Raw genomic sequence first — 71834 nt, 5'->3', positions numbered from 1 at the left:
TTGGTAACATGAAAGTTTCTACCATAATATTTTCCTCTCTCATAGCAATTACATGTGGGATCATAATCATATTCAACAATATAGCTATCACAAAGATATTCTTTTCATGATCCACATGCACGCAAAGTTGACGCTCTTCAAAAATAGTTGGATTATCATCAACTGAAGTCAAGAATTCTCCAAACCCACTTTCAATAATATTGCAAAAATCATATTCATCATGAGGCTTAAACAAATTTTCAAGATCATAAGAAAGATCATCACCCCAATCATGATTATTGCAACAAGTAGTGGACATAGCAAAACTAGCATCCCCAAGCTTAGGGTTTTGCATATTTTTAGCATGATTGTCACTAATAGAATTTATAGTGAAACCATGGCAATCATGCTTTTCATCCAAGGAGCCCTCGTGAATCATTTCATAAATTTCTTCATCACGATTTTCAGATTCACGCATCTCAAGCAAAACTCCATCGAGAAAGTCAAGTGCACTCAACTCACTAGCAATTGGTTCCACATAAGTGGATCTCTTAAAGAGATTAGCAAGTGGATGAGGATCCATATCACCAGATTTTCAGCAAGCGAAGATGCAAGCATATTGAAGGCACATGGCACACAAGCGAACAGAAAGCAAGCGAGAAAAAGGGCGAACGAAAAAGGAAAAGGAGAAAGGCAAATGAAAACGGAAAATGTGAAGTGGGGGAGAGGAAAACAAGAGGCAACTGGCAAAAAAGGTAAATGGAAGAGATGAGTTTGTGACACCTACTTGGATAGATCTTGACTTGACCTCTCCTTCCCCGGCAACGGCGCCAGAAATACTTCTACTACTACAACAAAAGACCTTCCAACGGCGCCAGAAATAGGTGTGTTGACGGGAGACTATTCTTGTCTTGATACTCCTCGGCAACGACGCCAGGAATCCTTCTGCTACGGCTACGCCTTTAGGGACTTCCTTGGCAAATATGCAAAGGATTCCCACATGGCTTGGAGCCTTGCGTTGGTGTTCCCTCGAAGTGGAAAGGGTGATGTAGCACAGCGGCGGTAAGTATTTCCCTCAGTTTTGAGAACCAAGGTATCGATCCAGTGGGAGGATCGCGTCAAGTCACAAGTACCTGCTCAAACACAAAGAGCTTGCACCCAACACTATGAAGGGGTTGTCAATCCCTTAAAGATTGTTTGCAAAGTGAGAATTGAAAGCAAAAATTAAACAAAGCAAAGTAAAAGTGAAAGTGGAGACGATAGTTGTGAATAGACCCGGGGGCCGTAGTGTTCACTAGTGGCTTCTCTCATGAAAGCAAGTAGATGGTGGGTGAACGAATTACTGTCGAGCAATTGATAGAACCACGCAAAGTCGTGACGTTATCTATGGCAATGATTATATCTATAGGCATCATGTCCAAAACAAGTAGACCGATACTTTCTGCATCTACTACTATTACTCCACACGTCGACCGCTATCCAGCATGCATCTAGTGTATTAAGTTCATAAGAACAGAGTAACGCCTTAAGCAAGATGACATGATGTAGATGGACAATCTCATATCTATGATAAAAGCCCATCTTGTTACCCTTGATGGCAACAACATGATGTAGATGGACAATCTCATATCTATGATAAAAGCCCATCTTGTTACCCTTGATGGCAACAACATGATGTGTGCCTTGCTACCCCTTCTGGCACTGGGAAAGGTCACCACACGGAAGCCAAAACCAAGCACTTCTCCCATTGCAAGAATCATAGATCTAGTTGGCCAAACAAAACCCAAGACTCGGAGAGACTTGCAAGGATATCAAATCATGCATATAAGAAATCAGCAAAGACTCAAATATAATTCATAGATAATCTGATCACAAATCCACAATTCATCAGATCTCGACAAACACACCGCCAAAGAGGATTACATCGGATAGATCTCCATGAAGATCATGGAGAACTTTGTATTGAAGATCCAAGAGAGAGAAGAAGCCAGCTAGCTACTAACTACGGACCCGTAGGTCTGAAGTGGACTACTCACGAGTCATTGGAAAGGCGATGATGTTGATGTAGAAGCCCTCCAACTCCAAAGTCCCCTCCGGCACGGCACCGGGAAGGGTCTCCAGATGAGATCTCGCGGAAACGGAAGCTTGCGGCGGCGGAAAAATATTTTCGTGGATGCCCTGATTTTTTCTAGGATTTTAGGGAATATATATGGGAAAGAGCTAGAGCAGGGGAGCTCCACGGGGGGCACAAGCTTGGTAGCCGTCGGCCCCCCTGGTGGCGGCTACAGGGCTTGTGGGCCCCCTGTGGCGCTCCTGCCTTGGCCCTCAAGTCCCCCGATCTTCTTATGTTCTGGAAAAATTTATTTCAGGGATTTTATTCCGTTTGGACTCCGTTCCAAAATCAGATCTGAAAAGAGTCAAAAACACACAAAAAACAGGAACTGGCACTTGGCACTGAATTAATAAGTTAGTCCCAAAAAAGATATAAAAGGTACATAAAACATCTAGAGTTGACAAGATAACAGCATGAAACCATCAAAAATTATAGATACGTTTGAGACGTATGAGTAATGCACCTGCTACCTTTCAAAGATGTATGATGGCTATATTCTCTGAGTTTTGTGAAAAGATTGTTGAGGTTTTCATGGATGACTTCTCCGTTTACGGGTCTTCTTTTGATGATTGCCTCAGCAACCTTGATCGAGTTTTGCAGAGATGTAAAGATACCAACCTTGTCTTGAATTGGGAGAAGTGCCACTTTATGGTTAATGAAGGCATCGTCTTAGGACATAAAATTTCTGAAAGAGGTATTGAAGTCGATAAGGCTAAAGCTTATGCGATCGAGAAAATGCCATGCCCTACAGACATCAAAGGTATAAGAAGTTTCCTTCGTCATGATGGTTTCTATAGAAGGTTCATTAAAGACTTCTCTAAGATTTCTAGGCCTCTTAGCAATCTCTTGCAAAAGGATATTCCTTTTGTTTTTGATGATGATTGCGAGGAAGCATTTGAAATACTTAATAAGGCCTTGATAACTGCACCTATTGTTCAACCACCTAATTGGAACCTACCTTTTGAAATTATGTGTGATGCTAGTGATTATGCTATTGGTGGTATTCTAGGACAAAGAGTTGATAAGAAATTGAATGTTATTCATTATGCTAGTAAAACTCTAGACAGTGCCCAAAGAAACTATGCTACTACTGAAAAGGAATTTTTAGCACTCGTGTTTGCATGTGAAAAGTTCAGATCTTATATTGTTGATTCCAAGGTCACTATTCACACTAATCATGGTGCTATTAAGTATCTAATGGAAAAGAAAGATGCTAAACCTAGACTTATCAGATGGGTTCTCTTGCTACAAGAATTTGATTTGCATGTTGTTGATAGGAAGGGTGCTGAGAACCCCGTAGCAGATAACTTGTTTAGGTTGGAGAATGTTCTTGATGACCCACAACCTATTGATGATAGCTTTCCTGATAAACAATTGAATGTCATCAATGCTTCACGTAGTACACCTTGGTATGCTGATTATGCAAATTATATTGTTGCCAAATATATACCACGTAGTTTCACGTACCAACAAAATAAGAAATTCTTCTTTGATTTGAGACATTACTTTTGGGATGATCCTCACATTTATAAGGAAGAAGTAGATGGTGTTATTAGATGTTATGTACCTGAGCATGAACAGGGACAGATCCTACAGAAGTGTCACTCCGAGGCTTACAGAGGACACCATGCGGGAGATAGAACTGCACACAAGGTATTGCAATCCGGATTTTATTGGCCTACTCTCTTCAAGGATGCCCGTAAGTTTGTCTTGTATTGTGATGAATGTCAAAGAATAGGTAATATCAGTAAACGTCAGGAAATGCCTATGAATTATTCGCTTGTCATTGGACCATTTGATGTTTGGGGTTTTGATTATATGGGACCTTTTCCAAAGTCTAACGGGTATACTCATATTCTAGTTGATGTTGATTACGTTACTAAGTGGGTAGAAGCTATCCCAACTAGTAGTGCTGATCATAACACCTCTATTAGGATGCTGAAAGAAGTTATTTCCCTAGATTTGGAGTCCCTAGATATTTAATGACAGATGGTGTTTCACATTTTATTCATGGTGATTTCCGTAAAACGCTTGCTAAGTATGATGTCAACCACAGAATTGCATCTCCTTATCATCCTTAGTCCAGTGGTCAAGTAGAGTTAAGTAATAGGGAAATTAAACTAATTCTGCAAAAGACTGTTAATAGGTCTAGAAAGAATTGGTCTAAGAAGCTTGATGATGCACTGTGGGCTTATAGAATTGCTTATAAGAACCCCATGGGCATGTCTCCGTACAAATTGGTTTACGGTAAAGCATGTCATTTACCTCTTGATCTAGAGCATAAGGCTTATTGGAAAATCAAAGAGCTCAACTTTGATTTCAAACTTGCTGGTGAGAAGAGGTTATTTGATATTAGCTCACTTGATGAATGGAGAACTCAGGCATACAAAAACGTGAGTTCAATGTAGGTCATTATGTCTTGCTATACAATTCTCGTTTAAGATTTTGTGCAAGCAAGCTTCTCTCTAAATGGGAAGGTCCTTACATTGTTGAGGAAGTATATCGTTCCGGTGCCATAAAGATCAACAACACGGAAGGGAACTTTCCGAGAGTTGTAAATGGGCAAAGAATCAAGCATTATATCTCAGGTACTCCCATAAATATTGAAAGCAATGTTATTAATACCATAACTCTAGAGGAGTACATAAGGGATATTTATCAGCCTGTTCCAGACATCAAAAACAAAGATGTATGTGATTCGGTAAGTAAACCGACTCCAAAACTTTTCCAATAGCAATTTTTCTCCGTTTTGGAATTTTTGGAAAAATAGAAAATTTAAAGTAGTCCGGAAAGCGCACGAGGAGGCGACAAGCCTGCCAGGCGCGACCCACCCCCCTGGCCGCGCCTGGGGGGCTTGTGAGCACCTCGTGTGCCTCCCGGACTCTGTTTTCTTGCAGAGTACTCCTTCTGGTCGGGAAAAATTCATTATATATTCTCCCGGAAGGTGTGACCCTCTTATCATGCAAGTATCCTCTGTTTTCATTTCGAGCCTGTTTTAGGAGAAGATTTAGGGCAAGGATGTCGTCTCAGGAATCTGTGGGGGAGAACGATTTCCCTCAAGTCTATGGAGAAGTAAATGCTGATCTGAATAGAATGGAGGTCATGGAGGCCAAGGAAGGGCTGCTGGAAGAAACTAAGGGCAAAACTAAGGAGGAGAATCCAGCGTGGGACGAAAGGCAATTTGTGCCCAACAAGGAAGTAGCTGAGGAAGAGGATTTTCTTCAACCCTACCTCCACCTTTTACCTCCATCCTTGATCGAACTCTTGAGGTTATGTGAAATAACTCATGTTCGTAATACTTATCATACCCGTGAAGTTGTTTTGCTGGAGAAACATATCACACAGCTCCAAAGTATAAATCGAAGATTGATGGCCCTCTTGGAATCAAAAGACAAGACAACTCCACCAACATCACCTTCGAAGGAAGACAATTAAGCACGGGTATGGGCGCTCCTCTTGGCTTGTGCCAAGCTTGGGGGAGTTGCTCCGGTATCGTATCACCATCACATCTTTTGCCTTTACCTTTATCTTAGTTCAATCCTTTTTGGTTTTATCTTTCTCTAGTAGAATAAAGTTCTTAGTATGATCTAGGCTTGAGTTTTGCTCTGTGTTACCCCCAATGTAATCGTGTTCGTGAGTCATATAATAAAGAGTGTTTTAGTTAAGGGCCTTGCTTAATGCCATGATCTAAAGAAAAGAATAATAAAAGAACAAAAGCATGAAAGATCATGTAATGATCTTATGGGAAGTGATGGCTTCACATATAAAAAGAATGTTGATTGAAACTTGTTGTAGGTGGACAAACGTAGACCTTTGGTCATTGTTGCAATTAATAGGAAGTAATAAAGAAAGGGAGGTTCACATATAAATATATCATCTTTGACACCGTCTATGATTGTGAACACTCATTAAACTATTACATGCTTAGAAGTAGATGCTGGACAAGGAAGACAACATAATGAATTATGTTTGCTTGGTTCCGAACAATGTTATATGACTAGAGATCCCTTAGCATGTGACGCTTGCTTCCACCTCATCTCAGCCAAAACTTCCGCACTAAGTAGAGATACTACTTGTGCATCCATAAACCTTCAACCCAGTTTTGCCATGAGAGTCCACCATACCTACCTATGGATTGCAGAAGATCCCTCAAGTAAGTTGTCATAGGTGTAAGCAATAAAAATTGCTCCCTAAATATGTATGATCTATTAGTGTGTGGAAAATAAGCTTTGTACGAACCTGTGATGAGGAAGACATAAAAGTGACAGACTGCATAATAAATTTCTTTATCATAGGAGGCAATATAAAGTGACGTTCCTTCACACTAAGAGGTCACACATCCAAACCTCAAAAGCGCATGACAACCTCTGCTTCCCTCTGCGAAGGGCCTATCTTGTATCTTTACTTTTTACCTTTAAAAGAGTCATGGTGATCGACACCAATTCCTTATTTCGCCATTATCTTGGCTAACGTCTTGTGATAAGGAAAGATCTATATTCATATGTCAACTTGGAAGTAAGTATTCATGGATTATTATTGTTGACATTACCCTTGAGGTAAGTAGTTGGGAGGCGAAACTATAAGCCCCTATCTTTCTCTGTGTCCGACTGAAACTTTGATCTCATGAGTACCACGTGAGTTTTAGCAATTGTAGAAGACGAAAGGATGATTGACTACGTAGATTTCCTTTACAAGCTCTTATTTGACTCTTTCCGATGTTATGATAAATTGCAATTGCTTCAATGACTAGAGGCTATTGGTTGTTAATTCTCAATAGGGTTATTGATCCATACTCTACTTTGTGAAGGAATTGTCACTTTAGCATAAGAGATTATATGACGATTTTGCTATTCTAATTATGATCATGATGCCTGCATGTCCGTATTTTGTTTTATCGACACCTCTATCTCTAAACTTGTGGGCATATTTACTGATCTCGGCTTCCGCTTGAGGACAAGCGAGGTCTAAGCTTGGGGGAGTTGATACGTCCATTTTGCATGATGCTTTTATGTTGATATTTATCGCTTTATGGGATGTTATTACACTTTACGGTGCAATACTTATGCCTTTTATCTCTTATTTTATAAGGTTTACATGAAGAGGCAGAATGCCGGCAGCTAGAATTCTGGTGTGAAAAAGGAGCAAGTTCGAGATACCTCTTATGCGCAACTCCAAAAGCCGAGAAAATCAACGAGGAATTATTTTGGATTTTATAAAAAATACTGGGTGGAAGAAGTACCGGAGGGGAGCCACCAGGAGGCCACAAGCCTGCGAGACGCGACCTACCCCCCTAGTCGCGCGTGGGTGGCTTGTGGCCCCCCTGTTGCCCCTCGGGCTCCCATCTTTTGCTATAAGGAGGGTTTAGTCCCAGAAAAAATGGAGAGGAGGCTTTCGGGAGGAATCGCCGCCGCCACGAGGCAGAAGTTGAGCAGAACCAATCTAGAGCTCCGGGAGGGCCGTCCTGTCGGGGAAACTTCCCTCCTGGAGGGGGAAATCGTCGCCATCATCATCACCAACACTCCTCTCATCAGAGGGGACTCATCACCATCAACATCTTCATCAGCACTATCTCATCTCCAAACCCTAGTTCATCTCTTGTAACCAATCTCCGTCTTGCGACTCCGATTCGTACTTGTAAGGTTGTTGGTAGTGTTAATTAGTCTTTGTAGTTGATTCTAGTTGGATTACTCGGTGGAAGATCATATGTTGAGATCCTTAATGCTATTCAATACCTCTCTGGTCATGAACATAATTATGCTTTGTGAGTAGTCACTTTTGTTCCTCAGGACATGGGATAAGTCTTGCTATAAGTAGTCATGTGAATTTGGTATTCGTTCAATATTTTGATGTGATGTATGTTGTCTTTCCTCTAGTAGTGTTATGTGAATGTCGACTACATGACACTTCACCATTATTTGGGCCTATAGGAAGTAATAAGTAGATGATGGGTTGCTAGAGTGACAGAAGCTTATGTTGGGTAACGTAGCATAAATTCAGAATTTTCCTACGCCATATTCAGATCTTCCTATGGAGAGACCAGCAACGAGAGAGCGGTGAGTGCATCTTCATACCTTTGAAGATCGCTAAGCGGAAGCGTTGCTAGAACGCGGTTGATGGAGTCGTACTCGCGGCGATTCAGATCGCGGTGTGATTCCGATCTAGTGCCGAACTACGGCACCTCCGCGTTCAACACACGTGCAGCACGGCGACATCTCCTGCACCTTGATCCAGCAAGGAGGAGGGAGAGATTGGGGAAGATCTCTAGCAGCACGACGGCGTGGTGTCGATGGAGAGACAAGTTCTCCCGGCAGGGCTTCGCCAAGCACCGGCAGAGAGGAGGAGAAAGAAGAGCAGGGCTGCGCCGAGGGAGAGGGAAAACCGTGTCTCCAAAAGCCCAAAAGTGCCCACTATATATAGGGGGGAGGGGATGCGTCCCCTTGAGGGTTTCCCTCTCCTGGGAGGGGCGGCAGCCCTAGATGGGGGGAGGTGCGGCGGCCAAGGGGGGAAGAGGGGTGGCGCACCCTTCTGGTGGGCCTTAGGCCCACCTGCGCTAGGGTCCCCCCCCTCTCCCTTCTTCTTGCGCCATGGGTTGAGTGAGGGGGCGCACCAGCCCACCTAGGGGCTGGTTCCCTCCCGCACTTGGCCCATCTAGCCTCCCGGGGTCGTTTCCCCTTCCGGTGGACCCCCGGGGCCACCTCCCGTGGTCCCGGTGATCCCGATACGTTACCGGTGACGCCCGAAACACTTCCAGTGTCCGAAACCATCAATCTTTACCTTCGAACCATTCCGGAGCTCCTCGTGACGTCTGGGATCTCATCCGGGACTCCGAACAACTTTTGATAACCTCGTATAACAATTCCCTATAACCCTAGCATCATCGAACCTTAAGTGTGTAGACCCTACGGGTTCGGGAGACAGGTAGACATGACCGAGACACCTCTTCGGCCAATAACCATCAGCGGGGTCTGGATACCCATGGTGGCTCCCACTTGCTCCACGATGATCTCATCAGATGAACCACGATGTCAAGGATTCAATCAATCCCGTACACAATTCCCTTTGTCTGTCGGTATAAAACTTGCCCGAGATTCGATCGTCAGTATACCTATACCTTGTTCAATCTCGTTCCGGTAAGTCTCTTTACTCATTCCGTAGCACGTCGTCGTGTGACTAACTCCTTAGTCACATTGAGCTCATGATGATGTTCTACCGAGTGGGCCCAGAGATACCTCTCCGTCACGTGGAGTGACAAATCCCGATCTCGATTCATACCAGCCCAACAGACACTTTCAGAAGTACCCGTAGTGCACCTTTACAGTCACCCAGTTACGTTGTGACGTTTGATACACCCAAAGCACTCCTACGGTATCTGGGAGTTGCACAATCTCACGGTCGAAGGAAAAGACACTTGACATTAGAAAAGCTTTAACATACGAACAATACGATCTAGTGCTATGCTTAGGATTGGGTCTTGTCCATCACATCATTCTCCCAATGATGTGATCCCGTTATCAATGACATCTAATGCCCATGACCAGGAAACCATGATCATCTATTGACTAACGAGCTAGCCAACTAGAGGCTTGCTAGGGACACATTGTGATCTATTTATTCACACATGTATTACTGTTTCCTGTTAATACAATTATAGCATGAACAATAGACGATTATCATGAACAAGGAAATATGATAATAACCATTTTATTATTGCCTCTAGTGCATATTTCCAACAGTCTCCCACTTGCACTAGAGTCAATAATCTAGTTACATTGTGATGTATCGAACACCCATAGCATTATGGTGTTGATCATGTTTTGCTCGTGGAAGAGGTTTAGTCAATGGGTCTGCGACATTCAGATCCGTGTGTACTTTCCAAATCTCTATTACTCCACTCTGGACATGGTCCTGGATGGAGTTGTAGCGGCGTTTGATGTGCTTCGTCTTCCGGTGAAACCTGGGCTCCTTGGCAATGGCAATGGCCGCAGTGTTATCACAGAAGAGTGTCATTGGACCCGACGTGCTTGGAACCACTCCAAGGTCGGTGATGAGCTCCTTCATCCAAATTCCTTCATGAGCCGCTTCTGAAGCAGCTATGTACTCTGCTTCACATGTAGATGCTGCCACAACTTCTTGCTTGCTGCTGCACCAGCTCACTGCCCCACCATTCAAAACATATACGTATCCGGTCTGTGACTTAGAGTCATCCGGATCTGTGTTGAAGGTAGCGTCGACGTAACCCTTTACGACGACCTCTTCGTCACGTCCATAAACGAGAAACATTTACGACGACCTTTTCAGGTACTTAAGGATATTCTTGACCGCTGTCCAGTGTTCCATACCGAGATCAGTTTGGTACCTCCCTACCAAACTTATGGCAAGGTTTATATCAGGTCCGGTACACAGCATGGCATACATAAGAGAGCCTACGGCTGAAGCGTAGGGGACATACCTCATCTTCTCTCTATCTGCTGCCGTGGTCGGCGACTGAGTCTTACTCAATCTCATACCTCGCAAAACTGGTAAGAACCCTTTCTTTGAGTTTTCCATATTGAACTTCTTCAATATATTGTCAAGGTATGTACTTTGCAAAAGACCTATGAGGCGTCTCGATCTATCTCTATAGATCTTGATGCCTAATATGTATGCAGCTTCTCCAAGGTCCTTCATTGAAAAACTCTGGTTCAAATAGGCCTTTATGCTCTCCAACATCTCTATATTGTTCCCCATCAATAATATGTCATCCACATACAGTATGAGGAAAGCTACAGAGCTCCCACTCACTTTCTTGTACAGATAGGCTTCTCCGTAAACCTGTATGAACCCAAACGTTTTAATCACCTCACTAAAGCGAATGTTCCAACTCCGAGATGCTTGCACCATCCCATAGATGGAGCGCTGGAGCTTGCACACTTTGTTAGAACCCTTTGGGTCGAGAAAACCTTCTGGTTGCATCATATACAACTCTTCCTTAAGGTTCCCGTTAAGGAACGTTGTTTTGACGTCCATCTGCCAAATTTCATAATCATAAAAGGCGGCAATTGCTAACATGATTCAGACTGATTTCAGCTTCGCTATGGGAGAGAAAGTCTCTTCGTAGTCAATTCCTTGAATTTGTCGAAAACCCTTTGCGACAAGTCGAGCTTTATAAACGGTTACATTACCGTTTGCATCAGTCTTCTTCTTGAAGATCCATTTATTTTCTATGGCTCGCCGGTCATCGGGCAAGTCCACCAAAGTCCATACTTTGTTCTCATACATGGATCCTATCTCGGTTTTCATAGCTTCAAGCCATTTGTTGGAATCCAGGCCCGCCATCGCTTCTTCATAGTTTGAAGGTTCACCGTTGTCTAACAACATGATTTCCATCACAGGGTTGTCGTACCACTCTGGTGCGGAGCGTGCCCTCGTGGACCTTCGCGGTTCAGTAGTAACTTGATCCGAAGCTTCATGATCATTATCATTAACGTCCTCTTCAGTTGGTGTAGGCGCCACAGGAACAACTTCCCGCGCTGCGCTACTATCCTGTTCGAGAGGGGGTGTAATTACCTCATCAAGTTCTACCTTCCTCCCACTTACTTATTTTGAGAGAAACTCTTTCTCTAGAAAGGATCCGTTCTTGGGAACAAAGGTTTTACCTTCGGATCTAAGATAGAAGGTATACCCAATAGTTTCCTTAGGGTATCCTATGAATACGCATTTCTCCGCTTTGGGTTCGAGCTTTTCTGGTTGAAGTTTCTTCACATAAGCATCGCAGCCCCAAACTTTAAGAAATGACAACTTAGGTTTCTTGCCAAACCATAGTTCATATGGTGTCGTCTCAATGGATTTAGATGGTGCCCTATTTAAAGTGAATGATGCAGTTTCTAATGCATATCCCCAAAGTGATAGCGGTAAGTCGGTAAGAGACATCAGAGATCGTACCATAGCTAATAAAGTGCGATTACGACGTTCACACACTCCGTTGCGTTGTGGTGTGCCAGGCGGCGTCAATTGTGAAACGATTCCACTGTTCCTTAGGAGTGTGCCAAACTCGTGACTCAAATATTCTCCTCCATGATCAGATCGTAGACACTTAATTTTTCTGTCACGTTGATTCTCGACCTCATGCGCTTAACGCCAATATGACCAAGGCGACAGTGCCACAAGTATGTGGGACTATCATTATCAACTTTACATCTTTTGGTACTTACACTATGAATATGCGTAACATCACGATCGAGATTCATCAAGAATAAACCATTCACAAGCGGAGCATGACCATAAAACATATCACTCATATAAATAGAACAACCATTATTCTCTGACTTAAATGAGTAGCCGTCTCGCATTAAGCAAGACCCTGATACAATGTTCATGCTTAAAGCTTGTACTAAATAACAATTATTAAGGTTTAAAACTAATCCCGACGGTAGATGTAGAGGTAGCGTTCCGAAGGCGATCACATCGACCTTGGAGCCATTCCCGACGCGCATCGTCACCTCGTCCTTGGCCAGTCTCCGCTTATTCCGCAGTTCCTGCTTTGTGTTGCAAATGTGAGTAACAACACCGGTATCAAATACCCAGGAGCTACTACGAGCGCTGGTAAGGTACACATCAATAACATGTATATCACATATACCTTTAACGTTTCCGGCCTTCTTGTCCGCTAAGTATTTGGGGCCGTTTCACTTCCAGTGACCCTTTCCCTTGCAATAGAAGCACTCAGTCTCAGGCTTGGGTCCATCCTTTTTCTTCTTCCCGGCATCTGGCTTACCGGGCGTGGCAACGACTTTGCCGTCTTTCTTGAAGTTCTTCTTACCCTTGCCCTTCTTGAAACTAGTGGTCTTGTTGACCATCAACACTTGATGCTCTTTCTTGATTTCTACTTCTGCAGACTTGAGCATCGAGTACAACTCGGGAATGGTCTTCTCCATCCCTTGCATGCTGTAGTTCAGCACAAAACCTTTGTAGCTTGGTGGGAGAGACTGGAGGATTCTGTCAATTATAGCATCATCCGGAAGTTCGACTCCAAGTGAAGTCAGACGACCGTGTAACCCAGACATTTTGAGTATGTGCTCACTGACAGAACTGTTCTCCTCCATCTTACAGCTAAAGAACTTGTCGGAGACTTCATATCTCTCGACATGGGCATGAGCTTGAAAAAATAGCTTCAGCTCTTGGAACATCTCATATGCACTGTGTTGCTCAAAACGCCTTTGGAGCAGCGTTTCTAAACTGTATAACATGCCACACCTAACCAGAGAGTAGTCATCACTCCGCGTTTGCCAGACGTTCAGAATGTCCTGGGCTGCTGCGGGAGCGGGAGGGTCACCTAGCGGCGCATCAAGGACATAAGCCTTTTTAGCTGCTTCAAGGATGAGCTTCAAGTTGCGAACCCAGTCCGCATAGTTGCTACCATCATCTTTCAGCTTGTTTTTCTCTAGGAATACGTTGAAATTGAGGTTGACGTTGGCCATCTACAATATTTATAAAGACAACTTTTAGACTAAGTTCATGACAATTAAGTTCATTTAATCAAATTAAGTATGAACTCCCACTTAAATCGACATCCCTCTAGTCATCTAAGTGATACATGATCCATGTTGACTAACCCGTGTTCGATCATCACGTGAGACGGACTAGTTACCATGGTGAGCAACTTCATGTTGATCGTATTCAACCATACGACTCATGTTCGACCTTTTGGTCTCTTGTATTCGAGGTCATGTCTGTACATGCTAAGCTCGTCGAGTCAACCTAGGTGTTTCGCGTGTGTAAATCTGGCTTACACCCGTTGTATGCGATCGTTAGAATCTATCACACCCGATCATCACGTGGTGCTTCGAGACAACGATCACTCGCAACGGTGCACACTTAGGGGAATACGTTCTCGAAATTTTAAGAGGGGTCATCTTATTATACTACCGTCGTTCTAAGCAATAAGATGAAAAACATGATAAACATAACAATGCAATCATATAGTGACATGATATGGCCATTATCATCTTTGCTCTTTCGATCTCCATTTTCAGGCACCGCATGATCATCATCGTCACCGGCATGACACCATGATCTCCATCATCATGATCTCCATCATCGTGTCTCCGTGAAGTCGTCACGCCAACTACTACTATCACTACTACTATAGCTAACCGTTAGCAATGAAGTAAAAGTAGTAAGCACATGGCGTTGCATCTCATACAATAAATTAAGACAACTCCTATGGCTCCTGCTAGTTGTCATACTCATCGACATGCAAGTCGTGAAACCTATTACAATAACATGATCATCTCATACATCATACATGCAACATCACAACTTTGGCCATATCACATCACATGTCAAACCCTGCAAAAACAAGTTAGACGTCCTCTAATTGTTGTTGCAAGTTTTACGTGGCTGATTTGGGTTTCTAGCAAGAACGCTTTCTTACCTACGTGACAGCCACAACGATGATATGCCAAAGCTATTTACCCTTCATAAGGACCCTTTTCATCAAATCCAATCCGACTAGAGTAGGAGAGACAGACACCCGCTAGCCACCTTTATGCACGGTGTGCATGTGTGTCGGTGGAACCAGTCTCACGTAAGCGTACGTGTAATGTCGGTCCGGGCCGCTTCATCCCACAATACCGCCAGAAAAGAATAAGACTAGTAGCCGCAAGCAATTGACAAATCATCACCCACAACCTTTTGTGTTCTACTCGTGCATAGAATCTACACATAGAAAACCTGGCTCGGATGCCACTGTTGGGTAACGTAGCATAAATTCAAAATTTTCCTACGCCATATTCAGATCTTCCTATGGAGAGTGGGGTGAGTGCATCTTCATACCTTTGAAGATCGCTAAGAGGAAGTGTTGCTAGGACGCGGTTGATGGAGTCGTACTCGCGGCGATTCAGATCGCGGTGTGATTCCGATCTAGTGCTGAAGTACGGCACCTCCGCGTTCAACACACGTGCAGCCCGACGACGTCTCCCGCACCTTGATCCAGCAAGGAGGTGGGAGAGATTGGGGAAGATCTCCAGCAGCACGACGGCGTGGTGTCGATGGAGAGACGAGGTCTCCCGGGAGGGCTTCGCCAAGCACCGGCAGAGAGGAGGAGAAAGAAGAGCAGGGCTGCGCCGAGGGAGAGGGAAAACCGTGTCTCCAAAGGCCCAAAAGTGCCCAGTATATATAGGGGGAGGGAGGGGCTGCGCCCCCTTGAGGGTTTTCATCTCCTGGGAGGGGCGGCAGCCCTAGATGGGAGGAGGTGCGGCGACCAAGGGGGGAGGACAGGTGGCGCACCCTTGTGGTGGGCCTTAGGCCCACCTGCGCTAGGGTTCCCCCCCTCTCCCTTCTTCTTGCGCCATGGGCTGAGTGGGGGCGCACCAGCCCACCTAGGGGCTGGTTCCCTCCCGCACTTGGCCCATCTAGCCTCCCGGGGTCGTTGCCCCTTCCGGTGGACCCTCGGGGCCACCTCCGGTGGTCCCGGTACATTACCGGTGACGCCCGAAACACTTCCGGTGTCCGAAACCATCCGTCCTATATATCAATCATTACCTCCGGACCGTGCCGGAGCTCCTCGTGACGTCCGGGATCTCATCCGGGACTACGAACAACTTTCGATAACCTCGTATAACAATTCCCTATAACCCTAGCGTCATCGAACCTTAAGTGTGTAGACCCTACGGGTTCGGGAGACAGGTAGACATGACCGAGACACCTCTCCGGCCAGTAACCATCGGCGGGGTTTGGATACCCATGGTGGCTCCCACTTGCTCCACGATGATCTCATCGGATGAACCACGATGTCAAGGATTCAATCAATCCCGTATACAATTCCCTTTGTCTGTCGGTATAGAACTTGCCCGAGATTCGATCATCGGTATACCTATACCTTGTTCAATCTCGTTACCGGTAAGTCTCTTTACTCGTTCCGTAGCACGTCATCGTGTGACTAACTCCTTAGTCACATTGAGCTCATGATGATGTTCTACCGAGTGGGCCCAGAGATACCTCTCCGTCACGTGGAGTGACAAATCCCGATCTCGATTCGTACCAACCAACAAACACTTTCAGAAGTACCCGTAGTGCACCTTTAAAGTCACCCAGTTACGTTGTGACGTTTGATACACCCAAAGCACTCCTATGGTATCCGGGAGTTGCACAATCTCACGGTCGAAGGAAAAGACACTTGACATTAGAAAAGCTTTAGCATACGAACAATACGATCTAGTGCTACGCTTAGGATTGGGTCTTGTCAATATGATCCCGTTATCAATGACATCTAATGCCCATGACCAGGAAATCATGATCATCTATTGACTAACGAGCTAGCCAACTAGAGGCTTGCTAGGGACACATTGTGATCTATTTATTCACGCATGTATTACTGTTTCCTGTTAATACAATTATAGCATGAACAATAGACGATTATCATGAACAAGGAAATATGATAATAACCATTTTATTATTGCCTCTAGGGCATATTTCCAACAGCTTAAACCCTAGTTTATGTGTTGCTTCTTAAGGGGCTGATTTGGATCCACTAGTTTAATGCTATGGTTAGACTTTGTCTTAATTCTTCTTTCGTAGTTGGGGATGCTTGCAAGAGGGGTTAACCATAAGTGGGATGTTTGTCCAAGTAAGGGCAGCACCCAAGCACCGGTCCACCCACATATCAAAATATCAAAGTAGCGAACGTGAATCATATGAACATGATGAAAACTAGCTTGACAGAAATTCCTATGTGTCCTCGGGAGCGCTTTACCTCTTATAAGAGTTCGTCTTGCTACAAAGGGATTGGGACATCTTGCTGCATCTTTTTTACTATTGTTACTTGCTACTCGCTACGAATTATCTTATCAGACAACTATCTGTTACCGATAATTTCAGTGCCTGCGGAGAATACCTTGCTGGAAACCACTTGTCAATTCCTTCTGCTCCTCGTTGGGTTCGACACTCTTACTTATCGAAAGGACTAAGATAGATCCCCTACACTTGTGGGTCATCAATAATCCAATAGATTATACACAATCTCATGTTCATGTCAATGGAATTAGTAAGAGACCTCCTCCATATTTGCAAAGTTCAGGGGGAGTAATCTCCCAAACCATAACCTATTAACAATCATGAGATTGCATATATTTTACTATTTTTTTCCTTGATGAGTTTTCCCTAATGGTTTCTCATAAAAGGTTTTTAACGAGATAATATAAACACAAGTGTCTATATATGCCATATCGTTTTCTCCTTATATTTTCCCACTTAGTTTTAAAGGAATTTTCAGTGGCATGTACGATCGCACTCTTTTCCTTTATGAGTTTTCTCTCAAAGCTTCTCATAATTATTTTTGTTGAGGCAATATCTTCTCAAAGATCATATGTCATACTTTCAATTTTCCCTATCGAGGTTTTTAAAGGAAGTACTCAAGACATATTAATTGTTCTCTAAACTTATTGATGAGTTTTCTCCTTCTTCAAAGGTTTTTCTCATATGAGTTATCAAGAGACAATAATCATCATGTGTTGCATCATTTTCTCCTTATTTTCCCCACTGGGTTTAAAGGAGTTTTAGCAACATATCTACTCTATTCTCCTAATATTTTTCCCACGGGGTTTTTGGGGGAGACTCTCAAGATTATATGGAAGACTTCTCAAGATGGAAGATCTATATGCCAGAAGCTTTCAATAATGAAACATTCAAGGAACGGTGTTGTACAAGGGGGAATGTTAGAAATTAATTAGCAAAGGGTGTTCAACCCCGAACAGTCATGTCTCTTCTCTCTCTCTATTTCCAACATGCACTTGTTTTGGAGGGATGCCTCTGAACAGACACCTTTTCTTCGCACCTCTTCCAGATGTATATATACTTGAGAATCAATAGAAACAGGACTAATGGTCCATTCACTTTCATTCAATCTCATTTTACTCTAACACTCTTCACTTTGAGGGCGGGTAGACACATCTTCAATACTATCCTAAACAAAAACATGAGAAATCGTAATAAATAATTAGGCAGTGTGAAATATTAAAGGATGCATTTAAGACCAGAACATTGAGGGCCTCTTTGATATATAGGAAAACAAAGGAAATAACATGGGATTGAGAATTTTTTTTGCTTGACGACACCTAATCTATCTGATTCAAAGGAATGGATCGTACGAAAAATGGAGTTTTTTTCCTCTGGTTTCAGTTTCAGGGAGGGGGGGATAAAGAAACTTTACAATCAACTCAAGCCTCTTTTCTACATCCTACTATGCATGAAGAACAAGGCAAAGGCCAGAAGTAACATAATGCTACTTTGATCTTTACATTTGCATATGTTTTAATCTTGATCCGATCATCTTTTTTAGGATTTCTGCGTTTTTCCTATTTATGCAAATCAAACGTCTAGTTCTACAGATTCTCGTGTTTTTGCAATCCTCTGTTTATGCATGTGCAATTCTACCATATTGGTGTTTTTTAATCATATTTTTTTGTTTTTGAAATCAATCATGTGATTCAGAGAGGATGATTAAAATCGTTCCTCACACTACTAGAGAAAACCCTAGTAGTAGCGCTGGAAATATGTAAAGCAGTAGCGCTGGGCCAAGCGCTACTGCTATCGCGCTACAGCTAAACACTAGTAGTAGCTCTGGTATGGGCAGTGCTACTGGTAAATAGTGTTAGCAGCAGCGCTTCCATGTCCAACGCTACTGATAACTATTGTAGTAGCGCTTGCTCATTGAAAGCACTGCTGCTAAGCCGCGTGATACGTCTCAAACATATCTATAATTTTTGAAGGTTTCACGCTGTTATCTTGTAATCTTTGGATGTTTTATGTACCTTTTATATCTTTTTTGGGACTAACTTATTAATTCAGTGCCAGTTCCTGTTTTTTCTGTGTTTTTGACTCTTTTCAGATCTGATTTTGGAACGGAGTCCAAACGGAAGAAAAACCCCGAAATGATTTTTTACCGAACGGAAGAAGATCATGGGTCCTTTGGGCCAAGCCAGGTGGGCTCCAGGGAACCCACAAGCCCCCACTCCACCATCAGGGGGAGGCGGCGGTGGCAGGGCTTGTGGCCTCCCTGGCCGCCCCGTGACCTAGATCTTTGGCCTATATATTCCCAAATATTCAGCAAAAAATCAGGGGGGCCTCGAAAATACTTTTCCGTCGCCGCAATCTTCCGTTTCCGCGAGATCTCATCTGGAGACCCTTCCCGGCGCCCTGCCGGAGGGGACTTTGGAGTTGGAGGGCTTCTTCATCATCATCATCACCCCTCCAATGACTCGTGAGTAGTTCACTTCAGACCTACGGGTCTGTAGTTAGTAGCTAGATGGCTTCTTCTCTCTCTTGGATCTTCAATACAAACTTCTTCATCATCTTCATGGAGATCTATCCGATGTAATCTTCTTTGGCGGTGTGTTTGTCGAGATCCGATGAATTGTGGATTTGTGATCAGATTATCTATGATATATATTTGAGTCTTTGTTGATTTCTTATATGCCTGATTTGATATCCTTGTAAGTCTCTCCGAGTCTTGGGTTTTGTTTGGCCAACTAGATCTATGATTCTTGCAATGGGAGAAGTGCTTGGTTTTAGGTTCTACCATGTGGTGACCTTTCCCAGTGACAGTAGGGGCAGCAAGGCACACATCAAGTAGTTGCCATCAAGGGTAAAAAGATGGGGGTTTTATCATTGGTTTGAGATTACCCCTCTACATCATGTCATCTTGCTTAAGGCGTTACTCTGTTCTTATGGACTTAATACACTAGATGCATGCTGGATAGCGGTCGACGTGTGGAGTAATAGTAGTAGATGCAGACAGTATCGGTCTACTTGTTTTGGACGTGATGCCTATAGATATAATCATTGCATAGATATCATCACGACTTTGTGTGGTTCTATCAATTGCTCGACAGTAATTTGTTCACCCACCGTCTACTTGCTTTCATGAGAGAAGCCACTAGTAAACACTACGGCCCCGGGGTCTATTCACATCCATCGTTTACACCTCCGTTTTTACTTTGCTTTGTTACTTTGTTGCTTTTAGTTCTCACTTGGCAAACAATCTATAAGGGATTGACAACCCCTTCATAGCTTTGGGAGCAAGCTTTTGTGTTTGTGCAGGATCTTGAGATACTCCTCCACTGGATTGATACCTTGGTTCTCAAACTGAGCGAAATACTTACCACCGCTGTGCTACATCACCCTTTCCGCTTCGAGGGAACACCAACACAAGGCTCCAAGGCCACGGGGTAAATCCTTTGCGTACTTGCCTAGGAAGTCCCTTAAGGCGTAGCCGCAGCTGAAGGATTCCTGGTGCCGTCGACACGACAATTTATGGCGCCGTTGCAAGGAAAGCACAACTGACATCAGAAGTATTTCTGGCGCCATTGTCGGGGATCTTTTTGAGGTAGCAGAAGTATTTCTGGCGCTGTTGCCGGGGAGGAGAGATCAAGATGTATCCAAGTAGGTCTCACAAACTCTTCTCTTGCATTTACTTTTGTTGCCAGTTGCCTCTCGTTTTCCTCTCCCCCACTTCAAATTTGTCGTTTTCATTTGCCTTTCTCCTTCGCCCATTTCTTTTGCCTTTGCCGGTTTTCTCGCTTGCTTCTGTGCTTGTTTGTTTGTTGAAGTCATCATGGCTAAAAACACCAAACTTTGCGACTTCTCGAGCACTAATAATAATGATTTTATTAGTACTCCTATTGCTCCCGCCACTAGTGCGGAATCGTATGAATTCAACGCAGCTTTGCTGAATCTTGTTATGAAAGAGCAATTCTCTGGCCTTCCTAGTGAAGATGCTGCATCCCATCTCAATACCTTCATTGAGATTTATGATATGCAAAAGAAAAGAGATGTGGATAATGATGTGATTAAGTTGAAACTTTTTCCTTTCTCGTTGCGAGATCGCGCAAAAACTTGGTTTTCTTCTTTGCCTAAAAATAGTATCGATTCTTGGGATAAGTGCAAAGATGCTTACATATCCAAGTATTTTCCGCCGGCTAAGATCAGCTCCTTACATAACGATATCATGAATTTCAAGCAACTTGATCATGAACACGTTGCACAATCTTGGGAGAGGATGAAGCTTATGATTAGAAATTGTCCCCCTCATGGCTTGAGTTTGTGGATGATTATACAAATCTTTTACGTTGGCTTGAATTTCACTTCTCGCAATATCTTGGACTCCGCCTCAGGTGGAACGTTCATGGAAATCACGTTAGGAGACGCTACAAAACTCCTAGACAATATCATGACCAACTACTCTCAGTGGCACACTTAAAGGTCGCCTGCTAGCAAAAAGGTGCATGCTATAGAAGAAATTAACTCGCTTAGTGCTAAGATGGACGAGTTGATGAATTTGGTTGCTAGTAGAAACGCTACCGTAGATCCTAATGACATGCCACTATCTTCTTTGATTGAGAGTAGCAACGCTAGTTTGGACGTGAATTTTGTTGGTAGGAACAATTTTGGCAACAATAATGCTTTTAGAGGAAACTATGTTCCTAGGCCTTTTCCTAGTAACTCCTCTTACAATTATGGCAATTCCTAGAACAACACTTATGGAAATCACAACAAATTACCCTCTGATCTAGAGAGTAATATCAAAGAGTTCATCAGCTCTCAAAAGATTTTCAATGCGTCCATAGAGGAAAAACTACTCAAAATAGACGATTTGGCTAAGAGCGTTGATAGGATGTCTTGTGATATTGATGCTTTGAAAGTTAGATGTGCTCCTCCCAAGGTCAACTTGGATGAAACTTTGAAAGCTATGCGTATCTCCATGAATGAGAGCAAAGAAAGAACCGCCCAAATTCGCGCTAGACATGAATGGTTTAAAAGGGTGCATTCTAGTGATGCAAATCACGAAGATCTTAAAGTGCTTGGTGTCTCTCCTCTTGAATCTTTGTTTTTGCGTGTCAAACCTACTTATGGAGGGTCTGGATATGAATCCACTTTGGTTGAAAAACGCCCCAATGATCCGGAGACCACCTATCTTGATGATAAAGGTGTGGAGAGTGGAGTAGAAGAAGTCAAAATTTTGGGTAGTAATGAAACTCCCACTTTGGATTTCAAGGAATTCAATTATGATACTTGCTCCTTGTTTGAATGCATTTCTTTGATGCAATCCATTGCAAACTCTCCACACGCTTATAGCCAAAGCAAAGCCTTTACCGCGCATATTGTAGATGCTATGATGAAATCTCTTCAAGAGAAGCTCGAACTAGAAGTCTCTATACCTAGAAAACTTCATGATGAGTGGGAACCTACTATCAAAATCAAGATAAAAAACTATGAGTGCAATGCTTTGTGTGATTTGGGTGCTAGTGTTTCCGCGATTCCAAAGTCTTTATGTGATATTCTTGGTTTTCATGAGATTGAAGAGTGTTCTCTTAATTTGCATTTTGCGGATTCTACTGTCAAGAAACCCATGGGAAGGATCGATGATGTTCTTATTGTTGCAAATAAGAACTATGTACCCGTGGATTTCATTGTACTTGACATAGCTTGCAATCCTTCATGTCCCATTATTCTTGATAGACCTTTCCTAAGGACTATTGGTGCTATCATCGATATGAAGGAAGGGAATATTAGATTTAAATTTCCTTTAAAGAAGGGCATGGAGCACTTTCCTAGAAAGAAAATAAGATTGCCTTATGAATCTATGATGAGGGCTACTTATGGTTTGAGCACCAAAGATGACTATACGTGATTCCATCACTTATTGCCTAGCTAAGGGCGTTAAACAAAAGGGCTTGTTGGAAGGAAACCCAACGAATATATCCTTTTTCTTTCTGTTTTGTGTTTTCCACACTTTCATAATTCTGTTATGATTGTGTTTTTTGTGTTTATTTTTGCGTTTGTGCCAAGAAAAACCGTTATGATTAGTCTTGGGGATGATCGTTTGGTCATGCTGGAAAAGACAGAAACTTTCTGCTCACGAAAAGAATTTTCATTTTTTTCTGTAAGAGATTTTGATTGATTCTTTTTGCTGCTGATTGCTATGCAAATTCTTCAGACTGTCGTAATTTTTCAAAAAATTTGAAGTACCAGAGGTATACGAAATATACAGATTGCTACAGACTCGTCTGCTATTAACGGATTCTGTTTTTGTTGTGTTGGTTGCTTATTTTGATGAAACTATGGATAGTATCGGGGGGTATTAGCCATGGAAGATTGAAAGTACAGTAACCCAACATCAGCACAAGTAGAATTTAAGTTTTCTACAGTACCTAAGGAAGTGGTGGTTTGCTTTCTTGTAGTAATGTTATCACGAGTTTTTGTTTAAGTTTCGTGTTGTGAAGTTTCCAAGTTTTGGGTGAAGTTCTTATGGTCAAAGAGATAAAGAGTGGCAAGAGCTCAAGCTTGGGGATGCCCAAGGCACCCCAAGAGATTCAAGAATGCCGTAAAATCCTAAGCTTGGGGATGCCCCGGGAAGGCATCCCCTCTCTCGTCTTCAATCCATCGGTAACGTTACTTGGGGCTATATTTTTATTCACCACATGTTATGTGTTTTTGCTTGGAGCGTCTTGCATCGTAGGAGTCTTTTATTTTTGTTGTGTCACAATCATCCTTGCTGCACACCCAGAGAGAGAGACACGCACTCACCGTGATTTTGTCGAGCTTCACTTATATCTTTTGGTAGACAATTCAGCTCACATGTGCTTCACTTATATCTTTTGAGCTAGATACTTTTGCTCTATGTGCTTCACTTATATCTTTTAGAGCACAGCGGTGCGTGGCTTGGTAGTTGATCTATGCTTTGAAAGTAGTCTCAAAAGGGGTAATTATCCAAAGGGATACGGAAACTTCCACCTTCATGTGCATTGAATAGTTAGAGAAGTTTGATTCATCTCAATTAGTTTTGAGTTGTGGTTATGGTAATATTGAAGTCATGCTAGTAAGGTGTTGTGGATCTAGAAATACTTGTGTTGAAGTTAGTGATTCCCGTAGCATGCACGTATGGTGAACCGCTATGTGATGAAATCTGAGCATGATTAGTATATTGATTGTCATCCTTTGTGTGGCGGTCGGGATCGCGCGATGGTTTATACCTACCAACCCTTCCCCTAGGAGTATGCGTTGGATGCTTTGTTTCGATTACTAATAAAACTTTTGCAACAAGTATATGAGTTATTCATGACTAATGTTGAGTCCATGGTTTAGATGCACTTTCACCTACCACCATCACTATCTTCTTAGTGTCGTGCAACTTTCGCCAGTGCACAAAATCCACCATTAGCCTCCCTCAAAACAGCCACCATACCTACCTACTATGGCTTTTTCAAAGTCATTCTGAGATATATTGCCATGCAACTACCACCATGACATGTGCCACCACGTCTACATTGCCATTGCATGATCGTAAGATAGCTAGAATGATGTTTACATTGATGTCTATGCCATGCTAGATCGTTGTCACGGTACACTACCGAAGGCATTCCATATAGAGTCATTGTTGCTGTAAGTTTTGAGTTGAAAGTGTGATGATCATCATTAATGGAGCATTGTCCCATGTGAGGAAATAAAAGAGGCCAAAGAAGCCCACCAAAAAAAAGAGGCCAAAGAGCCCACCCAAAAAAAGAGAAAAAGAGAGAAGGGACAATGCTACCACCTTTTCCACACTTGTGCATATTAAGCACCATGATCTTCATGATTAAGAGTCTCTCGTTTTTTCACCACCATATAGCTAGTGGGAAATTTTCATTATATAACTTGGCTTGTATATTCCAATGATAGGCTTCCTCAAAATTGCCTTAGGTCTTCGAGAGCAAGCAAGTTGGATGCACATCCACTAGTTTTCTTTAAGAGCTTTCACATACTCATAGCTCTAGTGCATCATTTGTATGGCAATCCCTACTCATTGACATTGACATCTATTGATGAGCATCTCCACAGCTCATTGATATGCCTAGTTAATGTGACTATCTTCTCCTTTTTGTCTTGCAACCTCCGCCACACTCCACACCATCTATAGTGCTATAACCATGGCTCACGCTCATGTTGTTGGGGAACGTCGCATGGGAAACAAAAAATTTCCTACGCGCACGAAGACCTATCATGGTGATGTCCATCTACGAGAGGGGATTTCCGATCTACGTACCCTTGTAGATCGCACAGCAGAAGCGTTAAGAAACGCGGTTGATGTAGTTGAACGTCCTCACGTCCCTCGATCCACCCCGCAAACCGTCCCACGAACCGTCCCGCGATCCGTCCCACGATCCGCTCCGATCTAGTGCCAAACGGACGGCACCTCCGCGTTCAGCACACGTACAGCTCGACGATGATCTCGGCCTTCTTGATCCAGCAAGAGAGATGGAGATGTAGATGAGTTCTCCGGCAGCGTGACGGCACTCCGGAGGTTGGTGGTGATCTAATCTCAGCAGGGCTCCGCCCGAGCTCCGCAGAAACGTGATCTAGAGGTAAAACCATGGAGGTATGTGGTCGGGATGCCGTGGCAAAAGTTGTCTCAAATCAGCCCTAAAACCCCACTATATATAGGAGGGAGGGAAGGGAGGAGGCAGCATCAAAACCTAAAGGTTTGGCCGAAATTGGAGGTGGAGGAGTCCTACTCCAATCCTACTTGGAGGAGTCCTACTCCAATCCTACTTGGAGTAGGATTCCACCTTCCCACTTGGAAACTCTTTCCACCTTGTGTTTTTTCCTTCTCAAACCTTATGGGCCTTAGTGGGAACTTATTCCAGCCCACTAGGGGTTGTTTTATCTCTTCCCATAGCCCATGAGACCCCTTGGGGCGTGACACCCCTCCTGATGGTCCCCGGCACCCCTCCTGGCACTCCCGGTCCACTACCAATGAGCCCGAAACTTTTTCGGTAATGCACGAAAACCTTCCGGTAACCAAATGAGGTCATCCTATATATCAATCTTAGTTTCCGGACCATTCCGGAAACCCTCGTGACGTCCGTGATCTCATCCAGGACTCCGAACAACATTCGGTAACCAACCATATAACTCAAATACGCATAAAACAACGTCGAACCTTAAGTGTGCAGACCCTGCGGGTTCGAGAACTATGTAGACATGACCCAAGAGACTCCTCGGTCGATATCCAATAGCGGGACCTGGATGCCCATATTGGATCCTACATATTCTACGAAGATCTTATCCTTTGAACCTCAGTGCCAAGGATTCATATAATCCCGTATGTCATTCCATTTGTCCTTCGGTATGTTACTTGCCTGAGATTCGATCGTCAATATCCGCATACCTATTTCAATCTCGTTTACCGGCAAGTCTCTTTACTCGTTCCGTAATACAAGATCCCGCAACTTACACTAAGTCACATTGCTTGCAAGGCTTGTGTGTGATGTTGTATTACCGAGTGGGCCCCGAGATACCTCTCTGTCATACGGAGTGACAAATCCCAGTCTTGATCCATACTAACTCAACGAACACCTTCGGAGATACCTGTAGAGCATCTTTATAGTCACCCAGTTACGTTGCGACGTTTGATACACACAAAGCATTCCTCCGGTGTCAGTGAGTTATATGATCTCATGGTCATAGGACCAAATACTTGACACGCAGAAAACAGTAGCAACAAAATGACACGATCAACATGCTACGTCTATTAGTTTGGGTCTAGTCCATCACATGATTCTCCTAATGATGTGATCCCGTTATCAAGTAACAACACTTTCCTATGGCCAGGAAACGTTGACCATCTTTGATCAACGAGCTAGTCAACTAGAGGCTTACTAGGGACAGTGTTTTGTCTATGTATCCACACAAGTATTGTGTTTCCAATCAATACAATTATAGCATGGATAATAAACGATTCTCATGAACAAAGAAATATAATAATAACTAATTATTATTGCCTCTAGGGCATATGTCCAACAGTCTCCCACTTGCACTAGAGTCAATAATCTAGTTCACATCACCATGTGATTTCAACGAATCCAACACCCACATAGTTCTGGGGTCTAATCACGTCTTGCTCGTGAGAGAGGTTTTAGTCAACGGTTCTGAAACTTTCAGATCCGTGCGTTCTTTACAAATCTTTATGTCATCTTATAGATGCTGCTACTACGTGCTATTCGGAAATGCTCCAAATGTCTACTGTACTATATGAATCTGTTTCACTACTCATAGTTATTCGGATTAGTGTCAAAGCTTGCATCGACGTAACCCTTTACGACAAACTCTTTAACCACCTCCATAATCGAGAAAAAGTCCTTAGTCTATTTAGTTACTAAGGATAAATTTGACCGCTGATCAGTGATTCAATCCTGGATCACTCTGTGTACCTCTTAACAGACTTGCTGCAAGGCACACATCAGGTGCGGTACTGAGCATGGCATACTTTAGAGTCTACGGCTAAGGCATAGAAGACGACCTTCGTCTATTCTCTTTATTCTGCCGTGGTCGGGTTTTGAGTCTTACTTAAATTCACACCTTACAACACAGTCAAGAACTCCTTCTTTGCTGATCTATTTCGAATTCCTTCAAAAACTTGTCAAGGCATGCATCTTGTTGAAAGTTTTATTAAGCGTTTTGATCTATCTCCATAGATCTTGATGCTCAACGTTCAAGTAGCTCAATCCAGGTATTCCTTTGAAAAACTCCTTTCAAACAACCTTTTATGCTTCACAGAAATTCTACATTACTTCTGATCAACAATATGTCAACCACATATACTTATCAGAAATTCTATAGTGCTCCCACTCACTTCTTTGGAAATACAAGTTTCTCATAAACCTTGTACAAACCCAAAATCTTTGATCATCTCATCAAAGTGTATATTCCAACTCCGAGATGCTTGCACCAGTCCATTGAAGGATCGCTGGAGCTTGCATACTTTTTAGTATCTTTAGGATCGACAAAACCTTCTGGTTGTATCACATACAATGTTTGCTCAAGGAAACCGCCGAGGAAACAATGTTTTGACATCCTATGTGCAATATTTCAAAAATAATGCAACAACTACTAACATAATTCTAACAGACTTTTAGCATCGCTACGAGTGAGAAAGTCTCACCATAGTCAACTGTTTGATCATGTTGGAAACATCTTTGCGACAAGTCGAGCTTTTCTTAATAGTGACTTATCACCATCGTCGTCTGTTTTCCTTTTAAAGATCCATCTTTACTCGATAGTCCTACGACCATCAAGTAGTTCTTCCAAAGTCTACACTTTGTTTTCATACATGGATCCTCTCTCGGATTTCATGGCCTCCAGCCATTTGTCGGAATCCGGGCCCACCATCGCTTGTCCACAGCTCGTAGGTTCATTATTGTTCAACAACATGACCTCCAAGACAGGGTTACCATACCACTCTGTAGTAGTACGCGACCTTGTCGACCTACGAGGTTTGTAGTAACTTGATCCGAAGCTCAATGATCACCATAATTAGCTTCCACTTCAATTGGTGTAGGCGCCACAGGAACAACTTCATGTGCCCTGCTACACACTAGTCGAAGTGATGGTTCAATAACCTCATCAAGTTCTATCACCCTCCCACTCAATTCTATCGAGACAAACCTTTCCTCAAGAAAGAACCCGTTTCTAGAAACAAACACTTTGCTTCCGGATCTGAGATAGGAGATGTATCCAACTGTTTTGGATATCTTATGAAGATGCATTTATCCGCTTTGGGTTCGAGCTTATCAGACTGAAAAAATTTCACATAAGCATCGCAGCTCCAAACTTTCAAGAAATGACAGCTTAGATTTCTCTAAACCTTAGTATATACTGTGTCATCTCAATGGAAATACGTGGTGCCCTATTTAAAGTGAATGTGGTTGTCTCTAATGCATAACCCATAAACGATAGTGGTAATTCGATAAGAGACATCATAGTATGCACCATATCAAATAGGGCGTGGCTAAGACGTTCAGACACATCATCACACTATGGTGTTCCAGGTGGCATGAACTGCGAAACAATTTCCACGTTGTCTTAACTGCGTACCAAAACTCGTAACTCAAATATTCATCTCTATGATCATATCGTAGACTGTTTATCCTCTTGTCACGACGATCTTCACTCTAAAATAGCTTTGAACTTTTCAACATTTCAGACTTGTGATTCATCAAGTAAATACTCCTGTATCTACTCAAATCGTCAGTGAAGTAAGAACATAATGATATCCACTGCGTGCCTTAGCACTTATTGGACTGCACACATCAAAAATGCATTACTCCCAACAAGTTACTCTACTTGTTTCATGTGGCATGTTTTGCATGTCTCAAGTGATTCAAAATCAAGTGAGTCCAAACGATCCATCAGCATGGAGCTTCTTCATGCATTTTACACCAACATGACTCAAAAATTGAAACTATATGAGAATTTGTAAAGAAAATTAAACCTAAATTCAAAGTGACCTCACTTTGAATTCAGGTTTAATTTTCTCCACAATTTCAAATATAGTTTCAATTTTTTAATTTACAGTCAGTTTAGGCCCGTAAGCCTGCTTTAGAGAGGAGCTCGATGGAGTAGATGCGACGGGGCTTATAAACAAGTGTTAGTCCCCCTCGCTGGGCGAGGTGGGACTAAACTTATCGTGCAGCCGAGGAGGGGCATTAGTCTCGGGTGGAGCCACGACCCGGGACTAAAGCCCCTCGCCTGCCGCCTGCCGAGGAGGGGCTTTAGTCCCGGTGCGTGGCTCCACCCGGGACTAAAGACCCCCTTTAGTCCCGGTTGGAGCTCCGCACCGGGACTAAAGGCCCCTGCTTCCCGCCTTCTGGTCTGCCCAAAAAGGGCCTTTAGTCCCGGGTCGTGGCTCCACCCGGAACTAAAGGGGGTCTTTAGTACCGGTTCGAGCCACGAACCGGGACTAAAGATCCACCTATATAAGCGGGAGTTAGAAAAATTCCAACCCAAATCATTCGTTTCTCTTCTTCTTCCTCTCGTTCTCCTGCTCGGCGCCGTCAGGCTGCCCGCCGTCCTCCTCGCCGCCGCCTGCCGTCCTCCTCGCCGCCGCCGTCCTCCTCGCCACGCACCGCCCTCCTCGCCACGCGCCGCCGTCCTCCTCGCCGCGCACCGTCGACACCTCCGGCCTGTAAGCCCCCCGCCCCCTCCTCCCCAACACTCCGGCCAGTAGAAGAAAAGAAGAAAAAGGAGAAGAAAAGAAGAAAAAGGAGAAGAAAAGAAGAAAAAGGAGAAGAAAGGAAGAAAAAGGAGAAGAAAGGAAGAAAAAGGAGAAGAAAGGAAGAAAAAGGAGAAGAAAAGAAGAAAAAGGGAAGGAGAAGAAAAGAAGAAAAAGGAGAAGAAAAGAAGAAAAAGGAGAAGAAAAGAAGAAAAAGGAGAAGAAAGGAAGAAAAAGGAGAAGAAAGGAAGAAAAAGGAGAAGAAAGGAAGAAAAAGGAGAAGAAAAGAAGAAAAAGGGAAGAAAAGAAGAAAAATATATTTTTTGTCATTTAATTCCTATTGTTATTAGGTTTGTGCTAGATTATTAGGGTTAGTAATATTTAGAATTAGGAAAAAGGAAAATAAGAAGAGGAGGAGAAGAAAAGAAGAAAAAGGAGAATAAGAAGAGGAGGAGAGGAGAAGAAGAGGAAAAATAGAAGAAGAGGAGAAGTAGAAGAAGAGAAAAATTAGAAGAGGAGGAGAGGAGAAGTAGAAGAAGAGAAGAGGAGAAGTAGTAGAAGAAGAGGAGAATTAGAAGTAGAAGAAGAAGTAGAAGAAGGGGAGAAATAGAAGAAGAGGAAAAATTAGTTTAGAGTTACAAGAAGAAGAAATATATTTTTTGTCATTTAATTTTGCTATTGTATAGTGTATATGCTTAAGTGTTAATAGTGTTTCTTAGATTATTGCTTAATTTTGCTATTGTATATGCTTAAGTGTTAATAGTTTAATTTTGCTATTGTATATGCTTAAGTGTTAATAGTTTATTTTTAGCAAGAAAATTAATAGAACTAGTTTATTTTTTTAGTTCATTTTACGATGCCTATCCCGCATCCTCGTCGTCGACTCGGCGGAGGACACCTGCTTGATCAGAGGGGCCCTGTCCGGGACTGGGCTCCGCCCGGCTGGTATTGGGAGGTGCTACCTTCTGGGAGGCGTAGGTTGGTGAGGAGCCAGCCCGTCGTTGACCCGATCCTTGTTTAGTGGCGGTCGCGTGGGCCAGTGAGGGTGCCGAGGCTTCCGGACACCGCGGAGGTGGTACGTCACCGTGTCAACGAGGAGGATGAACACGTCCGTCGCTACATGGTTGCGTTGGAGGGCAGGTTCGAGCATACCTGGCAGGTTCTTCGGGGATCTCACTAGAGCTATGATCCTGTGATGGTTCCTTCTCTTTGGGTGTCCACCGCCCGCGCCGATACCCGTCGGGCGCTACGGTTCTAGATGTATCAGTGATGCTATAAGTATGATAGTATTCGAGGAGTATTAGTGATAATATTCGACGATGTACGGACAAAAGAGATGATGTATTTGCTTATAATTGAATGCATGCTAATTTGAATACTACTTTATTTTACGATTTGGTTTTGCTTATTGAATGCTCAAATTGGAAAAGTACTCCTGCTTTGAATACTATGCAGAAATCTAGGAGTCCCGGGTGGAGCCACGACCCGGGACTAAAGTTGTTTTGGAACGGAGTTCCTGATAGAATAATTCTTTTTTGGTACAAAGGTTAAGAGAATCCGTTAGACATATTTTAGAGTTTAGGTTCTAGCCAAGACCCGGGACTAAAGGTCCTCCTATATAAAACGACACTTCGAAGTTTCCAACCCCTCTTATATAGTTTGTTAGTTTATTAGTTAATCAAATGTTCGTTCTTTGCAGAACTATGGATCCACATATCAGGAACCTCGAAGAAGAAGAACTTCTCGAAGATATAATCAAAGACGGCCCCGACGTTGAACCAGCTGAATCTCCGTCGTCATATCTAAACCCCTCCGGATATGGAATGGAGGTCGACCGACACGAAGATGAAGCCGATGGGGCAGGAGATAGGTCCAATGACGGAGAAGGCGATAGCTCCACTGATGGAGAAGCCGGTGAAGAAATAATAAAGTCCGGCGAGGTATACATATGAAGTTCGACAATCACTTGTAATATGTGAAAAATATTGGAGATAGCTCTATATTGTATACATATACATTCATTTGACGAATGTTTCTCCCTCTTAGGCCTCCACATCGAGCAAAGCTACGAAACGAGGCCCGACTAGAAAGTTGGATGCACGGACGTATTACACCTTTGAGGTGATATTGCCTACGGGCGAACCCAAGCTTTCTAAGAATGCTGCTGACACATTCAAGAAGCAATGCGGAGTTCTCGTTAGGGATCACGTCCCACCAGCGTTCGGGAGTGGAACAAGCGCAAAGGGGCAGCCGATAGTGACTATGTCGCCGAAAGGTACAAAGATAATCTTTGGAATGATCTCATGTCACATTTCAACCTGTTAGAATGTGAGAATGAAGACGCCGCACACAAACTGAGGGCCAAAGTCAAGCAGTGGACTCTAAAGAAGATGGCCGAACTGTTCCGTAGCTGGAAGAAGAAGCTATGGAAAAACTATCTGAAGACAAAGAAAGTGCCAGTATTCGAGGGGTATCTAGCCAAGCAGGCGAATCACTGGAAGGCATTTCAAGAGTACAAGGAGTCGGAAGATGCCGAGGCATTATCAGAAAAGAACAAGATAAATGCCGACAAGAAGAAATATCACCACAAGCTGGGGCCAGGGGGCTATGAGACTGCCATCCCAAAGTGGGATAAGAAAGAGCAAGATCTGCTAGCTAAAGGCATCGTACCTGAACCACTCCGTGATGAGTGGGAATTGAGAGCAAGAAATTGGTTCCTTGCGCATGGTGGTTCGTACGATGAAGAAACAGGGGACCTCATCTGAAGTGACGGTCTTAGGATACCCAGGGAGAATTGGAAAAGGATAGTGAAAGAAATTAAGGAGGGAAAAAGAAAGTTCACTGCAGATAGAGAGAAAGATTTTCTCACACTAGTCCTCGGCAATGACGAACATGGAGGGCGAACGCGAGGCTTCGGTCCTTCTTACCCGTGGTGGCTTGGGTTTGCCAGAGACCAAGACACTTACAGAAGTCGAGAGAGAGCAAAGAAGCGGCAGCAGGATGAGGAGAATGACAGGTTCAACCAGTTGCTTGCCAGGATTAACGAGCAACATAAGCAGATTGATGAGCTTAGAGGAGTAGCGCGCCAAGAAGATCCTGCATTTGATATTACCGGCGCCCCATCTAAGCGGAAAAGCAGCGTGGCTGAATCTGAGGCCCCGCCCGATGATGCACGAAGAATGATAGAGGGCGGTCCCGGCTACCCCGTGGATGTAATCAAGGAGTCAACATAATGTGAACTCCATCAGAAATTCAAGAACATATCCATGAAGGTGGCCGTCGGACAAGCTTTACCTTCTGGCCCTGATGCACGCTGGCATGGCCGTGAGATTCCAACTGGCTTTGCTAAAGTCGGGGTGGATGAAATCATGGCGGGGTTTCATGATATGGAGCTCGACATAGCTGGACCCAAAGATGAGAGGACACTCGGAGAAGTACTGGGTGGCGTCATCCTATGGGACAAGAACTACATCAAGCTTCCAGGCTCGGCCCCAAGGACAACACCACCTCCGAGTCGTCGCGGGTCACCTACACCTCCATTACCTCCAAGCCCTCCACATGACGTCGGCCAGCACAACACGAGTCCATCTCGATCACCACCGCCGGACTTGGGTCGTCCGTCTCCGCCGCCGCCCGCTCCGGATACTAAGCGGAAGCGTGCCAGCAAGAACGCTCCGCCGACAATTTCTAAGCGACGGAGCCCCCCAAAGCGCAAACGGTCTCCCCTCCCAAAGGTACCTCATGCTAATCTTCCTATCAGACCTTATGATCGTACCCCCGAGGAAAACGCCAGGATAGCAAAGGAACATCATGATGCGCAGATGAAAAAGAAGGAACCCGAGCCCCGCGCAGAATACACCGAGAAGCAAATAATATTTGCAAAATACTTCACGACCCTTCCATCACAGTATGACTTACACCATAAGCCTGATGACTATACACGCACATTGCAGAAGGAAGTGAAAAAGAGCAGATCACGTGCAAGTGCAAGTGGGAGCAAATCAAGTTCAACTACAAGCAAGAAAAAATCAAACGTTCCTCCGCTTGGACAACAGGACAAACAGTCGATCCCACCCCTCAGGGTGTTCCCCTCGAATGTCCCCTCTCCGGTGCAGGGGCAAGATTTTGAATTAGCAAAGAAGTGGGCGGATGAATGGGGTATCCCGGTTGAAGACATTCTGGCTTCCCAAGACGACAGGTTACCCAAGGCTGTGGTAGCCCCTAAGCCACAGTTTGTCATGGGAGCGCCATTGGTCAGCAAAGATGATCTCCCAACAAATATGTGTTACTTGCATACATGGTACTTAAGTGAATCAAAGAATGGGAGAACGATGATCGTGGTGAGTGTCCCGCGGGAGTACTACGGCCGCCCCGAAGAAATCCATATCGACTTTGATGAACTCTTCCAGATGTACAATGGCGACGCCCTCGACAAATCGCTTATGAGTTGCTATTGTCTGTAAGTTTTTCAATTCGTTGTCTACATATAACTTGTTTAGTTATTTCAATTCATTGTCTATATATAACTTGTACTCTATTATGCAGAATGAAGATTCTGGATTGTAAAAGTAGGAACATCCTAAATATTGGGTTTATTGACCCAGATAAAATACATATAGCGACGCTAACTGATAAACCCAAGGAGACGGAGGAAAACCTTCTAAGGTTTCTAATAGATCAAAATTTCTGTGACCACATACTGTTTCCATACAACTTCAGGTGAGGGTCTTTACTCTGTTGTGTCCATTCACTTATAAGTGTAATTGATAAGTTATTGACATATATATATATATATACATGTGCAGCTTTCATTGGATTCTGTTGGACATTCAAATTGATAAGGGAAGAGTTGATGCCTTCGACCCATTATCGAGACCCTTGAAACAGTTCCAAAGCCTGCAGGACATGCTCCAAGGGTAATTTCAATCATTCTTGCGCTCTATCGGTCTCTTTCGATGATTTTCTGATATATCAATTAATGAAAAACTTAGCAAATCATTATCCTTGTCGGGCAGGGTTTGGAAGCGGTTCAAGTGCGTGACTCCCGGTATCGAGCCTGAGAAGCTGACCTTTAGAGCGGCTCAGGTAAGTAGTAGTATGATATACTTCTATTTTCAATACATTTATGATGCTAGATTATTATTTTGATTATATATATTCTATTCTCGTAAAGTGCGACCAGCAGCCACGGGGGACGCATCTATGCGGATACTATGTTTGCGAGACCATTCGCACGTTTACCTCTGAGCACAAGGATCACAGATTCGACGTAAGCAATGAACAATCACACCTCTATTTTTACCCGTCATTCTTTGTTATCATGATTGATATTCATATTCATCTCCTCTTCTTATATAGTACACGGCCATGAGGACGAATGTCCTACCAGAGCAACGCGCGATTGCTGTTGCAGAGGAGCTTGCGACCTTTCTGAGGACGGAAGCTATAGATGACAAAGGACGATTTAGTGTAGCTAGGGGCTATTACTGATGTTCATCCATGTAATCGAATAGACGGGCTCTAGTCCCGATAATTCAGATCTCCATATAATTGTATATATATGCTCGCTTGTAAGATAAGTTAATCTTATATATATGCATAATTATTTCTATTTAAATTATATGAAAACTAATTCCCGAACACCAAATGAGGCATCAAGTTAATCTCCCGAAGACCTAAACCCTAAAACCCTAAAACCCAAAAATAATTTCATTCAAAAAAACCCAAAAATAAACAAAATATGAAACTCTTTAGTCTCGGTCCGTGTAACGAACCGGGACTAAAGGGCGTGCCCCTGGGGTGCTACGAGGCGCCCACGTGGAGCACCTTTAGTCCCGGCTTGAAACAAGGCCGGGACTAAAGGTTAGGCCTTTAGTCCCGCCCCTTTAGTCCCGGTTGGTGAACCGGGACTAAAGCCCCTTACGGGTCGGGGCTAAAGGCCCCGTCCCCACTAGTGAAAATTCTTTTCAATAATGTTACCACTACCCACCTGATAGATTTTAGTTTTTAAAACCGTGGGAGTTTCAATATGAGGAACTTGACTCTCCGAAGGCTCATGATTAGTCAAAAATTCAGGTTTTTCCTCATAAGATTCACTAGCGCTATCTTCACTAGCACTTTCAACTATACCTTTCTCAAATTCAGACATGATAGCGATTTCAAGCTAGACAAGCAATTTTTTTTTACTTTTTTAAGAAGTGGAGGGAGACTAAAAAGAGAGGTAAATAAAAAGACAAATAAGAAAGGCAAATAAAAAGCAGAACAAGTGGATGACAGTAGATACTTCTTCAACGTATCTATAATTTTTTATTACTCCATGCTATTGTATTATCATTCTAGGATACTTTTTAGGCATTTACTTCTTGTTTTATATTATTTTCTAGCACTAACCTATTGACCCAGTGCCAAGTGTCAGTTGCTTCTGCATGTTTTTGGCTTTTCAGGTATACTCTACCAAACGAAGTTCAAATACCCCGAAACTATTTGATAATTTTTTTGGACAAAAACAAGACATGGAACCTTTGGAGGAAGACCGAGGGCACACGAGGTTCCCCAAACCAACATGGCGCGCCCAAGGGGGTGGTCGTGCCCTGATGGCTTGGGGCCACCTCCGAGCTCCTCTGGCCATGATATCTTTGGTATAAATTCACATATTTTGGGAAAACCATAGGAAGCCTCCCAGATCCTCGTCGTAGTCCCGTGGCAAGCAGAAAATCGGAGGGCGCCAACCCCTGATCTGGTCCGCCGGCGTCGTGGGCGTGTGTGGCCTCATGTAGGTTGGCGACGTGAAGGGGCGGCGGGGATCAAACAATTCCAGCGAAAAGGGGCCAAGCGGCGGCGAGAACGAGTGGTGTGGGGCGGTGAGTAGGGGCGTGCAGGTTATGTTTTGCGGGGAGATAGGAAGCATGCGGGGATTATCATTTTGTTAGCGAGGGCATTATCGTTTCGTTAGCGATCAATTTTGTTAACACAGATTTTAGGACATTAGATTGTTGATCAAACGACCAATATGCTTAGTTGGGTCTGTCCTTTCATGTTTTTGTAGGGGTATTAGATAGTAAGCTTGCACATGCAACACATGTCTCCAACATTGTTCAATTGAAATCAAACCAGTATACATATAAATGTTTCAAAATATAGAAATTAAATGCATAGAAAATGTTCTAAAATAATACTTTAAGTGGATACATAGTGTTCTGATGTTACCCAAGTTGTATTTTGAAAAGTGGGAGTATTATGGTCATACAAACAATAATATACATTGTTTCATTCATTCATAATTTGGATAGGTTGTAACAAAGAATATATTAAATCTAGTTGTCATTGGCAAGCATGCTTGAATTGTTTCGAGTCCATGGACATGCAATCCTACAATTGTTCTTAATGTCATGGTGTAAACAGGTGATAACTAAAGATGAGAAAAGTCATCAATGGATATAGTCAATATCATGGGTGATCAAATGAGGCTTATATTTTCCAAGGAATAGTTAAATCAATGGATGATTCAAAAATGAGGTCGCTAGGCAAAGGCTTGTGCAAAGATGCAAATGACCTTGATAAGGTATTATGGAATTTCTCACACTTGATTATGTACTGCAGATACTCGGCCTAAATGATTACTAAAATGGAATATATTATATCACATAAATATATTAATATCATTTAAACACCATTCAAAAGCCAAATCTTAACATCAAAATGTTTGTACTTGAAGTAGAGAGTGTATTTTTTATTAAAGCAAAGAGTGCATATTACAACTATTATCGCCAATAAAAATAAATGCTAACAAAATATATCATAAATCCAGGACATCCATTTGATTGTGTGGTTCAAGGGTTATATCACTATAGATTGCACCGAAGACACTACAACAACTGCACCATCGGTCATGTACACAAATATATGCTTGAGTGATGATCCAAGAGTAGTGGCAGTGATGGTAGGAGTGCCACCCATTGGCAGTGCCGTTAGCTTAAATTCCTTCCTCGATATACCATGAAGATTATGCTCTCGGCATGCAGGTACGGAATTTTGCATTGTGTTCCTTATTATTTAAGAAATGAATATCACAACTCATAAAATAATACCCCAAAAACATTGTATGATAATATAATAGCATGAAACAGTCAAAAATTATAGATACATTGGAGACGTATGAGCATCCCCAAGCTTAATTCATGCTCGTCCTCGAGTAGGTAAATGATAGAAAACATAATTTTTGATGTGGGCTCTAGAGATACCTCTCCGTCATACGGAGTGATAAATCTCAGTCTCGATCCATGCCAATCCAACAGACACCCTCGGAGATACCTGTAGAGCATCTTTATAGTCACCCAGTTATGTTGTGACGTTTGATACACACAAGGCATTTCTCCGGTGTTCGGGAGTTGCATGATCTCATGGCAATAGGAACAGATACTTGGCATGCAAAAAAACAATAGCAATAAACTGACACGATCATATGCTACGTTTATAGTTTGGGTCTTGTTCATTACAACATTCTCCTAATGATGTGATCCCGTTATCAAATGAAAACTCATGTCTATGGCCAGAAATCCTTGACCATCTTTAATCAACAAGCTAGTCCTTTAGAGTCTCAATAGGGACATTGTGTTGTCTATGTATCCACACATGTATTTAATTTACAATCAATACAATTCTAGTGTGGATAATGAACGATTATCATGAACAAGGAAATATAATAATAACCATTTTATTATTACCTTCAGAACATATTTCCAATACAAGCAAGGTCTAAGCTTGGGGGAGTTGATACGTTCATTTTTGCATCATGAATTATTATTGATATTTGCGTTGATCCTATCCATTATCACTTATTATCATATAATTCTTATGTTTTTTTTCTGAATATGCAAGGTACATCACTCAAAGAAAAATATCTGAAAACTGAAATTCTAGACCGAAAAAAATTAGTCTCACTTTTTTGCAGCAACTGCTCGGACAGAGCAGTTGCAGCAAAAAGTGGCGGTGAGGACCGAGCAGTTTGGGCGAGAAGGGGCGGCGGGGCCAAGCGGCGACGAGAAGGAGGGGTGGCGGGTGCCGAGCAGTTGCGGCGAGTAGGGGCGTGTGGGTTATGTTTTGCGGAGAGAGACAAATTAAAGCGTGCGAGGATTATCGTTTCGTTAGCGATCAATTTTGTTAACAAGGATTTTAGGCCATTAGGTTGTTGATGCTGATATGTTTAGTTGGATGTGTTCTTTCATGTTTTTATAGGGGTAGTAGATGAATGATGGATCAAAATTTAGAATTCAGCCGACTAGCCAGTCCCAATAATAAAGCTTGAAAAAGTGATTTCACATGGCAGACAATATGACGCGTCCGGTGGTCGCACACTGCCACCCCCGCGCTACAGCAAAGCCAACCGATCCTCGGTGGCGATGCAGAGCCATAGCTGGCAACAAAAGAGCGTGGCCGGCCTTGTCGCGGCCGGCCGGAGCACAACGGCCGCCCCGCGCGCGCACGTGCTTGTCGTCTCCGCTGGTCCGACGTGCGACAGCTCCACTCGCCAGCCATTAATTCGCAACCGAACACAGACAGGCCGTCGCCGTCGCGGCACAGTTTCGCCGACCCCCCGGGCGCCTGGCCGTACGTACAACGAGCTGCAGGAGAAGCGGCGGAAGAACACGCACCACCCGCGCAGGGGGCACGCACTACGCAGGAGGTCGCAAGCGTGGAACTGGCTAAGCCCATGCGGACGGGTGGTCCTCTTTCCTTATCTCCTCCCATACAACGAGCGATCGACGTAAAGCGGGGGAGGCCCAGCCGATCAAATGAACGCCGTCACACCCACGCTGCTGCCCGGCCGGGGCCGGCAGGCTACGTACACGCTATATATGCGGCTTAGCCATGGCATTGTGTGGCCGGCTGGCCGCGCTCTACCCCTTGATCCCGTCTCACCGGAGAGCCAGAAGCGGAGCCCGGCCGCCGCGCCGAGAGCTACGCCGCCCGGGCGGCAGCAGCTGGTCGATCATGTCGTCCGGCGAGGAGAGGGCGGGCGCCAATGGCGAGGGCGAGGGCGTGCTGGCGGCGGTGATGGAGCAGCTGGCGCCGGAGGGGGTGCGGGCGCTGCACGCGCGGGTGGAGGCGGAGTGGGACCCCGTGCTGCAGAGCGCGTGCCAGACGGCGGCCGTGCGGGCGCTGTGGGCGAGCGCGGTGCGGGACCCGGCGGCCGGGGTGCTGGCCGGGGAGCGGCACCTCAGGGGGCTCCACGAGAAGATGCGCCGCGACGAGCGCGCCGGCGCGCGGGAGGTGCCCGGGGTCATGATCGCCGTGCGCACGCTCTGGTTCGACGCCCGCATCGAGGCCGCCGTCGCCAGCCTCGGCGGCGCCGCGCAGGTCGTCCTCCTCGGCGCAGGTTCGTCACACGTAGCACGTAGGAGTACACAAGTAACACGATCGACCTCGCTGCGCGTAGCTGCTGTGCACATGGCATTTCCGTCGTGAAATGTGCTGCGAATTCAAATTTTGAAATGCATCTTTCGTATCACACGGACGCATGCTGCATGCATCGCACACAGGATCATGCCTTCTGCGTATTTACTCCCTCCATCAAAGTTTATAAGGAGTATTTGTAATATATGCCTCTTATTAAGTTGGTCAAATTAACGACCTAGATACACATGTCGGACTTATAAACTGAAACGGAGGGAGTATTTGTTTGTTTCATAATTGAATACTTATTCCACTGGTTTCAAACGCTTTTAACACTGGCATTTTCGTTATGGTGCTTCTGTTTTTGCTTCCCAACACTGTAACTTGCATGTCTGGTTAATTTGATTTTTAAGTGAGACAAAAACAGTTTATTTCCGTCACATTGAAACCATGTTTCCATCAATTATACGAATTTAGCTCAACTCATTCTTTTTAGAAATAAATAGCTTTCATTGCGAACGAAATTTGCTTTGGTTTAGACCTTTTTTTCCGGCCGTAATGGGATATTTTGTTTAGAAATAGTCACGTTTTTTTATGACGACCAATAATTGCTTTGAATGAAATATAATTGCTTCCATCAAACAGAATGATAGTTTTCGCTTGCACAATTACACATGCTTTAAACAAAATGGGTGTGTGTTTCCAAAGATTTGAAATTACTTCTGTCAAATGGGCAATAGTTTTCATGGTGGTTGTGAAACACTATGCTATCTTCAAGTTTAAATAGTTTAACCATTCAAAAATATATGAGTTTCTAGAAACCAGGCAGTAGATAATTTTCAGTTTGTATAAAAAAATATTTTGATTTGTAAAATGAAAATAGTACCAACCAGTTTGTCATGAAAAATATTTTCATAATATAAGTTAATAATTTCCTTTAACTAATATATGCCAGCAAAAATAGTGGTAAAATTGCATACCACGGACTAAAGTTAGTGTGTATGAACTCAGATATTTATGACCAGAGACCTTACAAAGTGTCATTTCAATTGCCTCTAAAAAACAGATGCACAAAAGAGTTCTGAATGATTTACATCATATTTTCCAGATCCTATAAAAAAATGGAAGGCCAATACCATTGAAGTTGTTTGAATTCTACCATCCAGCAGGATTCATCTCATATTTTTCACAAGTATATCATTCAAAAAATAATAAATTTTCACAAGTACATCAGCTAAGCAAAGCGGCAAAACAAATACAGACTAAGATATCATTTAACTAAACAGTACTGTCACAATCCATCATAATATCCAAACTGACTTGAAATATATACAAAAGCATGCCTCAAAATCTTAAACAGGAGTTTGATTCGTAGGCACTCTGTGCCAGTCTTTTTCTACCCTGCAGATTTTATGTGGCAGAAAACTTATATGGATCACTTTTGGAAAACAATCAATGTGAAAGAAAAACTCTGATCCTTTTATTTTTTCCGGGGGAAAGAAACCTTGATCGATTAGAAGAAAAAAAAACAAGGTCCACGAAAGGCATTATCACCGTGCATGCAGACAGAAAAGGGAAACAAAACAAAATACATAGTTGTGGCTAGCAATGGAGACACCCGGCAACAATACAGCAAGAACAAAGCTATCCAGCAATGTAGGGATGTAAATTTTAGTACAGGCAATCTGAGTGTGATTTGTCCAGACTCCAGAGAGCACTTGACACATCAACATCATGGCTTCTTTTTTTCGGAAAAACTTCATGTCTTCAAGACCCTGGCATTTATATCCTCCATCAGTTGGCGCCACATAGACCAGGATATTTTTTTTCTCTAGATACAATGTACCAGGACATTTTGTTGGTATCTACCTAGAGGAATAAAGGACACACACATAATGTTCCAAGAAAAGGAAAAAAAAAACATCGATTTCATTTTCAGCAGCTAAGGATGAGCACATATAGAAACCCAAACCCCCACAAGCAAATTTTCCTTTGGATACATATGACAGTTTACCGAAATTCAATATGTATTCAGCAATGCATTTGAGGTTCATCCCTGAATATTCTAATGCTTTCTCAGCAATTGCACAAAAATTTGCTAGAAGACATTGAGCATTTTGCAGCTGATGGAACAAGTAGAGCTGCACAATTAAACACTGGCATTTTTTATTAATAGTATTTTTTTTCATTTTGAAGCATTGCACAAACCTGATCGAAGGAGAAACTTGGGAGATATGTTCACATGTACAACACACTTTTACTTTTGCGAAATAAAGGACTGACTTGGATAAACATTGTTTTTATAGGGATGGATGCAAGAGCCTATCGGCTGGGCTGCCTAAAGGAATGCGCCGTATTTGAACTCGACTTCGCAGATCTCCTAGAAATGAAATCCGATATTCTGCATGAATCAATGAGTTCTGGAAATCATCAAAAACTCACCATGATGGCAAAATCATTGACTAGGGTTCCTGCTGACATACGAGATGTTGACTGGATGACCAAGCTACAGAGCTGTGGGTATGTTTCTGAAAGAAACACCATATGGGTTCTTGAAGGAATCCTCTATTACCTTCATAATGTGCATGCGATGCAAGTCCTCGAAACCATTGCGGCATGCCGCACCTCAGCCTGCACGGTCCTCCTTGCTGACTTTATGAACAAGAATGCTGCGTCACTGTCGCAGACGATGTACCATTTCTACCACGACAGCCCTGATCTCCTGCTGCCTTCTATGGGGTTCTCAAAAGCAATGTTGTCACAAATTGGAGATCCCCAAGCACATTTTGGTCTCCTAAATCATCCACAAAATCTGTTCGATAAGCTGAGGAGATTGCCAAGATCAGTGGAGATTAATCCAGAGGATGGCACACCATGCCGCAGATTGTATTTGGTTGAAGCCTCTGCTTCTCCAGATGATCATACCACTTTATAAGGCTTTACATGCACTGGATCGTTGTTTGAAATAATTATGACTCTTCCTTTTCCTCTGATTACTTGGAGAGTACGGTCGCACTCAAACCCAGATGTGACTTTGTATAATACACTTATTGATATTTTTCACTGACAAGATTTTGTGGATTATCTCGGACTGAAAGGTGCACTTTATCAAAGGAATTGCCCAGTTCTTCACCCATTTATAATACCTTCCAAGCAATCACAGTTCATTGAAAATCATCAATAAGTGTGAGCATAAATCAGTCCCATGGAACACAAAGCGAAGGAAGGGAATCACACTACAGAAGATGCATGGATAAACATTATACTGGCATTAAACATTCTCATAAAATGGGTAACACAAGAGATTGAAAACATTAACCAAAGTAACTAAAACACAACAGATAGAAAACATTGGAGGCAGTAATTATATTCTGAAGGAAGAAGCTCCGTAATAACTCTTGTTATTTCCTTTACCCTATTATTAAGGTGAGCAATTCTATTTACTATAAATAGCATATGTCAAACAAAATATACGAACTGTATTGAGCAAGATAAGGCACTGATGAGCAAAGACCAGAGGCAAACAAAACCGTACCACACATGAAAGGAAAACAAGAATGATTGATTATTCTGAAATGATTTTAAGCCTCAAGAGTTGCTTGAGAATGAACTTAATGAAAATTAGCAAAAATATTCTATACACCTAAACAATTCTTAACACCCTGTTCGTATTTATCAAGGGCGGAGATAGTGCTCAGCAGGTCATCCTTCATCTTCTTTCTGCAGTACAGTGAAGATGATAAGCGCCAGTGAATTTACTAGCTTACGAAGACTCCAAAGCAGTTCCACAGAAAATCAAGAAGTATAATCTATATCCTAACACCTCTTGAAAAGAAATTCGAGGAATGGGCACATCAGCATTTGTATGAAATCCTACCTAGTATTAGTGAACAAAAGTGTAAATTTCACTTGATTGGAACATGAAAATAATTTTCAGAGTAAAGAATAGAAATGTGATACTAATACCTGTGATGACAAATTGACAATATATAAGACTTATGGATACTTAAACACAGTTTTATAAAACTGTTTGAAACCATCACCTGAACTAGGAACTTGAAAAAGGTGCAACAATCATTAGTAATAAAACTAGTTCTTGCTGGGTTTAACCTGGCTAAAAACCAACATGAACACCCCTAATAAGGCCTATTGGAAACACAAAGAATTGGTTGATCATGTGATTTTTTTTAGTGAAGAAACAAGTTGAGTGGCGAGGCCACATTACTCACCTATCATCACTGAGCTCAAAGTTACTGTTATCCACGACAGTTCCCAGGTCAGAGAATGATCTGCACAAGGTTAACTAACGATCAATTTTGCCACACACAAAAAAACATAAGTTTACTCGACACGATAATGTACAGAAATTTGGCAAGCTTCTTGAAATGTTTGCGATAAACCTACTGTATTAGCTCTGCAAGGCTAGTATCAGCTTCAACCTTGAGAGGATCCTTATCGTCAAGCAGCGACGCCGCATTCTTCAGAATCAAGCTGAATGTGCAGACCTGCGGGTAATTTCATCAAACACTTGGAACACCAAATGCAAAGACAAAGCCAACCGTGGCCAATGCAAGCCCCCCAACCTCGACGCCGGTTCGTGACTGAAAGGCGACTATCGAGTTCCTCTCCCGCGGCACGCAGTCCCTCCCCGCCGCGCTGAGCCGCCCCCTCACCTCCTCGGCGTCCGCGGCAGACGCATTCTCCGAAGCTGCATTTCCAAAGTCACGACACAATTGCGGCGAACCGTATGTAAGGACGACTGAGTAAGGCAAGCAATTGGAGCATTGGGCAATACCGAGAAGGTCCTGGGCTTTGACGAGGGTCTCGCGGGAGGCGGCGATGGGCGCGAGGAGGAAGCGCGCCGACTTCCTCTTCTGCTCCCGCAGCAGCTCCTTCGGCCCAGCTGCGCATGCACCAGCGAGAAAATCAAGCAGAGGAGAGAAGACTGAGGGCGCACGCTAGCCATGACCGGCGGTTAGAGAGTTTATGGTGGTGTCCGTACGGAAGCTGAAGGAGAAGGCGGCGGCGGCGGGTCTTGCCGGCGAGGCGGCCAGGACGAGTGCGAGGAGGGCGGCGCGGCGAGAGGGAGTGTTCAGGGGCGCTAGAGGTGGCTGTGGGGAATCCCGGAGGGTGGAAGCCGCGGAGGTAGCGCGCCGGAGAGGAGGCGTTGCCGGCGCCTGCGTCCGCGGCGGCGCGCTGAGCGAGTGGATGGCGGGCGTCGGGCTGCTCATGGTCGTCGCCGGATGTGCTTCCTTGTGGGCCTCTGCACAATTTTGTGCTTACGCGCCCGTTTCTGAAGGCGGCCGCAGCTGAACCCGCTTTATTAGGAGCAAGGCGTATTCACAATTTTATGCTTTTAAAGTACTCCAATAGGCTCTGTGTTTAGACTTTAAGGGTGTGAAGTTCGGAGCCCGGTGTGTTAGGAAAACAAAATGCCATTTCAAAGCTTTAAAATTTAATAATTATGTGAACACAAATACATGTTTGCTGATTATCTGTAATTTTTTGTTAAATAATATGATGACTTGTAAGCTACACGGAGAGAAAAAATTCTAGCCCTTATGAAGTACAACGAAAAATAAGCCTATTGAATACACTTATTTATTACCCGTAAAAAAAGAATGCATTTATTTATCCTTTTGTGTACACCGCATATGAATGTATATTTTGAAGAAACTTCGTGCATATAGTGTTTTCTAGAGGGGTGGAGATAAACTTTTCAAGGAGAGAAAAAGGCGAGTCGCTTTTTTTGCTATGTTTTCTGCTTCTCTAGGGAGAGATTTGTATACTTAAACCTGAACTTATGCCTAGTTTAACTTTGACCATGGACTTCAAAATCAGTATGATGCAATTTCAAACTATCAATATATTGTTCGGTTTATCTGACCCCTTGTAAGACAATTACCTAGAAGGTGAGTTTTTACTCTGCTCATCTTAGCCGATGTGGCATCCTATTATTCGGTCTCACATGCCATAGCAACCTCTCTGTTCAAAATCTTTTTAGAACTCACAGATCTAATAAATATTGCCGCCTACCTGCTTCCCCAACTAGCTCCTTTTGTCGTCGCATGACTTTTGCTTACTTCCAGGGGTTAGATCGAGTGGTTGATCCAGATGGCATCCATGTCTTATGGATCATCATGGGTAACATGTTGTGGTTCTCGAGTACAATCGGCAATCCACGGACCTCCCACTAGGCGTCACTGCCTTGTCCTCACGTCTGTCACGACATTGCATGTCGATGTGCTTAAAGTGCACATGTGTGTCTCACACGACATGTACCCTATAATTTTAGTCGCCAACCCCTCTTGCCTCCTCCTCCTTTCCACACCATGCCTCAAGCCTTCCCTCGTTTCCACTTACGAGCCAAGACATTGTATACTTGGATGACACGCCCCCACCATAGCCACAAGCCTTCTAGACTACGACTTCTGGAGGGGGTGGCTCACCACTCTAATATAACAAGTGGTAATAGGCTTGCCCAAGATGATCGTAGAAATGGAGTGGGGTGTTATGTGATTATGGTCTAACAATTATGGTGGGTGCGGCCCAAGAAATAGAGGGGGTGAACTTGGTCAAAGTGACAACGCATCATTGCTAGAACTATGTTAACCTACTTTTTTTAGAATTGCAACTATATATCGCCTACTGTGAGGCTAAGTTTCGCCTGGACTCTCGCACATGGACTACTGGCACGGACTGGTACTGTAGCAATGGACACATGTTTTTTTCTGTGATTTCTAATCTCTTTTTAGTGTTTGCACCGGGTTCCTTCGGTTTCCTCGGGTTTCTTTGTTTTTTTTCTTTTCCATTTCCTTTTCTTTTTCTCTGGTTTTCATTGTTTCTTCCTTCTATCTTCACCATTTGTTCTAGTTTTCTTCAACCTGATATTTTATATTTTTTAAACACATACCTACATTTTTTTGTATACACCTAGAATATTTATTTATACACATTTAATAATGTTTAAATGCATTACTACTCTACATTTTTCAAATATATGTTTTAATGTCTAATTTATTTCATACACACTCTACATTTTTGTCTATTACATTTAAAACCTTTTTACACACATTTACTACTTTTTAAAAACATGATTAATGTTTTGATCCATTTTTAGAATACATGGTAAAGGTTTTTCAAATGCACATTCAATTCCTTTGAATGATACAAAACCTCATTTCTAAACTCTACAAACATTTTCTTACATTGTATAAGCATTTTTGAAACGTCAAAAATAAAATTTTGAAATGTATGAACATTTTGAAAATTGTAACATCCATTTATTTTGAATTGCATGATTTCTTTTTTACATTGTGTAATATTTTTTTAAACAGACACATTTCTTAAACTTGTGAACAATTTAAAATGACATGAACATTTTTTTCAATGCTATCGACATTTTTCTGAAATTACGATAGCAACAAAACTTACATTGTGTTAACATTTTCCAATTTCACAATGATTATCTAAAAAAATAAGTACATTAGATTTTCAGAATATAAGTCTTTACTAGCAAAATATCTCATGCGTTGCAATAGGAGAAAAAAATATCATACTCCCCTAACCCATTAACCATAAGTAAAGACCCTCAATAGGCCGACATCCTTTATTTTATCACATGGCAATCCATCCGTGTTGCCACTTATCCTCCTTCCCACCATTGTCGACGGTGGTTTCGGTGCTCACACAATCACAACGTGTTTAAATGTTGTCAATCCTAAGACACCCCTCTCAACATAAGATGAGGAATCTTGGATTTCCCCTCTCATTTTTGTTGAGGCGTGCATACATGGTTGTAGATCGTTTTTCGTCTCCAACCTTGGTTTTGCTAAGATGTTCATTTTCAATCCGGAGCGGCACCGATATGAAAGAAAGATGGATCATGCGCTATTGATTAAGGTTGCATCATAAATGATATATATTTTTAATGGCCCACGCAGAAAATAACATCATATTCTACACAGTTTTTAATCAGATTCCATATATAGCATGTTAAATTTAGAGTTAGGGTTTAAAAGGTATAGATATTTTTTAAAGTATTTGATATGTAATGTGGGGTGATTAATCCAATTATCAAGGGATTCCTGAAAAAGCAAAAAAGAAAAACAGACTTATAATTGGCCTACTTGTTGATTACCAGAGTCATCAAGGTTTATTTATGGCCTTGAAATGCACATGGTTTAGTTGTAAACTTTTTGAAGTGAGAGTATAGATCCCATAGGGAGCGCATAATTTAAGTGTTAGCTCTTGTAGTGAACTACAGATTTGTGCTACAAGTAACCGTAGACTCCAAGCAAAGTGGTGACGAAAATAATAATTGTTTCGGTGAAGCAAGAATTGGAAGTAAATAACATAAAAGGTAATAAGGAAAACAGTAGCACGAGTAGCGAGTGGAACTGACAGAGGAGTAGGGCGTTATCGGAGAGCCCAAAATCTCCATTGTATCTTTCCAACGCATCATATGCAACTGCATGATAAAGTCTGGATACTTGAGCCACTCTTTAACGACTATGTCGGGCAGAGCCAGGTACAAAGCACGTTCTACTCTAGGTAGACTTTTGTGCCATGCATGTCACTACCGTAGTCTCCCCTGCAGGTTATGACTACAATAACTAAGGGTCACCCCGTGGACGCGACCTCTCTAAGGGTTCTTCATAAATTCCATGTCGATTGTGAAAGTTATGAGTACATGCTTTTACTGTCACCTCAAATTACCTTCATGCCCTAATATTTACAACGACAATGATACACTTCGTGGCCTTGTGGCGGTAATGACGAGTGGGGCCTCTTCACAACATTCACGAAGTTTATTAAACTAAACATTTAACATATGATCTCATATCTATAATAGCATTTCAGATCATATACTTGCGAAAGTTCAACCATATCCCCAAAAACTAAGCGGTCTACTCACACATGGAAACAACAAGCATCATGAGTGTGATGATGATAAACATGAATGGTTCGGACAAGTAACACACAAGATGATCCACTAGAGCTTTTTATGTTAAAATGAGTTGAGATGGATGTGATGATGATGATGATGATGACAGTGGTGAAGATGTTGACGTCTCCTCACACGTGGTGGTGAAGATGACAATCTCCCCCTCGTGAATCCCTCCTATGGATCACTCGAGTGGCTAGGGTTATGCCTTCTAGATGTATTTTCTGGTTCGTATGTTCGTCTTTTCCCCGAGCCGAGTTCACGAGGTGGAAGTAGTGGATGAGGCGGCAGCGATGTCGGCACATACGATCGTGCATACAAGCGGACACGCTTGTATGCTAGGCCGTCTTTAGCTCCGGAGGCACTACACGATCCCCTCCTTGATCCCTCTGTTTCATTTCTTATGGCAGTTGATTATCACACTAAATAATGTGATCCCACCATCATTTTATGGGATTCCTTCCATAAAATAGTATTTGCTCCAAAAGGCATTACATGGGGAATTCAGACAAAAATTAGTGCATGAACATGGTACAACTCCACAAAGAGTACCATGTAGACACATAATAACTATCAAAATCATCAGATAATTTGGACTCATCAGTTTTCTACAAAAAAAAAAATCTAACTTGAAACTAGAGCTTGGCTTGATTAACAAAAACATAAGGGTTTTTTTCTGTAAAATAGGATGGCGGACCCAAAATTCATCCTTTCTTTATTAGTATGTACTAGCAAAAGAGCTCGTGCGTTTCAACGGAAGAGAAAATAACACACGCTCTGAACGCAATATATTTTCACATGGCATCACATTTGTGTTGCCGACGATGGTCTTAGTACTCACACAACAAAAATGCTTTGAATGTACAGTCATTCGGAATAAGATGAGAAATATGTTGTTTCTTCCCACGAGGTTTTCCAAAGGTGTGCATGTGTGGTTAACGATGTTTTCTTTTCTCTCAATTTGGTTTTAATTTAATGGATGTTTATTGCAATTCGTATCGTCGTCGGAAATAGAGAAAAAAGGACCGTGCACTACAGATTAAGTTTGCATCAAAAATAATATTTAAGAAGTATTCAACAGCTAAAAATAACATCCTATTTAGATTCTACACATTTTTTTAATCAAATTTCATATATAACATGTTAAATTGGAGTTACGGTTTAAAAGATATGGATAATTTTGTTTTAGATAAAATGTGGATTGATTAAGTGAAAAGTCAGGTTTTTTTGTTAAAACGAAAAAAACGTTTCGGCTGACTTAAATCCGGACTGCAGGTTGATTACCTGAAACATCAGGGGATTTTCTAAAAAAAAAAAAAAGATTCGTTTTCTGACTTAAATCTGGACTGCGGATTGATTACCTGAAACATCAGTGGGGTTTTCAAAAAATGCAAAAAATGATTCGTTTTCTGACTTAAATCCGGACCGCGGGTTGATTTCAGGAAACGTCAGGGGCTTTTTTGCAAAAACAACACGACGGACAACAGAAACAAACGACGCTTTATTATTAGAAAAAGATAGATAGATAATAATTTTAAAATGTAATAAAATGAACTCTAAGTTGGGGCGACCCATTTGAGGGCATTATTTGTCTCATCCACATCAATGAAAATCACCCAGCTTAGCTAGGGCAACAGGGCGTTCTCTAGATGGATGACACTTCTTAGACTCTTCCTCAATCACTTCTGTCGGGATAACACACCCTCTTGTTTTAGAGGCCCTTGCTTATCGAGAAGGTTTGGCTAATGATCTCATCCTAACCAATGTCTTCACTCCTAAAAAGACCAGTATCATCATCATCTCATTTGATTGCCAAGTAGTAATATGAGATATGATCAACAAGGGGTGGGGTGGGGGCATGCAACAATTACAAAGGAGATACATGCTACGAGTAGTTCTGTTCAACAATTCACCTGATTAACCAGTACATGTGCCGACTAATCCCTACTAGTAGGGTTGACTAGTAGCCGATAAACATATAAATCGATCAGTTAATTATTAACTTGCTAATTAACTTATTAATTCCTTACTTGCCGGCCAACCGTGTAGCTAGCAGTTAACAATTTTTTCAACAATGCATGCAAGAGCGGTTGAGTTTGAGGCATGCGATTCCATACATAATAGTAGAAGTGACATTGTTATTTCAAAAAAATTAATAAAAATCATCCGGCTAATCCGGGGTTATAATCCGGGGGCAGATTTAACCGGTTTAACAACTTAGATTTCTATCCTAATTAGTTTTGGAGTTGGAGATTGTAAATTAAATTAAGATATGCCCCCTCTGTCTCGAATTATTTATCATAAACATTGATGTATTTATACATATTTTAGTTTTAGATACATCTATTTTTATTTTATTTTAACGACAAATAATTCTGGACAAAGAGAGTATATTAGAGTCAAAAAATACACCATCTGTAAATTAATATAAGACGTTTTAGATCACTAGCTTTTGCTTACGGAAGGGGTATTACTTTCTTTGATTCTTTCTATAAGGCGAGACAACTAATTCAAACGCGAGGCTCTCAGTTAGAGCATCTCTAGCATATCCTATATAATGTCTCGATCCGTAAAATAACCGTTAAAATACGGGTCGGGGTGAAAAAAGCTGCCTGACCAGACCCCGCAAACGCTTTTAGACCGTAATTTTTTTTGCGGGCCGCGGTAAAATGCCCACCCAACCCGTGAAAATACAGGTTCTCCCCCTCGCCCCGTAGGTGCGTGTATATATCGAGAGCGGTTGGTGGGTGAGACATTTCAACCCGCGCTTTTCCTCCACCCACCGCCGTCGGGCATCGCCTTCGATTCCGGCCATACCAGCCGCCAAGATCACGCCGCGCGGGCCGCCACACGCCCTAGATTGACCTCCACCGCTCCCTCGTGCCTCGGCTGGCCGAAAAGTTGCAGATCGGCGGTTGTTTTGTTGCGACCACCGGATTTGGCTTTTTCGGCCACCAACGCAGCCATGGATTGGTTGGGGAGCACCCCGCACTACCCCGGCAAAGCACCAACGCCGCATGCAGGTACTGGTTCATCCTCTAGTCGTCGTTGTTGGTTTGTCGGCAATGACTCTTCCGGCCGTCGCCCGTGCTTGGTGGTCGCACAACGGCTCGTCGGCTTGCCGATGCCGCTCATACAGTGAGACGACTGCCTAGAGACAGTGTTGCGGCTCACATCTAACATGCGGCAACACCTCGGATGGGTATTCTTCAAATGCAATAACGACGTGGTATGTTCTTCTTTCTGTTCGGCTTTGTCAACTTTATTTGGTTAAATTTCGATAGCTTATTGAGGTGTTCATGCGTGTAGGAAGGTGGATGCTCATTTTGGTATCGAGAAGAAGAAAACATCGATTTATTGATAAAAAAAACTTAATAGATGTTCGTGCACTCCTTAGTATAATTGAGGCTAACGATGCAACTGCATGTGCAATTAGAAAATAAATTAGAGGGGAAGCAACGTCTAATTTTTTAGAATCAAAGCCAAAGAATGAAGAATGTAAGATTAAGAATCCACAGATCAACAATGAATGCATGGAGAAGATGTTGATTCAACTAGTGAGAGCAGTTATGAAAGTTGGATATCTTCTAAAATGCCTAATAGTGGTTCTTGTTTTCTTTGATCTTGCTATTTTAGCAAAGATTTAATGAATTATTATGTATCCAATGCCTTTGAAGAAAATAAAGAAGCAAATAAATGTGTTTTCATGTTTGAAATTGGAAGACAAATAACAGATTTACGGGTCGGCATGGGCGACGGCCGAGCAGACCCCGCAAAATGGATCCTATAAAAGGATATTCGCAAACCCCATAAAACGGACTCGACGCAAAATATCCTTTCATACGGGTCTGTTTTGCGGGGTCTGTTCGGTCGCCCACGTTGGCCCACAAAAGCGTTTTCCGCAAACTGCAAACGACTTTTGCGGGTCGGCTTTATACGGGGTGTGCTAGAGATGCTCTTAAAGCATCTATAGCCGGACCTCTTAAATGATCCCTCATACGTCCGCGGACGTGTTCGATCTGTGGCCGGACAAGAGAGAGAAGGAAAAAAATGATCCAACCGGACCCCTCATATTATGCCTATATTTTTGAAATATCCGCAAATTCTCATATCCATCTCAAATAAGGAGAGGATATGAGGACTCGCGAACACGTGTGGACACGCACGGTCAGTACGCCAAATAGGACGTGACCCCACTCCGAACCATTTTTTATTAATTTTTTCTTCCTCTCTTTTCCTCTCCATCAATCACAAAGAAAGTGACCGGATATATGAGAAAAAAAATGAAAAATGTGACTACACGGTCGGACAAATAGAGGACACGTTCGGTCATTGATGGGACGCGTTTGCGAACGTTTGAGGGTTTGAATTTGCAAGTCGTGGCTGAAGAGACCAGAGTAAACGTGGCCAATGTTAAAAGCACGAGCGATACTCACAAAAAAATGTAAGAATCAAAATAGCAAACATTCCTTTTTCTGAACACAACACACATACACACAAAAGAAACATACTGGTGGGAGGTGCGAGCAAGACTGGGAGCCAGATGACCGAACGAACGACAACGCATTGCTGGAATCCATGGTAGTAGTAATGAGTAGACGAAATGCGAGGGTCCCGTCACGAATTTCCGCTCTGCTCGCCTCCTTTTTCTCCCCAGGCCTGCGAAAGCATTTTTGGAATCCATCGACTCGTCCTCCTCTCCCAGCAACAAGTGTACGTGCGGTGAAAACCCTCCAACGCCAAGAGAGAAGATACCTTCGGATTTGGCATCTTTTTATTCGATGCGGTTGCCGGAGCGATCGACACCGGGTGTTGGGCGTCGGGCTCCACTTGCTCCCGGCCATGAATCAGATCCGAGCTTTGCTGTCGATCAGCCTAATCATGTGCACTACCGTCCTAATCCCGGCCTGAACAGAGAAAAGGACAAATGACTTCGATCACTTCTCCAACTCGATCGTCTCTAGATCAGATCTCAGCACTGCTGCACCCCTCTTTCCAGATCTGTTGCCACTGTCACCCCCACAAGCAAGCCAGGCTATAAATGAGATGATAGCATCACTTCACACAACTGAAAAAAGTTCAACGGAAAGGTCACGACGTGTTATCACTTATCCCTGCCAGTATAAGCAATCTTGCCAGCATACAAAAGCGAACATTTTACAGGAAGGTCATGTGTGGGGATAGACAGGCCACTAAAACCCATCACGTGGTTCACGTGACGTGAAGCTCCCGCCAAGATATGTCCCTCCACACATCATGCATCCCAATCCAACCGGTCCATGGGGGCCAAAACCCAAGACGACGATGGTCGCGTTCCTTCTCCTCCAGGGGTTGTTGATCCGAAGCCAGCGTGGAATCCACGGCGCAGATCGCGACGGAGAATCTGCTCAACGGCTGTGGTGCGCCCGGGCATGCTGCCGCCCTTTATCCGCACATATGATGTAGTTTTTGGCTTTGAGAACACGTAAATCTACATGAGAATATATATGAAGGACCACCGAAAAACAACATTCATATTCCACGAGCAACGAGCTTCTAGGTGCGCATATGCTTCAGTATATAAATCGGTCTCATAGGCTCCATAAAACCGCGGCATCGTTGTCGTGGCTTGGTTTCTTCTTCGCATTCGATGTTTCCGCGTCTCCTTCTGTTCTTCTTTTTGAACAAACATCACCTTCTAAATTCTTCTCATATCAAATACTAACTTGATCTTCCTCTTCGTGGTTAGATATTCCTAGTCCGCTTATTCACTGTTGTCATCTGTGTCGTTGTCGTCACTCACGATAACTCCTACGTGTCGATTACAAGTATGATAACTATGCGAGCAAAAGATCGACCTAAAAAAATGTATACTGTTCTTAGTAGTTGTGCTGGAAGAAAAACCTTGCCGATAAAACCATCCATGCCGTTTTTATCGGTCATTTTGACTTACAAGCAATGTCCTATTGGTAATACCAATGCCACAAAGTCTTTATTCGGAAAAAGGCCACAAAGTCTTGCATTAATGGTATGACATGACATATTAATTTTGCAAGCTCACTTCTGTGTAAATAAACCTAATCGTAAGAGCATCTCCAACAAACGCGCAACCGCGTGGTGCGTTAAAATAAATTTACAACGTCGAAATAGCAATTTTCTGTGCGCCCAAGAGCGTTGGCTCCAGCGGTCGTTGAAAAAAATTACGTGCACGCCACTCCAGCAGAAGTGCTAAAATTTAAAACGCATCATACACATTGTATGCATTTTTTACGCGCCGAAGAGCGTCCAATCCAGCGTCATCACCTCGGGGAGGTTCATCTCCCTACGAGGCCGCCAGAGGCGCCACGCCGCCGCGTCGTACGCGAGGGCGGCCTGGTCGGCGGTGTCGAACGTGCCGAGGCCGAGGCGCATGTCGCCGGAGCGGATCTCGGCGTAGAAGGTGCCGGAGGGGCGCTCGGGGACGCCGCGGTAGCCCAAACTTTCCCGACGGCGTGGCGGCGGCGAGGCGAGCAGAGACGAGAAAAAGCGGCGAAGAGAGCGGCAGAGGGCACGTGGCGAGGCACGGAGCGGTGGGATGGCGCGCGGGGAGACACAAAGCGGTGGGAGGACGCGTTGGATTTATAAAGCTCGTTGGATGCCACGTGCCAAAGCTGGCGCGCGCCAGGCTGCTTTTTCGCATGCGCGATCTTTTCCGGCACGCCGGAATCTCCCGCGCCCGCTGGAGCACTCGAAAACGCTAGGCGCGCGCTACAACCCACACATGTTTCCGCTGCACGCGCGTTTTTACCGTCGCTGTTGGAGATACTCTAAGAGCATCTCTAGCAGACCCCGCATTTTTTCGACCCTCGTAAGGCTATTACAATTCGACGGAGAGGGGTTTTGCGGGGCGAGATCGTACGCTGTAGAATAGATCCCGTATATGAAACTTTATAATTTGAAAAAAAACTTCCGCGGGAGAAATTGCAACCACGCCGATCATTTATAGTTTATCACATAGTACATGATCATACATACTACATACCACTAATACTACTAACAGAGTGGGGTTGGGGATCTCGCAACGGCGAGGCCGAGGTCGATGTACCAAAATGGACGAGCTCGCGGTCGAGGACGACGCGGTGGAGGAGCTAAGTCCTCCTCGTCAGAGCTGACGAGGTTGATAAACTTCGCCCTTTGCTCCTCGCGGATGCGCCACCACTCGTCGTCCTTCTCCTTCGCGACGGAACTGGCCGCAACTGCCTGCTTCAACATGAGGTCTTCGAGCTCCTCGTCCTGGCAGCGGTGCTCCGCCTCCTCGTGCAAGCTTCGTTCGGCAATGACGACTGCGACCGCGTCGACATCGTCGCCGACGTAATTTTCGGGCCCGACGATGCCTCGACGCGCGATCTCCTCCGGCTCCTGCTTGACGGCGATGAGCTCGCGGTCCTCCAGCTCATCCGCCCACTCCCTCTTTACGGGGAGAAGCGCCACGGTGGAGGAAGAGCCCGTGGTCGAGGAGGGCGTGCCGGCGGTCGTACTCGTCCGTATCGCTGCGGAGGAGGCTTGATGGCGGCTCGAGGCCTTGGTTTCTCCACCTCCTCGTCGCGCGCTTCCTCGCGCAGTCCGCGCGGACGCACCGCTTACGCTCGGGGTTGCCGCCCCCGCCGAAGCTGCGGCCAGAGCTCCAGATACGGCCCCACATGGCATTTGGAGGCGGAAGAGGGCTCACCAACGACGAGAAATACGAGGGAGAGAATGGGGAATTGCGGCGAAATGCGGCGGCATGGAGATAGGGTTTCGACCCGTATCTACCCGCAAACATTTTTTGCACTATATGGCTTCCGGGGTTAGGTTTGCGGGCCGCGGTAAAAAAACTATGGACATGACGAGTATACAGGCTTTGTTCTGATCAAAAAATTGGGTCAAGTTCGTATACTCGTTGGAATTTTACGGGTTCATGCATTATACGAGGTGTGCTAGAGCGTGTGTCTTAGTGTTGTCGATTCGTTAGGACTACGTTTACTCTTATAACTTCCAGTGCGTGGAGGCAAGCGTGTATCACCTACTCTTTTGACACTAGTAGCGAGTGTTTTAGGCAACCAAAGTTGGGATCACTACTCCAGTTGACATGACTGGTAGATGAATTTGTTCTTTTTAGCAACACATACATGATGATCCGGTGCGTTCTATATGTGCAATTTGAGCTCTTACGTTCGGGAAATGTTAAACACCTCCTACCGAACTCCTGAAGCTGCCAAAAAAAAGAGATAAATTTGTCATGTTATCTGTAAGAGTTTTGCCATATGCTCTAAAGTCAAATTTGCCATATAGTGCAAAAAATGTTAGAAAATTGCCACGTCGCACACAGTGATTGACATAGGATCGATTGGGATCTGACGATCCTAAAGGTGTTGTTGAGATTTCTTAAAAAATTGATGTTCTCTGTTTATCGAAGTCCTTACATTTTAGCAGAACTTGTTTCACGTTTATATTTTCTTGTTTTAAAACAACAATTACAACATAGACACACACATTCACACATCACCTAACAAAAACAAAATCAATGTTGTGGGCTTTAAAGATTTACGAAAGTCATCACAACCGTCTCTCACAAGAATATCTACACTTCTACATTTCATTTTTATTTTTATTTTTTGGGGGGCACCAATGCAAAAAATTTGAAGTTATCCATGTGTCACTCTAATAACACGATAAACACAATCAAAGCCTTGCCGATAAAACCATTCGTGTTATTTTTTATCGATCATTTTGATTTGACAAGCAATGTCCTATTGGTATGCCAATGCCAAGAAGTCTTCCAATAATGGTATGCCATGCCACGTAATTTTGGAAGCTCACTTTCTATGTCAATAAAGCTATTCGTAAGCATACGTGTTTCTTTAGTGATGTCGATTTGTTAGGACTATCTTTACTCTTATAACTTCTAGCCAATGGAGGCAGTTAGTGTATCACCTACACTTTTTATACTAGTAGTAACATTTGTTGCAAAGTGGGTGAGATGTGGAGTTTATCAAGTATAAAAAGTGTCATTGTTGTCGAGCAGCAGCGAGTGTGTTCAGACAACCAAATTTGACATCACTACTAGTTGATACGCGTCGACATGACATGAATGGCAGAGGAATTTGTTCTTTGTAGCAACACAAAAGTGTCAAGCCGGTGTGACTTATATGTGCAAATTCAGCTATTACGTCTTGAAAATATTAAAAAGTTGATGTCACATTTTAACATTTCCCAGTGGACGGTCAGAATTGCCAAAACATACTTTAAAACAAGAGTTGCCATATATTAAAAAAACAGCTCGAAATCGCCGCATTGCTCAAAGTAATTGTCATGTGTTAGAGCATCTCCAACAGACGCGCTATACAAGCGTCGCGCCGCAAAAAAGGCAGTTTTAGCACGCGCGCAACGCGGCGGGCAGCTCCAGCGGGCGCGCAAAAACGGCGCGCGCGCCATTTCCAGTTCAGCGCGCTGGCCGAAACGCAATCCCGCGCCCCTTATTTGCTGCGCCGGCTCCCGCGCGCGCGACTCTCCCGCGCTCGCTCCTGCTCTCTCCTCCGCTCTCGCGCGCTCGCTCCTCCGCTCTCGCGCGCTCGCTCCCCCCATCCGCTCGCGCCCCCGGCGACCGTTCAGCGCTTCCCCGGCCTATCCCCGCGCCGCCGTCGCCGTCCGCGCCCGCCAGCGACCACTCAGGCGCTTCCCCGGCCTGTCTCCGCTGCGGGCGCCGCCCGCGCCCCCCGGCGACCGTTCAAGCGCTTCCCTGGCCTCCCCGCGCCGCCGCGCTTCCGCCCCACCCCTTCCTAGTCCGGCCGGCCCTCGCGCGCCTCCGACGTCCGAGGAACAGCGCCCGAGAGCTCGCTGTCGTGCCGCGCCCGCAAGGTGTTCGACAAAACGCCTACAAGGTATGTATTGCTCCAAACTTATGAATTTGGTGCATGTTTTGAATGGTAGTTTTTATAGTATAGTATTGAACATTGTAGATGAGTTCGTCGTATGATTCTTCTGAAGAAGAATTTGATATGGAAGAGGAGGAGGATCTTGCAATGATCATAGCTATGCATATCAATAAAAAACCGAAGCACGGTGGTTCGGTTATGGGTCGGGAGAAAATTTGGAGAGATATGATTGATGCCCATAACAGATTGATGAAGAGCTATTTCGTGGAGAATCCCACATACCCGGAGTCGTATTTTCGTCGCCGGTTTAGGATGAGCACAGACTTGTTCAAGCGCATTGCAGAGAAACTAGCGAGCCATGACCGGTTTTTCCAGCAAAGGAGGAATGCCGCCGGAGAGCTCGGGCATAGCACCTTTTCTGAATGTGACAGCCGCTTTGCGTATGTTGGCATACGGTATCCCGGCTGATCTAGTTGATGATCACTTGGCTATGGGTGAGAGCCAAGCCATCATGTGTGTTAAGCGCTTTGTAGTGGGAATTGTGCAAGTGTTTGGCGAGGAGTATTTGAGATCTCCCACTGCTGAAGACGCCGCAAGGCTATTGACGATGAACAAATCTCGCGGCTTTCCTGGCATGCTTGGCTCAATAGATTGCATGCATTGGAGCTGGAAGAATTGTCCAAAGGCATGACATGAGCAATTCCACGGCCAAAAAAAGGGTTCCACTATAATCCTTGAAGCGGTGGCCGATCAGGAGACTTGGATTTGGCATGCACTCTTTGGAATGCCTGGATCTTTGAATGACATCAATGTTGTCAACCGGTCACCACTGATGAATAAGATTGCAAATGGTGAGTTGCCACCGGTGCAGTTTGTAGCAAATGTTCGTACATACAACTATGACTATTATCTAGCGGATGACATCTATCCAAAGTGGCAAACCTTCGTGAAGCCGTTGAAAAAGCCAGAAGGTAAGAAAAATCTTGATTTCCACAATGCTCAGGCGGCGGCTAGAAAAGATGTGGAAAGAGCATTTGGGATTTTGCAAGCCCAATTTGCTATTGTCAGAGGACCGGCTAGATTTTGGGATCAAAAAATGCTTTGGTACATCATGCACGCTTGTGTGATCATGCACAACATGATCATCGAGAATGAGCGTGGCAAAGATTTAGACTACTCACAGTATGAGCTCTTGGGACATCCCGTGCGAGTGCGACGGAGGGCTGAAAGGGTAGCCCGTTTTGTTGCCTCCTATCATGCCATTCGGCGTCCCGCAACGCACAATGATCTTCAGAAGGATCTGATTGAAGAGTGGTGGGCATGGCATGGATGACAAAGAGCATGATTTGGTTGTGTTTATTGCATTATTTGTATTGTATTGTTCATGAACTATTGGTTATGTTTATTGCATTATTTGTTGTACCGAAGGATAAACAATTTGTTTGAGTTGTAATGACTATTTATTGTTGATTTATTTTGTTTGTTTGATCGTTTTTGCTCCTATTTTTTGAAATGTATATGTGGTTTGTGCGTGCTGCGCGCGCTGCATTTTTGGACATTGCTGAAGCGGCGCGCGCGCTGCATTATAACGCGGTTGTTGGAGTCAGCGTCTATCCTCGCGCTAAACCAACCGAAGCGCGCGCGACAAACACATTTTTTGAACGCGGCGCGAAGCGCGGCTGTTGGAGATGCTCTTAGAGCGGGATTTGACGTCCGTAAGGCATTTTCTAGTAAAGAAAAACATGTTTCACGTTAATACCTGTTTAAAAACAATAATTATAACATTAGGTGCACACACACACATTCACACAACACCTACCAAAAACAGAATCCCCAAGATCCACACTTCTATCTAAATTTAAAAACGTGAAGAATTTTGTTTTGCAGTTGCAAGAAAAAAAATCCGGGCCATCCACGTGTCACACTAACAACACGATAAGCACGATCAAATCCGGCCCGTGCGCGCGCGTGGGGGGAGGAAAATCCAGTAGGCGGAAGCGGAGCCGCAGCCGCACCACCCGTTCGGTTATTCCCTCACCCACGAACCGACCCGACCTCACCTCATCATTATTGCCCCGCGGCCCCCCACCCCACCCCCACCCCACCCCCGGAACTCGCTCCCTCCATCCACCACCTCCTCCTCCGTCGCTCGCGGTCGCTGCTGGCTTGGCTTCCAACGCACGCGGCATCCGAATCCGCACCGCACACGATCCCCGCGCCACTTGTCCCCCGCCGGCCAATGCCCGCCCTCCGGTGAGATGGCGCCGCCGCGCGGCGGTGCTCCCACCCCCTCGGATTCCCCCCGCCCCATTTATTCCCCTCCCGGCCCGCCAACAACAGCGTCCCGTCATCCTCCTCGTCCGCGCCACCCCCGCCCCCTCTCGCCTATTTAAGGCCGCCCCAGCGATATGCTCTCCAGGAGGCCGCTCGCCGCCGCGCTACGCCTCGCGCCCCTCTCGCCTCCCCTCCTCCTCTTCTTCGCATCCTCCTCCTCCTCCTCCCCCGCCGCGTCGGCTTCGGGGCCCAGAGGTGCGCGCTTCCGACGAGCATTCGTTAATTCGCGGTGGAACGCTTAATTTCAGCGGTTGTCTGCGTTGTCTGTTCCTCTCTAATTTTGGTGGTCGTTACAAATATGGGAATGTTGGCTTTGATCCGAGGCCAGTCCTGCTAGGCTAGGGGGCTGCCCAATTCGGTTTCAGGTCCATCGGCGGACGCTGAAGTAGTATATCGTGTATGTTTTGCTCTGCTTTCGCGTTTGTTTTTAAGGAAGGAATTTCGTGGTTGGTGTTCGTTTACGATGAGATTTTGGGATTCGTATGGGTTGATCAGGCCTTCTTCTGAAGTGCTGGCACCGTTATGTATGGGTTGATCAATCCATACCAAATTCAGGGGCCTAGCCTTCGTTTCAATTTGGCTGAATTATGCAGTTGAAATACTGTTTCCTGATTGTATCCTTATGGTAGTCCGAATGTGGCAGAGCTTCAGTTATGCTACGTTTTTCCATCGGCCGATCACTACACTTTCACCGAATTTGGTTGAAACATGGAGTTCTACCACTGAATTACACTGCAATACAGTATCTCTGATGTACTTTTCTCTATTCACCTCGTATCAGGCTGCAGTGCTCTAAGGATGGATAGCGGTGCTGCGGAACCTGCTTCAACAGGGGCAATCTGGTCAACACCGTCGGTGGAGCCGAGAAGCATTTCTATTGGGAAGCAGATATTCTGCAATAGGTCACTCAACATGAGGAACATCACCGCAGTAGGATTTGATATGGACTACACTCTCGCGCAGTACAAGCCCGAGACATTCGAGGCCCTTGCTTACCATGGCACTATTGAGAAGCTTGTGAAGGATCTGAACTACCCTGTGGAGGTTTGTTGCACTGGTACCTGCAAACATTTTGATGTGCAAACACAAGTAGTCTGGTCGTTTGCTTTAGTAGTAATAGGTTTGCTGTTTTAGAGGTTACTAAGAACTGTGTCAGGTCTTCTATTGTTAATAGTATATACAGTAGACTTGATGTCAATAGTTAGTTCTCCCATTCTATGTAATTTCAGATTTGAAATGGATACTTGGGGTCTGTTGTTGTGTCCAAGATCTCATTGTTGCCTCAAAGTAACTTAATAATTCCATTTAACACAGTACTGACAACATGTCTTTACCTGTTTCCACTTTGGAGCAATATATTTCTAGTAGTCCATGATTTTTGTTCAGTAGTATAAATGCATAAAAATTGTTGCTACTCTGAACCAAAGAATTTTGTGCTAGTTATTTCTGTTTATCTTAGGGAGGATGACCAATTTCTGAACTAACGTAGTAGCAATAGATTTATCCTATCAAGTGAATATCTGTTTATTACAGAAGACAGAAGTGCAGAATTCTTTGTGAAGGACATTTGGTTTGTTCTTAGGACTAGCAATTTGATGCTGAGACTTGTGGGCTTAATATTCTATTGGCTTGCAAGTTTTTGTTCTGAATTTGATTTACTCTGTTTCATTCTGCAGCTGTTGACATGGCAATTTGACTGGAAATACATGGTCAGAGGACTAGTTCTTGATAAGAAAAGAGGAAATATCTTGAAGGTCCGCTGTATTTGCTTGAACTCACTTCACTTTGTTTCTATGAAAATACATTGCTTCATATAAAAATGATTATTAACAAAAATATTTCATAACTCATGTTACCAATGTTGGTAAAAAAAATCAGTGCTGTTTAAACTTAAGAATGTTTGACTGATCTCTTAAAAACTTTTGCAAGCAGTGGGAGTAAGGTCTTAATTAATAAAGACGAGAACAAGATGCAGGAAACCCATGAGAAGACAAGGAACATTTTTTACAAAATCCAAGTTCCATGTTTACATTGATGTCTGGAACCTTCTGTTTGTCTTTGAATTATAGTCCTGACCTAATTTCTACCTTTTCTTTTTGACTTTTATATTTAGTTTAACTTTAAGATTGCATGTTGTAGTTCCCTATTCATACTTCTTGACAGTTGAAGACACTAATTGTTCACTAAACACTTCCCATCATGTTGAAAATATTCAATTGTCTCTTGATGCAAAAGTTCTGCATGATAGGAGGCAACAACACAAAATAGACGTAGCATAAATTAAATTGCTGCTGGTTATTCACTACTTGCTACTGTTGGTTCTTGGTTAATTGTAGTTTTATGCTTTCTGAATCAGTGGATCAGTTTAATTGCCATTTTAACTATGGTGTGCAATATCAGATGGACCGGCACAAGTATGTAAAAGTTGCATACCATGGATTTAGGGAGATGTCGAAGGAAGAAAAAGTTGCTGCTTATGGAAGTACATTGATAAGGGATTCCTTTGATGAACCTGATTATGCCCTTATAGATACACTTTTCTCACTGGGTGAAGCCTATCTGTTTGCTCAGCTTGTTGATTTCATGGACAGCAATCCTGCAAAAGTACCTTCAGGCACTGAGTATGATCATTAGATCCATATATGGTTATGATTCTTTCACAAATGATTTGTAAATGATTGCAATGTACCAAATGTGTATGGATATTGCCAAGCATAGGTGTAAATGATGCTTTCATTTATGTTTGTCTATTCATTTTCCTTTCTTCCTCTGCCTATGCATGAAATATTGGACAGGCATTTTATTCCATATATTCTGATTTGCATCTTCCATTTTACTTGTACTGATATGCTAATGTACCTGTTACCGTGGATTGTTTTGTTGTTACAGCTATGCGCTTATGTATAAAGATGTGAGGTCTGCCGTTGATCTGTGTCATCGTGATGGAACTTTAAAACGAATGGTTGCAAAGGAACCTAGCAGGTAGTTCTGTTTAATCTTACACAACCATGTAGTGCTTATTCTACATCATAGTGCTCGGCACAACAGAGAGTGAACATCATTTTTCTTTCTTTTTTTGCAATAGTTAGGTATGGTTCTCTTTTTGTTTGTTCAGGTGCCTATAGACCTGCATATATTTCCCCCATCTTTTGTGATGTAAGAATCTATACAATTTGGTTTTAACTGGCAAAGCTGATTTCTGTATTAAAACTTGCCAGGTATATCAATGAAGACTTGGCAATTGTACCAATGCTTGAAATGCTTAGAAAATCTGGACGCTCAACATTCTTGGTGACAAACAGGTATGCTCTTCCTTACACCATTTCAGGTTTGATAGATGTCCACCACCCCACCACCCTAACGGAGGCAGTTTATTTGATGGACAAATGAAAAAGTTTGATCATTTTTGTCTGGCTGCATTTCACATTTTCAAATTTAAGTTCCGTCTCTTACTATCTGGAGACGAACTTGTTTATGCAGTTTATGGGACTACACTGATGTTGTCATGAACTACCTATGTGGGCCATATATGTCAGATGTAAGCTCAAGTCACAACCGCAAGTGGCTTGAGTATTTTGATGTTGTTATAACAGGCAGGTTGGTATATCTTGTTTATTTTATTTTGTACATTTGCAAATTTATGCTAGTTATCTGCCTTCTCGACTGAAGACCATCCTTTCTGAACTTTTCAGTTCGAAGCCAAGCTTTTTTCATGATGATAATCGAGCAGGATTGTTTGAAGTTGAGCCTGATTCTGGGAAACTTCTAAATGCTGATCTTCAGGAAAGTAAAGTGGGTTTAATGCCTAATCCATCTCTATGAACCATGTTTTATAATATATATTTGTTCTTTATGTAGATTGGAAGCCCAAGATCAAGTCAACATCAGCCAAAACCAATTCACAAAGTTTACCAGGTACTTGTTTTCCTGGTATTGTCTTGAAGGAATCATGGACATCCTTGGTATTCTGGATGTGTGTAAAATTTGAAAAGTAGAATACGGAAATCTCTCTTGTTACTTTCTAATAGTGCAAATGTCTACCTGGTCAATTAGCATTTCGTGAATGTACTTGTAATGGCTACACTATGTATGTTGCTCTAATAAGCGAAGGAATTATTTTCTAGGGAGGCAATGTTGGTCATCTTCACAGACTACTTTCTGTTGCATCTAGTTCACAGGTAACTTTCTGTACTTATTATACAATCTGTTATACTTTTAGTACATGTTACCTGTATTTCTCTGTTTGTGGCTGGTTGCAAGTAGTTTCCTGTTTACTTGGGATTCCATTAATCAAATTAAATAATGCAATATCTTACCATATAGATCCTTTATGTTGGCGATCACATATATGGAGACATACTCCGCAGCAAGAAAGTTCTAGGTATGTGTTATTCAATCTGTAATGTTAGTAAACTTGAAATTGCCACCTGCTGTTAAATTGATTCAATTTGGTGCTTCTGATTGGTGGAAGGTTTAATGATGTTCTTGTATTTTATAGATAAAAATACACATGCCAATTAGCTTGCATGCTTGATCAATTCAAGTAAATACACAGCACCATCCAATGAGTCCTAAGTCATTATATACTTCTTCTCTACACTCATCAACAATTCATGCTGCTGATGGTGTCAAATTCAGTATGAAGTAGATACCCAATGTGTAGTTGAAAATAAAAAGTTGGTCTGTGTTAGGGATGTCCTCTGAGTTGCGGTTGGTGGTCGATTCTGCATTTTACCTTCCATTTCTCCAGTGATTATGTGCTGCGTTTATTTAAAAGGTTGGCGGACTATGCTTGTAATACCTGAGCTGGAGCAAGAGGTGAAGCTTCTTTCAGAATCAAAATCTACTCGAAAGGTATAGATATATTACTCAGTAATCCTGAAAAAAACTTTTAAGAACATATAATAACTAGGCACAAGCTAGAACTGACTTAAATTTGCATGATTTGAAATAGCAGTCTGTAAGATTTTCAAGGTTCCATGAGTGCTTAGTATTCCACATGAACTGTTGCCTTTAGAACTGCAGCAGAACTTGGTGCCACAGCAGAGCTTTCTAAAGGCGGTCAATTTAGCTAAACTTTTTATGACCACAAGTTGCTTGTGACTGTTCAGATTTGCATGTTAAATTGATTATAATCTTGACCAGGAAAGGATCTTCTGTGATTTTATCTCAGATTTCAATAAGGTTCATGTCAAAACAAGGAGTTTGTGAGGTTTAGTAGAAGTGAAACCTTGCCACGATTGCACCCCAGGGATGAATTTTAGTTGGAGCATCTGACCTGAAAGCTTTGCAAACTCAGAAGTTTACCCTCACATAGGCACGATGTTCTGAGGGTGCGTGCACATCACAAGTACTCCTACTATGAGAAGCAATTGGGCGTCAGATCAGATTGTTTCTGTATTCATGTTAGGAAAGCATAGCAAAATGGCAAATGGACTTCTTTCTAAAAAATATATATTTACCATTGTTTAATACCCTTTATCTGTTTTTTCTCTGTTGAGCTTCCATGTTGTCAATCTGTGTGTTGGCAATCTTCTTGACGACTCTTTTTATGCTTGTCACCCTATTCAGGAACTTAGACACCTTAGAATGGAGCGTGATTCAGTTGAAGACACAATCCATCGCCTTGAATGGTCTCTTCAGTAAGTAGATCAGTTTTGGTACTTTTCTGCCTTTTGAGACTCGCATTTAAATAGATTCTTGATTCAACATCTAAGTGTTAACACGAATACTTCTATAGATGTAACAAAATTTATAGGAATGGATTTTGTGAATCATTACACCTTTATGCATATGGATTAAATAACTCATTTCGTTCATATACCAAATAGGGCAACTAATGTAAGGTTTGGACTTTTGAGACTACTTTCCTTTTAATGATCGTGTAACTGTGTTCACTGGGGTGATGATTCTTTATTGAATGCAAAGAGAGTATACTTTGGGACCTTCCTTTTAAAGGTGTTCTTGATGTAGCCTGCATGTCCATGGAAGGAAGGTCAGAGCATGGATGGTAATTATGTTTCAGATGCAAGCTCACGTTTGTGGGTTGCAGGAGATGTATGTGGGTGCATACTGCTGCTGAATGTGGCCTACTTGTTTCATGGCTGCTCGTCTTGAGATTAACCAGTGTTGTCCCGAGCACGCAACAGCTTGGCTGCTGATTTGTTCATCTGTTCTCTGGTGAGAATCGGTCGCTTGTTGCGGCAGTGCTTCTGCTGTTGCGTATGCTCTCTAGTTTGTGTCTTGCAAAGATAAGTGGACACAAGTGAATAAATATGCTAGGGCTGTTGGCACCAATTGATCTAATGTTGCACACTGATAACAAATACACACCTATACAACATGACACATACGCCTTTATGAAAGATGAAGATCAAGCAAGTTTTTCGATCAACTTGTATTCTTTTATTCATCGGTTCTACGTAGCTGTTATAGGGGTTTAGAATGCCAACAGTTTACATATGTGAACAAGTAGCTCGGAAATAGTACGAAGCATTGGGAATTTATGCACCTATTAACTCTGTGCACACACTTAAGAAATTCTCTGATACTTCCACACTAATTTTCCTTGGGGTATTTAATTGACCATTTAAATGCTCCTGGAATAATTCAAGCTTGCCCTTGTATGAATGGTCAATTCGTACCCTTGAAGCTTTAGTGTGAAAGCATTGGTCATTTTCTTCGAGCATGCATGAAGTTAACTGCTGTGTAACTTCCTAGTACTTAATGTTTGCTTTTTTTTTGTCCACATATTTAAATCAATTGCATTTAGAACCCTTATGAAAGCTAAATATGACCGATGAATGAACCAAGCCAAGTTGAGTTGACACAGATTTTGCTTTTGGTCGTCTTTCTCAAGTGTGTGCTTCTATTTGTGTATGTTTGTTTGAAATCTTTGTCCATTTTTTATCACTTCTCTCTGTGGGAGACATACTCGAGAGCAAACGCAGAAGCAGAAACACTACCACAACAAATGACCACTTATCACCAGCGAAGAGATTAAGAAATCGGCAGCGAGGCTGCTGTGTGCTTGGGCGACACCGTGGTTGATCTCAAGACAAGCAACTGTAAGACAAAGTAGGCTACATTCAGCAGCAGCAACCCCCTTCATTTTCTTCTCTTGTTTGGCAGCCTACTCCTCAAGCAAGCCTATCCCCATTTGAGTCTTCACTGTGCTAAACCCCCCTCTTATCAGTGTGAAAGAGCAAGTGGTGCATCACATTCTAAGTTGAATTGGATTTGCAGCGTGAGAGATTTATCATTCATCCTGTGGAAAGATGATGTCTGATATCTATTCCTCTTGCACATTTTATTTACTTCTACCCTTCCTTCAAATCTTAATCTTTTCCGATAGTATTGGTATTCCACATCACCTTTCGAAAGAATAATTGGTAAATTCCTTGCCTAGGAAATTCAGTTTGAGTTGAATGTGATGCACCGACCAATTTGTTGTTTCAAACAGATGGTTTTATGAGCGTGAGCTGCAAGGGTAGCGATGGAGTCCAAAACAGAGAAGGGATTGGGAACGGGGGATTGTGATTAGACTAATAGAGCTAATGAAAGTCAGCAAGAAAGCAAGAGGACAGGAGCATTCAGGGAGAAAAAAAAAGGAAAGAAGGTTGAAAGCCGCTGATGTCGCTCGCTGGGGCGTTGCTATAGGTCAGCAGCATTTGGGCTTGTAGGCAAGGAGGCATCGGTGGTCTCTCATGGTGGATCGTGGTGGTGACCTTCCTGCCTCCCAAGTGGCAGTAGCATTCTGACCATCCGGTCTCCAAGCCGCAGTAGCATGCTGATGTTGATGGTGTCTTATAAATGACTTATGCAAGCTTCATGTCAGGTGCTCCACCCGGTTACATCTGTGATGCTCCTCTAACTGGTCATCACCCTGGAGGGCTTGTTCCAAAATGCAATTTGCTCTTTAATTATTTTTTTCTGAAGAAGATAGCATTATACAAAAATAATTCAAAAGGCGCACATTTATTTGTGCCTTTGCATGCAAAGTATGCAAAATCATAACAATGATAATGAGGCGATGAGCTTAGGTGGATAAAATTTATGCACTTTAATATGTTGAAAGATCAAACTTTCCAATCGCTGTGCACACTGTAAGGTGAAGTTAGTGTTAAATGTTCACTTGCCTTGTGCAAAAAGGTTTTTATGGTCAAAGTGCAATCTTAACTTTTACCACTACCCAGTACTATTTCTGTGTATTGCTCATAAAACAGTTCTTCTTACTTATTTTAATTTTATGCCTGAATCACTATGTCTAACCTCTGTGTTTTCCAGATTTGAAGATCTTACAGAGAATGAGAAGGGGAAGTTGTTATCTGAGCATGACAATCTACTGGTTAGTCCTTGTTCTGTTTAGTTTTGTTGGTTGTTTGGTATTTGGAAGCAATTTGTAGTTGTTTTGCATGAAGCAAACTGGTAGCATCTACTGTGCCATTTGGACTGAATAAGCGCAGCATTGGTGAACAATATTGGTAGCCCTCCATATGACTCATGCTGTATCAACTTCTAGATGGCTTGCTTTTTAACTCGTGGTAGTGTTTTTCTTCTCATTGCAGCAAAAGCTGAAGGGTATCCGCTGCCTTCTCCGAGATGCTCAGATGCAACATCATCAGAAGGTAATTTGCCAAGTTACGTAACTGTGTGATCCCATTGATAACTGTGTATCGTAGTTCACAAAAGTTTGATGATATACTTAATCATGGAAAATATGCCCTTAAAAAAAATCATAACTGTGTACTCTCTCGTAATGGTGTATTATTTGTTTCCTCCAGTTTCACAAGGTGTGGGGACAGCTTATGAAGACTGGGTACCAAAATTCTCGGTTTGCTCATCAGGTGATGTACCTGTACAAAAAAACATGTACATTGATTTTCAGCAGGCGACTGAAATGTTCTACTTTTGCTTGTGTCGACACTCCACAGGTCGAGAGATTTGCGTGCCTATACTGCAGCCAAGTTACAGACTTTGGGTTGTATTCTCCCAACAAGTACTACCGTCCGAGCGAAGATTACATGCCCCATGAGTTCGATGTGCTTGGCCTGTAGTACTAGTTTGTGCTCATGCAGAATCGGAGTTCTCCATTGAGGTGTAGGCAAGCAAGATAGGGGCACAATTTTAGCATGGTACTGAATAACTTGTTTACATCCTCACACAATGGATGAGGTTTATACTTGGTGAAACTGCACCCATTTCCACATGTTTATATACTAGAGTTGCTCATAGGAAATTACACAGGTTTCCCATTTTGTACATAACATGTTCTAACATGGGGCGAATGAAACCAATGTTCAATGTTGATCATTCCAACTTTCAAAGTAAATAATCTAATTTGGTTATTCTGCTTGGATATGCTCATCTGAATTAGAGGTCTATTTGGTTCTCTGTTCGAAAGGCTGAGCCATTTGTTTCTCACAAAGCTGTGTACTGGTTTGTTCAAATAGCTGGAAATGATGTATACAAAATACCCTTGGTTTCACAAGATTTCACAAGAATAAATGCTTGCCTGACTAGTATGCTGGCATACTACTCTATATACAGGTTCTCTAAAACCAATATGGGGAGAATGGAGAAAGTTACAAGTTCTTTGGCAAGGGGGTAAGACAAAAAGAAGACACCGCATGGTGAGGTGGCATGTGATATGTAGGCCCAAGAAGAATTAATATCGGTCTTTCATGCAAATAGTGATGAAATCTGGAGAACAAAAGGGGACATGGCAACAAATAGTGAAGAAAAAATTACAAAATCGAGAGTGGCATCCATCAGCTTTAAAATATGGTTAGAGATTCTCGATGTTGGGCTGATCTGCTGAAATTTAAGCGGTTGTATGCTAGAGGAAGAGTTGTGACTTTGAGGAGTAGCTAACAAACTGATTTTCGGTGTTATACCTGGTATGGTAATACACCTCTAAGAGATTTGTTTCCTGAGCTCTTTTTGATTAAGAACGAAAATAGGAAGATATCACAAGTCAAGATGGGGATGAGGACTTAGCTCATATGTTGTTAAAGAGTGCACGTTTGAACGCTCTCTTGGAATCGAACCGGACATCCAGTTCACTAACACTACAGATCGGTCAGGCACAACAGTCTTGGAATTCATTCTTTGCGATGATTCATATTGGAGAATCTATTCTGGACCATTTGAGTTTCCGGAGCTTATATCGGCGGTATGCTGGTTCTTATGGTG

At 43.1% G+C, this 71834-nt stretch overlaps 3 protein-coding genes and 1 long non-coding RNA gene across 7 annotated transcripts; 2 read left to right on the top strand and 2 right to left on the bottom strand.

Annotated features, from left to right (window-relative positions):
• Window positions 1–39869: 39869 nt before the first annotated feature.
• LOC123452453 (putative S-adenosyl-L-methionine-dependent methyltransferase Mvan_1344) lies at window positions 39870–43571 on the top strand. The gene is made up of 2 exons (XM_045129103.1): window positions 39870–40470; window positions 42794–43571. The coding sequence occupies exons 1-2, from the start codon at window positions 39963–39965 to the stop codon at window positions 43420–43422; spliced, it is 1137 nt and encodes a 378-aa protein (XP_044985038.1). The 5' UTR covers window positions 39870–39962; the 3' UTR covers window positions 43423–43571.
• On the bottom strand, window positions 41518–43018 carry LOC123452455. Its single transcript, XR_006632603.1, has 2 exons — window positions 42930–43018; window positions 41518–42262 (listed from the first exon to the last, which is right to left on the bottom strand). It is a non-coding gene; the product is annotated as an uncharacterized LOC123452455 (long non-coding RNA).
• Window positions 43572–44028: 457 nt separating the features above from the next.
• Window positions 44029–45777, bottom strand: LOC123452454. The gene is made up of 6 exons (XM_045129105.1): window positions 45490–45777; window positions 45283–45390; window positions 45071–45195; window positions 44892–44992; window positions 44717–44776; window positions 44029–44207 (listed from the first exon to the last, which is right to left on the bottom strand). Exons 1-6 carry the CDS (start codon window positions 45716–45718, stop codon window positions 44123–44125), a joined length of 708 nt encoding a protein of 235 aa, XP_044985040.1. The 5' UTR covers window positions 45719–45777; the 3' UTR covers window positions 44029–44122.
• Window positions 45778–61418: 15641 nt separating this feature from the next.
• LOC123452452 (5'-nucleotidase domain-containing protein 4) lies at window positions 61419–70987 on the top strand. 4 transcript variants are annotated; one of them, XM_045129101.1, is made up of 17 exons: window positions 61419–61835; window positions 62422–62684; window positions 63317–63394; window positions 64041–64261; window positions 64530–64622; window positions 64859–64942; window positions 65121–65237; window positions 65333–65423; window positions 65499–65555; window positions 65765–65818; window positions 65964–66021; window positions 66418–66494; window positions 67212–67282; window positions 69927–69987; window positions 70208–70267; window positions 70424–70486; window positions 70574–70987. In XM_045129101.1, exons 1-17 carry the CDS (start codon window positions 61715–61717, stop codon window positions 70694–70696), a joined length of 1692 nt encoding a protein of 563 aa, XP_044985036.1. In that variant the 5' UTR covers window positions 61419–61714; the 3' UTR covers window positions 70697–70987. The 4 variants fall into 4 exon arrangements, 3 of the variants coding, with proteins under 3 accessions (XP_044985036.1, XP_044985035.1, XP_044985037.1); XM_045129100.1 differs by having other exon boundaries at window positions 70208–70279; XM_045129102.1 differs by lacking the exons at window positions 70424–70486; window positions 70574–70987 and adding an exon at window positions 70061–70123 and having other exon boundaries at window positions 70208–70248.
• The last annotated feature ends 847 nt before the right edge of the window (window positions 70988–71834 follow it).

This window comes from Hordeum vulgare, chromosome 5H (genome assembly GCF_904849725.1).
Source record: "Hordeum vulgare subsp. vulgare chromosome 5H, MorexV3_pseudomolecules_assembly, whole genome shotgun sequence".
In the NCBI taxonomy this organism is placed as follows: domain Eukaryota; kingdom Viridiplantae; phylum Streptophyta; class Magnoliopsida; order Poales; family Poaceae; genus Hordeum; species Hordeum vulgare.
Note: the sequence above shows the minus strand (reverse complement) of the source record. Positions and strands in the feature narration are given on the sequence as shown.

Coding starts and splice junctions, on each gene's coding strand:
- LOC123452453 (XM_045129103.1), top strand. CDS start 39,963: ATGGCATTGTGTGGCCGGCTGGCCGCGCTCTACCCCTTGATCCCGTCT. Junction 40,471..42,793: donor GGTCGTCCTCCTCGGCGCAG/GTTCGTCACACG, acceptor TTGTTTTTATAG/GGATGGATGCAAGAGCCTAT.
- LOC123452454 (XM_045129105.1), bottom strand. CDS start 45,718: ATGAGCAGCCCGACGCCCGCCATCCACTCGCTCAGCGCGCCGCCGCGG. Junction 44,777..44,891: donor AGCCTTGCAGAGCTAATACA/GTAGGTTTATCG, acceptor AACCTTGTGCAG/ATCATTCTCTGACCTGGGAA. Junction 44,208..44,716: donor TTTGAGCTCAGTGATGATAG/GTGAGTAATGTG, acceptor ACTGTACTGCAG/AAAGAAGATGAAGGATGACC.
- LOC123452452 (XM_045129100.1), top strand. CDS start 61,715: ATGCTCTCCAGGAGGCCGCTCGCCGCCGCGCTACGCCTCGCGCCCCTC. Junction 64,262..64,529: donor AAAGTACCTTCAGGCACTGA/GTATGATCATTA, acceptor TTGTTGTTACAG/CTATGCGCTTATGTATAAAG. Junction 65,238..65,332: donor GATGTTGTTATAACAGGCAG/GTTGGTATATCT, acceptor TGAACTTTTCAG/TTCGAAGCCAAGCTTTTTTC.